Source organism: Triticum aestivum, chromosome 7A (genome assembly GCF_018294505.1).
Source record: "Triticum aestivum cultivar Chinese Spring chromosome 7A, IWGSC CS RefSeq v2.1, whole genome shotgun sequence".
NCBI classification, from domain to species: Eukaryota; Viridiplantae; Streptophyta; class Magnoliopsida; order Poales; family Poaceae; genus Triticum; species Triticum aestivum.
In genome coordinates this window covers 411,695,748-411,767,836 of record NC_057812.1, presented here as the reverse complement: position 1 = coordinate 411,767,836, position 72,089 = coordinate 411,695,748, and positions in this window count along the sequence as shown.

The following is a 72,089-nucleotide window of genomic DNA, read 5'->3' as shown; positions in this document are numbered from 1 at the left end:
ACGTAGTCAAACGGATCCTCACAAACGCGACGTTATCGGAACTAACCCGAAGAAGCAACACCAGAAAGAAGCAAACAACATGGTAAACAACCATCACATAAACATGGCATGATGCACAACCAAGTATGATGCATGTCCGGTTTAATGAGGCATGGCATGGCAAAGTGCAACAAACAACACTACAAATTAAGTGGAGCTCAATATGCAACGAGTTGCATATTGACGAAACACCACATGAGTTATATAGTTCTCTCTCGTTTAGGTACCCATCAATATTAAATGTTCTTAAACATGGCAAGGAGTGAAGCACAATTAAAATACACTATCTAAGCAATTTAAATGAGTTCAGAAACATCAAACAACAATTCTGGTAAAACCCCATATGCATTTAGCAATTTAATGCAAACAACAATTTAAACATTTTAAATGTTATTATCATGATGCAGATGATATGTGCAAGTTTTATGAAAATGTTGACAAGCATATTATGAAGCATTTTGTCACCATGGCCGAACCAAAGGGGTGCCACGGCAACTACGATGGAAAAGGTGCCACGGCGGCGAAATGGAAATGATGCCATGGCAAAATTCCGATGATTCGGTAGCTCATGGGGATACCGGTGCAAAAGGAAGTGGGTGTGAGTGTGTCATGCAAGGATGGTGGGGTGATCCCGGATACCGGGTTCCCACGGATCGACAGCGTGGCAAATGAGGAGGAACATGCAAGGACATCTCGGACAAGGTGCAAACACGGGCATCTCATACCACACACATGCATACGGTCCACGGCGTCGTCTCAGGGTTATACCTTCGAAGCGTGCATTTCCGGGGTGGTTCGAGTTCGTCGAGGGAAGTAGAGGAAGTAGTCGTTCCGCGACGATAGTAGAAGTAGTGGTACTATCGGTCCTCGACGGTAGTGGTACACGTTTTGCTGTAGATGTTCGGGTCACCGACGGGGTACTTGGCACAACGTAGGTCTCCGGGGTCGTCGGGTACACGTTCACAAAGTAGTCGTACACGTCGACGGTAGTTGCACATCTCATAGTGGAACTTGACGGATTCGAGGGCTCCGGGCGTCGTGGTACTTGGCAACAACCGGGGCGGTCTGGACGCATCCAATGTTTCCGAGGGACTTGGCATGTCCAAAACGTAAAAGCACAAATGTCTTGGTCGGGAGCACTCGTTCGGGTATCCTTGGTCTTGTGGCGGTGTACTTGACGAATCCAGAGGTGGTCATCGGTATTAGAACTTGGCGAATCCAGGTCTGTGCGGGACTTGGTAGGTTCCACACATAGATGCATCGATGGTGCTCGAAGGCAGCAACAGGGCAGAAGGAAGACGAGATCAACCGGCGGCACCAGAACGTGGTGGAGCTGCTGGAGCTAGCCGGAGTAGCTGCAGGGGAGGCATGTCGGCGCTCTTCGGAGGTTGAGGATGGCAGGGGCGCGTGCGAGGAGGACACAGGCGAAGATGTGGTGGAGGTCGCCGACGCGGGCGAAGGCAGCGGTAGCAAGGCACGACGTGAGGGTGCAACAGCTGCTGCTGCTGCTGGCGGCAAGGTCGAGGCAGGATCCGACAGTAGAGGGACGCGGGCAGGAGGAAGGAGAGGCCGGCATGGTCGCACATGCAGGCCGGCATCCTACTGGTGGTCGTCGGCGCGGGAACAACGCTCCTGCACGGGACGGATGGAGTAGCTCCGACAGAGCAGGGCGCGGCGAGCCATGGATGCCGGCGGTGCCATGGCCGTGCGGGCAGGCGAGCTCACGGGGCCACGGGGGTGGCAGGGAGTTAGCAGCGATGCGAAGTGCCACGGGGGAGAGAGAGAGCGAGAGGAGGGAGGCGCGGCGCTAGAGGGAGATCGAGAGGGAGGAGGGGGGGTCGAGCAGATGGGGATGGAGATTGGGCTACGTGCGGTGAGAGGGGAGACGAGGGAGAGTGGGGTTCGAGGGAAGGAGACACTAGGGTTACAGTGGGGCGCGGCTTGGCCTTAGAGATGGATGTGCCGGCCTTGGAGTCTGGCCCAAGGGACCAGCGGGGCTAATGGGAGGCTGGGTTGATGAGAGGCCCAACTGGGCTGGACTCTCCTCTCCCTCTCCCCTATGTCCTTTTCTTTTAATTCTGCCCATAAATAGACAACCGTCAAAAGGGAAAAGGTCAGGGATGAATTTGAAAGAAGTGCGAATATTTCTAGACTCGTGGAATTATGAAGGATTTGAATAAACTTGTTTCGGCATTTTTCTGGAGAGAAAAATAATTCAAGTTTGAATTAGATTCAAACTTGAGCCATTTTTGAATCCAACTAAAATAAGTCCAAAGGATCTGAAATTAGGCAGAGAGGGTGTAGAAATGGTTTAAGATTAATAGGAAAAGAATGAACATTATATGGAACAAAAATAATGCCACTTGCAATAAGTGGGTGAAATTTGAAAGAAGGAAGAAGTGAAATGGTTTGCACTTGGAGAAGGGCCTTGGAGGAAAGATCATGGATGCAAAAATAGTTTAGAAATGAGAGGGATTTATAATGCAAGTTTGTTGCGGTTAATTCCAAACTAATGGAATATTTTATATAGCTCCCTAATAATATTGGGAGTATATGTTCTAAAGAGAAATCACCATTGTGAATATTCCTTGATTTAAATGGAACGAAGATCCATACGATTTATTTAGTTGAGCTATTAAAAAGGGTTGCATGATGACATGATGCAATGCACATGATGCAAAGATTAATGCAACGAACCTAACAAAACACACGACGAATCTCGGAGACCATGGAAGGCATCTGGAGTGCCGATCTTGGGGCGTCACATTTCTACTAACCGCAAACCTCCTCGCGTACCGTCCGATCATTCGAAGATCTAACGGCTCTCATCATAGCGCCCAACGCGAGCAGACAGGGGGCCGGTGCTATCGGGTCAGGTTGTCTGACCCACACCCCTCGAGAGTCATTGCAACATTCTGGTTCCTCCTCTCTGAAGCTCGAACCCAACACATCCATGCGACGGATGTCGGGCGTCCATCTCGCGGGGCGGTGAAGACTGTGCAAGGACTACGAGCAAAGGCGCGGGAGGAGGCAGCTTAGGCAATGTACGACGACGATCTACAGAGCAGGTTCCTTCTATCCTCCGCTCAAATCACCGCCTGAAATGCGCGTTGTAGAAATCCTCAGCATCTTGCCCGATATGTGTTTAGGGGAGGCGGATGTTAGGCTCGGCGGAGGAGTTTCGTGTAGCAAAGGGGCCTGGCTCACTGGGATCTAGTTTAGGTAGAGGCGTGGTAGTCGCCCCTTCGAGGTTGTACTTTGGATCTGGAGCATGGGGTGGGGCTCTTCTACATGAAAGGTGTGTGCTAGGGTTCAGCGGGGGAGGGGAGGTGTGACGCCCCCGATTCAATCGTACACTAATCATACATGCAAATGTGTACGATCAAGATCAGAGACTATCAGATATCACAACACAACTCTAGACATAAATTAAAGTCATACAAGCTTTATATTACAAACCAGGGGCCTCGAGGGCTCGAATACAAATGAGTCGGCGGAAGCAACAATATCTGAAATACAGACATAAGTTAAACAAGTCTGCCTTAAGAAGGCTAGCATAAATGATAGCAAAGATCGAAAAGGCAAGGCCTCCGTCCTGGAAGCCTCCTAACTACTCCTGGTCACCGGTAGTCTCCACATAGTAGTAGGCACCGTCGGGGTAGTAGTAGTCGTCGTCGGCGGTGGCAGTTGGCTCCTGAATCCGCCATCTGATCGCAGCAATCCAGTAAAGGTAAAAAGAGGTAGCAAAGCAACCGTGAGTACTCATCCAAAGTACTCACAAGACTTACATCAGATCTATACTAAGTATGCATCGGTATCAAAGGAATGTGGCTATATCTTTGGACTGAACTACAGAAATGTCAGAAGAGAAAGGAAAGCCTAGCCTATAGCATCTTGAAGCATCTTGCAACATTAGAAGAGTGCAGATAAGCATATTATAAGTAGCAAGCATGTTGTAGTATTAACGCCCAGAGATCCTTTTCTCGACTCCCTGTGAGAAAGCAATCCCAGAGCCATCATATCCATTTCGCATATCCAATATCCAGTTCTAGTTGTATAGATCGGGATACAACTCCAAGTCGTCATGTTACCGTGGACACGTCTATTAGAATAGATAAACTTCTCTGCAAGAGTGCACCACATTACCCAACACGCTCGATCACTCGGTCGGACACACTTTCCTGTGTCATGCCCGCCCTCGAAAGATCAACACGCCGTAGCCCTACCTAGGCTAAACAGATAGGCCAACATGTCGGTGTACATCCTAAGCGCATAGGGGTCTTAGGCCCATCGCCCTTTGCACTCCTGCATGTTGCGTACGCGGCCGGTGAGCAGACCTAGCCCCCTTATGCAAGTGCATGCATAACCAGTTCAACCCGGCACGCACCACTCAGTTGCTGATGTCAGAAGAGCTTCGGCTGATACATATGACGTCGAGTGCCCATAATTGTTCCCGTGTGGTGGTTAGTGCGTATAGGTCAAAGACCAACTCAAATCAAAAACCCAATCTCGTTAGTGTCTTGAGAGCGCGCGGTAACGAGCAGAGACTCACGATCATGTGACCCCGTCTTCCCGTCTTGTGGACTTACGGCAAGGGCCCGGAATGCCCGGTCGTGCCACATAGTTATCTCACGTGTACCCTCCATGTCAATCCGACTACACATCAACTCGCAGGTACACTCACGGTCAACCCGACTTCACATTTTTCTCGCGGGTACCCCTCGGGGCCGACCCGACTTCATCATGGTTCTAGGAGTAAATTCAAAGTAACCGTGTGTCCAAAACAATAAGGGGGAAACCCGAGGAATCACCCTCGATGGGCTCCCACTCGATGTAACTGCCAAGGTGGACTTCGAGGAGTCACCCTCTATGGTCCACACTTGAGGGGTTGCACTGTTGGGGAACGTAGCAGAATTTTAAAATTTTCTACGCATCACCAAAATCAATCTATGGAGTCATCTAGCAACAAGGGAGAGAGGAGTGCATCTACATACCCTTGTAGATCGCGCGCGGAAGCGTTCAAGAGAACGAGGTTGATGGAGTCGTACTCGTCGTGATCCAAATCACCGATGACCTAGCACCGAACGGACGACACCTCCGCGTTCAACACACGTACGGTTGGGAAGACGTCTCCTCCAACTTGATCCAACAAGGGGGAAGGAGAGGTTGATGAAGATCCAGCAGCACGACGGCGTGGTGGTGGAAGAAACGGTGATCTCGGCAGGGCTTCGCCAAGCTCAGGGAGAGGGAGGAGTGTCACGGGAGGGAGAGGGAGAGGCCAGGGGCTAGGGTGCGGCTGCCCACCCTCCCCCCCACTATATATAGGAGCCCTAGGAGGGGCGCTGTCCCTAGGAGATTGAATCTCCAAGGGGGGCGGCGGCCAAGGGGGGTGGAGTGCCCCCCAAGCCAAGTGGGGCACCCCCACCCCTAGGGTTTCCAGCCCTAGGCGTAGGGGAGGCCCATGGGGGGGGGTGCACCAGCCCACTAGGGGCTGGTTCCCCTCCCACTCTCCCACTTCAGCCCATGGGGCCCTCCGAGATAGGTGGCCCCACCCGGTGGACCCCCGGGACCCTTCCGGTGGTCCCGGTACAATACCGATTACCCCCGAAACCTTCCCGATGGCCGAAACTTGACTCCCTATATATAAATCTTCACCTCCGGACCATTCCGAAGCTCCTCGTGATGTCCGGGATCTCATCCGGGACTCCGAACAACTTTTGGGTTACCGTATGCTAATATCTCAACAACCCTAGCATCACCGAACCTTAAGTGTGTAGACCCTACGGGTTTGGGAGACACGCAGACATGACCGAGACTACTCTCCGGTCAATAACCAACAGCGAGATCTGGATACCCATGTTGGCTCCCACATGCTCCTCGATGATCTCATCAGATGAAACACGATGTCGAGGATTCAATCAATCCCGTATACAATTCCCTTTGTTAATCGGTACGTTACTTGCCCGAGACTCGATCGTCAGTATCCCAATACCTCGTTCAATCTCGTTACCGACAAGTCACTTTACTCGTACCATAATGCATGATCCTGTGATCAACCACTTGGTCACATTGAGCTCATTATGATGATGCATTACCGAGTGGGCCCAGAGATACCTCTCCGTCATACGGAGTGACAAATCCCAGTCTCGATTCGTGCCAACCCAACAGACACTTTCGGAGATACCTGTAGTGTACCTTTATAGTCACCCAGTTACATTGTGACGTTTGGCACACCCAAAGCACTCCTACGGTATCCGGGAGTTGCACAATCTCATGGTCTAAGGAAATGATACTTGACATTCGGAAAAGCTATAGCAAACGAACTACACGATCTTTGAGCTATGCTTAGGATTGGGTCTTGTCCATCACATCATTCTCCTAATGATGTGATCCCGTTATCAATGACATCCAATGTCCATAGTCAGGAAACCATGACTATCTTTTGATCAATGAGCTAGTCAACTAGAGGCTCACTAGGGACGTGTTGTGGTCTATGTATTCGCACATGTATTACGATTTCCGGATAACACAATTATAGCATGAACAATAGACAATTATCATGAACAAAGAAATATAATAATAACCATTTTATTATTGCCTCTAGGGCATATTTCCAACAGTCTCCCACTTGCACTAGAGTCAATAGTCTAGTTACATTGTGATGAATCGAACACCCATGCAATTCTGGTGTTGACCATGTTTTGCTCTAGGGAGAGGTTTAGTCAACGGATCTGCCACATTCAGGTCCGTATGTACTTTACAAATATCTATGTCTCCATTTTGAACACTTTCATGAATGGAGTTGAAGCGACACTTGATATGCCTGGTCTTCCTGTGAAACCTGGGCTCCTTGGCAAGGGCAATAGCTCCAGTGTTGTCACAGAAGAGAGTCATCGGGCCCAACGCATTAGGTATGACTCCTAGGTCGGTAATGAACTCCTTCACCCAGATTGCCTCTTGTGCTGCCTCCGAGGCTACCATGTACTCCGCTTCACATGTAGATCCCGCCACAACGCTTTGCTTGCAACTGCACCAGCTTACTGCCCCACCATTCAAAATATACACGTATCCGGTTTGTGACTTAGAGTCATCCAGATCTGCGTCGAAGCTAGCATCGACGTAACCCTTTACGACGAGCTCTTCGTCACCTCCATAAACGAGAAACATATCCTTAGTCCTCTTCAGGTACTTCAGGATATTCTTGACCGCTGTCGAGTGTTCCATGCCGGGATTACTTTGGTACCTTCCTACCAAACTTATGGCAAGGTTTACATCAGGTCTGGTACGCAACATAGCATACATGATAGACCCTATGGCCGAGGCATAGGGGACGGCACTCATCTTTTCTCTATCTTCTGCCGTGGTTGGGAATTGAGCCGTGCTCAATCTCGTACCTTGCAATACAAGCAAGAACCCCTTCTTTGACTGATCCATTTTGAACTTCTTCAATATCTTGTCAAGGTACGTACTCTGTGAAAGACCAATGAGGCGTCTCGATCTATCTCTATAGATCTTGATGCCTAATATATAAGCAGCTTCTCCAAGATCCTTCATTGAAAAACACTTGTTCAAGCAGGCCTTTATGCTTTCCAAGAATTCTATATCATTTCCCATCAACAGTATGTGATCCACATACAATATGAGAAATGCTACAGAGCTCCCACTGACTTTCTCGTAAATGCAGGCTTCTCCATAAGTCTGCGTAAACCCAAATGCTTTGATCATCTCATCAAAACGAATGTTCCAACTCCGAGATGCTTGCACCAGCCCATAAATCGAGCATTGGAGCTTGCACACCTTGTCAGCATTCTTAGGATCGACAAAACCTTCCGGTTGCATCATATACAATTCTTCCTTAAGGAAACCATTAAGGAATGCCGTTTTGACATCCATTTGCCATATCTCATAATCATAGAATGCAACAATTGCTAACATGATTCGGACGGTCTTCAGCTTCGCTACGGGTGAGAAAGTCTCATCGTAGTCAACCCCTTGAACTTGTCGATAACCCTTAGCGATAAGCCGAGCTTTATAGATGGTTATATTACCATCTGCATCTGTCTTCTTCTTAAAGATCCATTTATTTTCTATGGCTCGCCGACCATCAGGCAAGTCAGTCAAAGTCCATACTTCGTTTTCATACATGGATCCTATCTCGGATTTCATGGCTTCCAGCCATTTGTCGGAATCTGGGCCCGCCATCGCTTCTTCATAGTTCGAAGGTTCACCGTTGTCTAACAACATGACTTCCAAGACAGGGTTGCCGTACCACTCTGGTGCGGAACGTGTCCTTGTGGACCTACTAAGTTCAGTAGCAACTTGATCTGAAGTTTCATGATCATCATCATTAACTTCCTCTCTAGTCGGTGCAGGCACCTAAGGAACATTTTCTTGAGCTACGCCACTTACCGGTTCAAGAGATAATACTTCATCGAGTTCTACTTTCCTCCCACTTATTTCTTTCGAGAGAAACTCTTTCTCTAGAAAGGATCCATTCTTGGCAACAAAGATCTTGCCTACGGATCTGAGGTAGAAGGTATACCCAATAGTTTCTTTAGGGTATCCTATGAAGACACATCTTTCCGACTTGGGTTCGAGCTTTTCAGGTTGAAGTTTCTTGACATAAGCATCGCATCCCCAAACTTTTAGAAACGACAGCTTAGGTTTCTTCCCAAACCATAATTCATACGGTGTTGTCTCAACGGATTTCGATGGAGCCCTATTTAAAGTGAATGCGGCAGTCTTTAAAGCATAGCCCCAAAATGACAGCGGTAAATCGGTAAGAGACATCATAGATCGCACCATATCCAATAGAGTGCGATTACAATGTTCGGACACACCATTACGCTGAGGTGTTCCAGGCGGCGTGAGTTGTGAAACTATTCCACATTTCCTTAAGTGTGTGCCAAATTCGTGACTCAAGTATTCTCCCCCACGATCTGATCGCAAGAACTTGATTTTCTTGTCAAATTGATTCTCAACCTCACTCTGAAATTCCTTGAACTTTTCAAAGGTCTCAGACTTGTGTTTCATTAAGTAGACATACCCATATCTACTCAAGTCATCAGTGAGGGTGAGAACGTAACGATAGCCACCGTGAGCCTCAACACTCATTGGACCGCACACATCAGTATGTATGATTTCCAATAAGTTGGTTTCTCGCTCCATTGTTCCTGAGAACGGAGTCTTGGTCATTTTACCCATGAGGCATGGTTCGCACGTGTCAAATGATTCGTAATCAAGAGACTCCAAAAGTCCATCTGCATGGAGCTTCTTCATGCGTTTGACACCTATGTGACCAAGGCAGTAGTGCCACAAGTATGTGGGACTATCATTATCAACCTTACATCTTTTGGTATTCACACTATGAATATGTGTAACATTATGCTCGATATTCATTAAGAATAAACCATTCACCAGCGGAGCATGACCATAAAACATATCTCTCATATAAATAGAACAACCATTATTCTTGGATTTAAATGAGTAGCCATCTCGAATTAAACGAGATCCTGATACAATGTTCATGCTCAAAGCTGGCACTAAATAAAAATTATTGAGGTTTAAAACTAATCCCGTAGGTAAATGTAGAAGCAGCGTGCCAACGGCGATCACATCGACCTTGGAACCATTCCCGACGCGCATCGTCACCTCGTCCTTCGCCAGTCTCCGCTTATTCCGCAGCTCCTGCTTTGAGTTACAAATGTGAGCAACCGCACCAGTATCAAATACCCCGGAGCTACTACGAGTACTGGTAAGGTACACATCAATTACATGTATATCACATATACCTTTAGTGTTGCCGGCCTTCTTGTCCGCTAAGTATTTGGGGCAGTTCCGCTTCCAGTGACCACTTCCCTTGCAATAAAAACACTCAGTCTCAGGCTTGGGTCCATTCTTTGACTTCTTCCCGGCAGCTTGCTTACCGGGCGCAGCAACTCCCTTGCCATCCTTCTTGAAGTTCTCTTTACCCTTGCCTTTCTTGAACTTAGTGGTTTTATTCACCATCAACACTTGATGTTCCTTTTTGATTTCCACCTTTGCTGATTTCAACATTGAATATACCTTAGGAATGGTCTTTTCGGTCCCCTGCATATTGAAGTTCATCACAAAGCTCTTGTAGCTTGGTGGAAGCGACTGAAGGATTCTGTCAATGACCGCGTCATCCAGGAGATTAACTCCCAGCTGAGTCAAGAGGTTATGCAACCCAGACATTTTGAGTATGTGCTCACTAACAGAACTATTTTCCTCCATCTTACAACTGAAGAACTTGTCGGAGACTTCATATCTCTTGACCCGGGCATGAGCTTGGAAAACCATTTTCAGCTCTTCGAACATCTCATATGCTCCGTGTCGCTCAAAACGCTTTTGGAGCCCCGGTTCTAAGCTGTAAAGCATGCCGCACTGAACGAGGGAGTAATCGTCAGCACGTGACTGCCAAGCGTTCATAACGTCTTGGTTCTCTGGGATGGGTGCGTCACCTAGCGGTGCTTCTAGGACATAATCTTTCTTGGCAGCTATGAGGATGATCCTCAGGTTTCAGACCCAGTCCGTATAGTTGCTGCCATCATCTTTCAGCTTGGTTTTCTCTAGGAACACGTTGAAGTTGAGGGCAACATTAGGGTGGGCCATTTGATCTACAAGACATAGTGTAAAGATTTTAGACTAAGTTCATGATAATTAAGTTCATCTAATCAAATTATTCAATGAACTCCCACTCAGATAGACATCCCTCCAGTCATCTAAGTGAAACATGATCCGAGTTAACTAGGCCATGTCCGATCATCACGTGAGACGGACTAGTCAACATTGGTGAACATCTTCATGTTGATCGTATCTTCTATATGACTCATGCTCAACCTTTCGGTCTTCCGTGTTCCGAGGCCATGTCTGTACATGCTAGGCTCGTCAAGTCAACCTAAGTGTATTGCGTGTGTAAATCTGGCTTACACCCATTGTATTTGAACGTTAGAATCTATCACACCCGATCATCACGTGGTGCTTCGAAACAACGAACCTTCACAATGGTGCACAGTTAGGGGGAACACTTTCTTGAAATTATTACGAGGGATCTTCTTATTTAAGCTACCGTCGTTCTAAGCAAATAAGATGTAAAACATGATAAACATCACATGCAATCAAATAGTGACATGATATGGCCAATATCATTTGCTCCTTTTGATCTCCATCTTCGGGGCTTCATGATCATCGTTGTCACCGGCATGACACCATGATCTCCATCATCATGATCTCCATCATCGTGTCTTCTTGAAGTTGTCTCGTCATCTATTACTTCTACTACTATGGCTAACGCTTTAGCAATAAAGTAAAGTAATTACATGACGTTTATGTTGACATGCAGGTCATAAATAAATAAAGACAACTCCTATGGCTCCTGCCGGTTGTCATACTCATCGACATGCAAGTCATGATTCCTATTACAAGAACATGATCAATCTCATACATCACATATATCATTCATCACATCCTTTTGGCCATATCACATCACACAACACATGCTGCAAAAACAAGTTAGACGTCCTCTAATTGTTGTTGCAAGTTTTTACGTGGCTGCTATAGGTTTCTAGCAAGAACGTTTCTTACCTACGCGAAAACCACAACGTGATATGCCAATTTCTATTTACCCTTCATAAGGACCCTTTTCATCGAATCCGATCTGACTAAAGTGGGAGAGACAGACACCCGCCAGCCACCTTATGCAGCTAGTGCATGTCAATCAGTGGAACCAGTCTCAGGTAAGCGTACATGTATGGTCGGTCTGGGCCGCTTCATCCCACGATGCCGCCGAATCAAGATAAGACTAGTAACGGCAAGCAAATTGACAATATCCACGCCCACAACTGCTTTGTGTTCTACTCGTGCATAGAAACTACGCATAGACCTAGCTCATGATGCCACTGTTGGGGAACGTAGCAGAATTTTAAAATTTTCTAGGCATCACCAAGATCAATCTATGGAGTCAAATAGCAACGAGGGAGAGAGGAGTGCATCTACATACCCTTGTAGATCGCGCGCGGAAGCGTTCAAGAGAATGGGGTTGATGGAGTCGTACTCGTCGTGATCCAAATCACCGACGACCTAGCGCCAAACGGACGGCACCTCCGCGTTCAACACACGTACGGTTGGGAAGACGTCTCCTCCAACTTGATCCAGCAAGGGGAAGGAGATGTTGATGAAGATCCAGCAGCACGACGGCGTGGTGGTGGAAGAAACGGTGATCTCGGCAGGGCTTCACCAAGCTCAGGGAGAGGGAGGAGTGTCACGGGAGATTGAATCTCCAAGGGGGGCGGCGGCCAAGGGGGGTGGAGTGCCCCCCAAGCCAAGTGGGGCGCCCCCACCCCTAGGGTTTCCAACCTTAGGCGCAGGGGAGGCCCATGGGGGCGGGGGGGGGGGGGGGGGGGGGGGCGCCCGCCCACTAGGGGCTGGTTCCCCTCCCACTTCAGCCCATGGGGTCCTCCGGGATAGGTGGCCCCACCCGGTGGACCCCCGGGACCCTTCCGGTGGTCCCGGTACAATACCAATTACCCCCGAAACCTTCCCGATGGCTGAAACTTGACTTCCTATATATAAATCTTCACCTCCGGACCATTGCGAAACTCCTCGTGACGTCCGGGATCTCATCCGGGACTCCGAACAACTTTAGGGTTACCGTACGCTAATATCTCAACAACCCTAGCGTCACCGAACCTTAAGTGTGTAGACCCTACGGGTTCGGGAGACACACAGACATGACCGAGATGACTCTCCGGTCAATAACCAACTGCGGGATCTGGATACCCATGTTGGCTCCCACATGCTCCTCGATGATCTCATCGGATGAACCACGATGTCGAGGATTCAATCAATCCTGTATACAATTCTCTTTGTCAATCGGTACGTTAATTGCCCGAGACTCGATCATCAGTATCCCAATACCTCGTTCAATCTCGTTACCGGCAAGTCACTTTACTCGTACCGTAATGCATGATCCCGTGATCAACCACTTGGTCACATTGAGCTCATTATGATGATGCATTAGCGAGTGGGCCCAAAGATACCTCTCCGTCATATGGAGTGACAAATCCCAGTCTTGATTCGTGCCAACCCAACAGACACTTTCGGAGATACCTGTAGTGTACCTTTATAGTCACCCAGTTACGTTGTGACATTTGGCACACCCAAAGCACTCCTACGGTATCCGGGAGTTGCACAATCTCATGGTCTAAGGAAATGATACTTGACATTCGGAAAAGCTATAGCAAACGAACTACACGATCTTTGAGCTATGCTTAGGATTGGGTCTTGTCCATCACATCATTCTCCTAATGATGTGATCCCGTTATCAATGACATCCAATGTCCATAGTCAGGAAACCATGACTATCTTTTGATCAACGAGCTAGTCAACTAGAGGCTCACTAGGGACGTGTTGTGGTCTATGTATTCACACATGTATTACGATTTCCGGATTACACAATTATAGCATGAACAATAGACAATTATCATGAACAAAGAAATATAATAATAACCATTTTATTATTGCCTCTAGGGCATATTTCCAACATGCATGACAGAGTCATTATTTAGAGTGGTGAAGGAGGAATCACCCTCGATGACCACGACCATTTAGCTACACTACAAATTTAACATCAGAAGTGATATACGAGGTATCACCCTCGACACTTGATAGTAACCCTGAAGTGACGTACAACTGAGGGAGTGTGATGTGATGTGTCGGGCTCTCGACGTCGGTCACGTTGATCGAGTCGTCGGTCATCAAGCGGGGGCAACTAGGACAAGGTGAGGGGTCACTGGTGGATTACTAACCAACCTATACTAAGTAGTTTTAGGATAAGCAGGTAAGGTAACAAATATAGGTTGCAAAATAGGCTATGCATCAAAATGGGATCATACAAAAGCAGTAGAAGTTCTAATGCAAGCATAAGAGAGAAGAGAATGAGCGATATCGGAATGATCAAGGGGGTTTGTGAAGGAAATATGCCCTAGATGCAATAATAAAGTTGTTATTTATATTTTCTTATATCATAATAAATGTTTATTATTCATGCTAGAATTGTATTAACTGGAAACTTAGTACATGTGTGAATACATAGACAAACAAAGTGTCCCTAGTATGCCTCTACTTGACTAGCTCGTTAATCAAAGATGGTTAAGTTCCCTAGCCATGGACATGTGTTGTCATTTGATGAACGGGATCACATCATTAGAGAATGATGTGATGGACTCGACCCACCCATTAGCTTAGCACTATGATTGTTTAGTTTATTGCTATTGATTTCTCCATAACTTATACATGTTCCTATGACTATGAGATTATGCAAGTCCCGAATACAGGAGGAACACTTAGTGTGCTATCAAAAGTCACAACGTAACTGGGTGATTATAAAGATGCTCTACAGGTGTCTCTGATGGTGTTTGTTGAGTTGGCATAGATTGAGATTAGGACTTGTCACTCCGTAGGAATTTTGCGTGATCGTAGGAATTTTTTTAAAGACCGTGTTCCCCAACAGTTGGCATAGATCATGATAAATATTGCGTGATCGTAGGAATTTTTTTAAAGACTGTGTTCCCCAATAGTGGCATCCGAGCCAGATCTATGCGTAGATGTTATATGCACGAATAGAACACAAAGGAGTTGTGGGTGTGTGTATATACATATTGCTTGCCGTCACTAGTTGATTCTTGATTCAACGATATTGTTGGATGAAGCGGCTCAGACCGACATTACGCGTACGCTTACGCGAGACTAGTTCTACCGACGTGCTTCGCACATAGGTTGCTAGTGGGTGTCTGTTTCTCCAACTTTAGTTGAATCGGTTTCAATGAACAGGGTTCTTTCTGAAGATCAAAAAGCAATCACTATACTACGTTGTGGTTTTGATGCGTAGGTAAGAACGGTTCTTGCTAGAAGTCTGTAGCAGCCACGTAAAACTTGCAACAAACAAAGTAGAGGACGTCTAACTTGTTTTTGCAGGGCATGTTGTGATGTGATATGGTCAAGACGTGATTATATATATTGTTGTATGATATGATCATGTTTTGTAACACTGTTATCGACAACTGGCAGGAGCCATATGGTTGTTTCTTTATTGTATGAAATGCAATCGCCATGTAATTGCTTTACTTTATCACTAAGCGGCATCGATAGTTGTAGAAGCAATAGTTGGCGAGACGACAACGATGCTTCAATGGAGATCAAGGTGTCAAGACGGTGACGATGGTGATCATGACGGTGCTTTGGAGATGGAGATCAAAGGCACAAGATGATGATGGCCATATCATATCACTTATTTGATTGTGTGTGATGTTTATCCTTTATGCATCTTATTCTGCTTTGTTTGATGGTAGAATTATAAGATGATCTCTCACTAAATTTCAAGGTAAAAGTGTTCTACCTGAGTATGCACTGTTGCCAAAGTTCGTTGTGCCAAGACACCACGTGATGATTGGGTGTGATAAGATCAACGTTCATCTACAAAGGGTGTAAGACAGTTTTACACATGCAGAATACTCGGGTTAAACTTGACGAGCCTAGCATATGCAGATATGGCCTCGAAACACTGGAGACCGAAAGGTCGAGAATGAATCATATAGTAGATATGATCAACATAGTGATGTTCACCATTGAAAAATACTCCATCTCACGTGATGATCGGACATGGTTTAGTTGATTTGGATCACATGATCATTTAGATGACTAGAGGGATGTCTATCTAAGTGGGAGTTATTAAGTAATATGATTAATTGAACTTTAAATTTATCATGAACTTAGTCCTGATAGTATTTGCATATCTATGTTGTAGATCAATAGCTCGCGTATAACTTCCCCGTTTTATTTTTTATATGTTCGTAGAGAAAAACTAAGTTGAAATATGTTAGTAGCAATGATGCAGATTGGATCTGTGATCTGAGGATTATCCTCATTGCTGCACAAAAGAATTATGTCCTTGATGCACTGCTAGGTGACAAACCGATTGTAGGAGCAGATGCAGACGTTATGAACGTTTGGCAAGCTCGATATGATGACTACTTGATAGTTTAGTGCACCATGCTTTATGGCTTAGAATCGGCGCTTCAAAGACATTTTGAATGCCACATAACATATAAGATGTTCTAAGAGTTGAAACTGGTATTTCATACTCATGCCTGTGTCGAGAGGTATGAGACCTCTGACAAGCACTTTTGCCTACAATATGGAGGAGAATAGCTCAGCTAGTGAGCATGTGCTCAGAATGTCTGAGTACTACAATCACTTGAATCAAGTGGGAGTTAATCTTCCAGATAAGATAGTGATTGACAGAGTTCTCTAGTCACTATCACCAAGTTACTAGAACTCAGTGATGAACCATACTATGCAAGGGATGACATAAAATGATTCCTGAGCTCTTCGCGATGCTGAAATCGGCGAAGGTAGAAATCAAGAAAAAGCATCAAGTGTTGATGGTTGACAAGACCACTAGTTTCAAGTAAAAGGGCAAGGGAAAGAAAGGGAATTTAAGAAGAATGGCAAGTGAGTTGCCACTCCCATGAAAAAGCCCAAAGCTAGACCCAAGCCTGAAACTGAGTGCTTCTACTACAAAGGAAATGGTCACTGGAAGCAGAACTGCCCCAAATACTTGGCGGATAAGAAGGATGGCAAAGTGAACAAAAGTATATATGATATAAATGTTATTGATGTGTGCTTTACTAGTGCGCATAGTAGCCCTTGGGTATTTTATACTGGTTCAGTTGCTATGATTAGTAACTTGAAACATGAGTTACAAAATGAACAGAGACTAGTTGAGGGCGAGGTGACGATGTGTGTTGGAAGTAATTCCAAGGTTGATAAGATCACCATAGCACACTCCCTTTTACCTTCGGGATTAGTGTTGAACCTAAAATAAATGTTATTTAGTGTTTGCATTGAGCATTATATGATTGGATCATGTTTATTGCAATACGGTTATTCATTTAAGTCAAAGAATAATTGTTATTCTGTTTACATGAATAAAACCTTCTGTGGTCATATACCCAAGGTGAATGGTTTATTGAATCTCGATCGTAGTAATACACATATTCATAATATTGATGCCAAAAGATGCAAAGTTGATAATGATAGTGCAAGATACTAGTGGCACTGCTGTTTAGGTCATATTGGTGTAAAGCGCATGAAGAAACTCCACGCGGATGGATTTTTGGAATCACTTGATTATGAATCATTTAATGCTTGCAAACCATGCCTCATGGGCAAGATGACTAAGACTCCATTCTCCGGAACAATGGAGCGAACCACTGGATTATTGGAAATAATATATACCGATGTATGCGGTCCGATGAGTGTTGAGGCTCGCGGCGGGTATCATTATTTTCTGACCTTCACAGATGATTTGAGGAGATATGGGTATGTCTACTTGATGAAACATAAGTCCGAAACATTTGAAAAGTTCAAAGAATTTCAGAGTGAAGTGGAAAATCATTGTGACAAGAAAATTAAGTTTCTACGATCTGATCGTGGAGGTGAATATTTGAGTTATGAGTTTGGTCTTCATTTGAAACAATGCAGAATAGTTTCGCAACTCACGCCACCTGGAACACCACATCATAATTGTGTGTCCGAACATCGTAACCGCACTTTATTAGATATGGTGCGATCTATGATGTCTCTTACTGATTTACCGTATCGTTTTGGGGTTATGCTTTAGAGACGACTGCATTAACGTTAAATAGGGCACCATCAAAATCCGTTGAGACGACACCATATGAATTGTGGTTTGGCAAGAAACCCAATTGTCGTTTCTTAAAGTTTGGGGCTACGATGCTTGTCAGTGTCAAAACCGGCAGATCTCGGGTAGGGGGTCCCGAACTATCCATCTAGGATCGATGGTAACAGGAGGCGGGGGACACGATGTTTTACCCAGGTTCGGGCCCTCTTGATGGAGGTAATACCATACGTCCTGCTTGATTGATATTGATGATATGAGTATTACAAGAGTTGATCTACCACGAGATCGTAGAGGCTAAACCCTCGAAGCTAGCCTACGGTATGATTGTATGTATATATTTTATCGACTAGCCTGGCCTCGGTTTATATAATGCACTGGAGGCCTAGGATAACAAGAGTCCTAGCCGAATACGCCGGTGGGGAGGAGTCCTTGTCTTGATCACCAAGTCTTGTGGAATCTTCCATGCATGCGACAACTGTCCGAACTAGCCCATGAGTATACGGCCATGGGGGTCCTCGGCCCAATCTAACAGATCAGGAGATGACGTGGTGAGTACCCCCTAGTCCAGGACACCGTCAGTAGCCCCCTGAACCGGTCTTCAAGTTATGGACGCTCCTTGATTCTTCCGAACTGTTCTTCATTGTCGGTCTTGAAAACTGGTTCAACAAATCTTCTCATCTTCGATCTTGAGGATTGCCGAAATGCATTCGACGGGTTTACACATCGGGTATCCGAGGAGCCCCTTTAATTTTCCGGCCTTTATCAATGCCTTGTTATTTTTATGCCACACCTCGAGTTTGAAGTTGTTTCCGGGAGGCAGTGTCCTCTTGCGTCCGAGCTCCAACGCCGGACTGCATTCGAGGTATCTTTTGCAGCCGAGCACCAACACCGGACCGCTTTACGAGCTCCAATGCCGGAATGTATCCGAGCTCCAACACCGGACTATGTCCAAACTCCAACGCCGGACTGTATCCGGGCTCCAACGCCGGAATATATCCGAGGTGTCATATCACCTTGGTTCAAAAAAAGTTGAAGGAGTTTAGCCAAGCTTAATGCTAGAAATGCCCTCTATGGAGCCAGCCACTAGCGCCCGAGCTTTATGCCGGACTGCTTCCGAGGTGGTGCACCACCCCGACTGTGGGCCGATTTTTTGTCAATATTTTTGATTGGTGCAATTTATTCTCTGCCGAGATATATAGCCAGTAGCCCTCAAGGTGTGTATTGGTTTAAAACCCGAGATGCACTTGAAGGATGACGTAAGACCGCTGATCCCAGTAGCCGCTGAGACTCAGGTTGATTTGCAAAATCGGCCTAAGGATCAAGTCCTAGCTCAGCAGAATACTTCAGGACACAAAAAGCGGCGTGCTCAGCCCTCGAGACTCAGGTTGGGTGCGGCCGACCAACCTGAGGATCAAAATCTCCTCGGCAACTGTATTGCACTTAAAATTTTCTACATTGAACAGGCAATGCAGTAGGCCCCGAGACACTGGTCGGGTGGCAACACCAGATCAGGGGGTCGATGTGCCCCTTTAATATGTTTAAATAATAAGCTCGAAGCCCAGTAGCCCCCGAGCCTTAATGCGGGCACGGGTGGCCGAATTAAGGATCAATATCCATAGTAAAATCACAAATTATGTGTGATGACTCTATGTATCCAAGTACTTTACATCATTAATGCTCGGATCCACAATGTACAAAACTTTGTTGACCGACCATCGACTTCCACCTCCTCGGCTAGTAGCCGAGGAGTGTTTGTCATTCTTTATAAAGCCTTTATGAGGGCAAAGATTTACGACAAACAAGGCAATCTGGCCATACGGTTTTATAAACAAAGGTACGCAGAGAGATATGTTATATTACTGTTTAACATAAGAAATGTCTTCCAAAGAAAATAGTCCCGCTGTCGGTCCCTTTCTTTGGGTTGTCATGCTAAGCATGATCATGAAACCTCAACTCTAATGTAAGAGAAAAATATTGAGGATTTTAGTTTGGGAGGCCAGTTACTAGCCCCCGGTAGTGTTCGACGACAGTAGAAGTCAAGCCGTAAACACTTCGGCCAATGTTATGAATGGCCCATCATTTAATACAGTCATCAGACCGCTGACCAGTTTACACTTATTGTGACAGTCAGTTTTCGGCTTTCTCCACTGAGGTGCTTAACCAAGTGAGCTGGAAGCACAATCGCAGTGGTTCTCCCTTTGCACACCTAGCCGAACAGAGCGAAACGTAGGAGGCAAGCGCAGGAGCCGGGCAACCCAACTATTGACCGAAGACACAATTCGACACCGATGCATATATACCAATATTCGCGAATGTTTTTGCCGAATTGCTAAAGGTGTCCGGCGTTGCACTGCGAGACTTGTGCTGAAAACACACAAATAGTTTAAAAGTGCCAAAAGCTTGAAAAACCAAAAAAACGTCAGTAAAAACATGGCGTTCGAACAAGATCAAGTGTTCGATGCCAATCCGAAAATTGGAAGAGAAAGAAAAAATTGTGCTTCTGTCGTGTTTTGACAACGACCAAGAAGAAAACACATTTACAGCTCATATATAAATTTTAAGAGCCCCCAAGTGACTTGGGTAAGAATTTTATGTATAATGATTGTATGTACCAAAGTACTTATATCATATTTGTGTTCACCCGAACTTTAAACGCGTCTTAACCGACCGTCGGCTTCTCCCTCTTCGGCCAAGGGCCGAAAAGTGTCATGTACTCTACCTGTCGAGAGTATCGACGGTGTTTCCGATGACCAGGCAATCAGGCCATAAGGCTGTAACAGACAAAGCGCACTCAGGGAACTTATGCTATATTACTAACGAAGTGTAAGAAGCATCTTCGAAGAAAATAGTACCCCACCGATACCTTTCTTCGGTGCTCATTATTACTATGAGACTTGTGCAATAGATTTTTTGTACTCATGAGTTCCATTGTGTGCCGACCATGATTGAAAACAATAAGAGCGCTAGCTTTCGGCTTCACCTAGTCTGAGGTCAGAGCTCGGAGGACCCGGTCGTGACAATCGCAGGGGTGCTCCCTTTACTCCCTAGCCGAACAATCAGGAACATAGGGGTAAGCACAGGAGCCAGGCAACCCAACTTGCAAATCGCTTAAGTCAATATGGTGCATATTGTGGCGTAATACACGAACAAGGAACGAAGCCGTACAAGTATAATCATATGCAAGAGGAAAAAGCTTCATGAAGGAATCCCCCAAGTAAACGGGGTATTTGAATTTGTGTGTCACAAACAAAGTTTTGACAAGGAGATTCTTTACAAGCAACTTTTTTCAAAAAGGTATAATGCTTGGTCGAACCGAACACAAGTTAAGAATTTAAAACTTTGAGCATGAAGGCAACTTAGCTGGTTAATGTGTTCGGTATTGATGACGCGGCCCGAGCTTGATGCGGGACAAGGTTCCATCCCCCAAGCCGGTCCCAAGGTGGCGGAGCAAAGAGCTCGGCACTCCGAAGTGGTGACATAGCACGGTCAATGCAGGCCGGCAAAGTGATGCCGAAGTCCCCGACATGGGGTAATGAAGTGCTAACGAAGCCCCCCGTCCAGCCGAGGTGACGTGGTATGTCAGTACGCCGAGTTGACGATACTGCCCAACCCGGATCATTTTCCTGTGCACAAAAAATAGTGCAAACCGGAGATATTAATAATAATGATAATAAAAAAATGTTGCATAATAAATAATTTATGCAAAGTGAGTAATAAAAGACATATGGCCTGGCGCCGAAGTCAATGTCGATGCAGGGCGTCGGCTTGACGCGGTAAAGGTGTGGCAAAGCCTGAATTCACAGGTTGGTCCGAGTTCTGGGTGCGGCGTTCGCCGGACTATGTATGGAAACTGACCGAACCACCACGCGACCGTCGTTAGTGCGGACATCATTCGATAGACCTGTGTACAGATGATGGAACAAACCAGAGTAATAATTTGTTGGGAAAAATAAACCCAACAAGCAAAAATTGTTAGGATTGATAGCACCTGGTTTATTTGTTGTAGCATTCCAAAGAAAAGCGACTCCCAAAATCGGAAATCGATCTGCACACCCATTGCCTGATGGGCGATAAAGCGATGGCCTGGTGATGCTGACAGAGGTTGGCTTGCTGAGGCGAAGCCCTCAGTCCAACTAACGTGATGAAGCTGGTCGGCTGGTGACATTGAAGTCATCGAAGTATGTTGATGAAGAGATGATGAAGCCCCCGGTCTAGCCGAGGTGTTGGAGCAGCTTGCCGAAGAGATGCCGGAGTCTACCTGTCAGCCGATGTGTCGAAACAAGTTGGTGTGTTTGATGATGATTTGAAGAAGAGGCAGCATGGTGATGCCGACGCAGGTCAAGACTTGTGACGTGATCGACGCTGCTTGATGCAGCTACCGCGTGGCGATGCCGGTGTGCCCGCTCCGTGTAGTCCGTGGGGCAGCGACATTGACGATGATTTATCCTTCGCGATGCCGAACTCTTGTTCGGCTTGCCGAGATTATGATCGAAGGAGTTGGGCTCGGCTTAATAAAGTGACCACGTGTCTAGCATAGGTCGGCAGCCGTGGAGCAATACTGCCGGACTGGTTTGACACCAGCGTGATGGTGAAGATTACCTCAGAGGAGGCTTAAAATTTTATGGGTACGTGTTTAAAAACAACGCACAATAACATAGAAGAAAATTCCTTAAAAAAGGTTGTCCAATATCACGTTCATAAAGAAACACGAATTCTGGTCGGATCCGTATTCGTGCAGAAAACAGATCCGAAAATCGTTGTGCTCATCGAAGGTTTCCTGGAGTTTGAACAGTCGGATCGAGCTGAAATTTTGAGGGGTGCTAGATACAGGAATTCTGCAGCCGATCAACGGTTGGATCTTCCAAAGGACGTATGAGCTAGATGCTGGACGCCACGCTCCAAACTCATCCAGATTTCCATCCAGATTCGAAACGGCTCCGGTATATCATGGATTGCCACAGATTCCTCCATCGGAACTCGATGAAATTTTGCATGGTTGTTTTAGACTCAATTCCGCACAATCCCACCAAAGCAATCGTCAAAGTGATACTCGAGGAGGTGGTGTCGGCAGGTACGAGTTCGTTGTTCAGAAAAACAGCACGGTCACTCGAGGGCAATGTTGACGTTGAGCCCCCGAGCTCCATGGATGATTCCTCCATGATCTTGATAGAGATCGAAGTTGATGTTTGATGAAGGCCCTCGTCCGAACATGGTGATCCGAACACGGGGTGCAGTTCTTGGTCGAACCAAGGTGACCAGTCGAGCTGGTGATGAAGATGCCGAAGTCGCAGTTGATCTGCAGGCGAGCCATCGATCCTTTTGCCGATCACACAGTGGAACTATCAATGAAAGCACCAATGTCGGTGTCAAAACCGGCAGATCTCGGGTAGGGGATCGATGGTAACAGGAGGCGGGGGACACGATGTTTTACCCAGGTTCGGGCCCTCTTGATGGAGGTAATACCCTACGTCCTGCTTGCTTGATATTGATGATATGAGTATTACAAGAGTTGATCTACCACGAGATCGTAGAGGCTAAACCCTCGAAGCTAGCCTACGGTATGATTGTATGTATATATTCCATCGACTAGCCTGGTCTCGGTTTATATAATGCACCGGAGGCCTAGGATAACAAGAGTCCTAGCTGAATACGCCGGTGGGGAGGAGTCCTTGTCTTGATCACCAAGTCTTGTGGAATCTTCCATGCATGCGGCAACTGTCCGAACTGGCCCATGAGTATACAGCCATGAGGGTCCTCGGCCCAATCTAACAGATCGGGAGATGACGTGGTGAGTACCCCCTAGTCCAGGACACCGTTAACGCTTATGTGAAAAAGCTTCAACCTGATAAGCTCGAACCCAAATCAGAGGAATGTGTCTTCATAGGATACCCAAAAGAGACTATTGGGTACACCTTCTATCACAGATCCGAAGGCGAGATATTCGTTGCTAAGAATGGATCCTTTCTAGAGAAGGAGTTTCTCTCGGAAGAAGTGAGTGGGAGGAAAGTAGAACTTGATGAGGTAACTGTACCCGCTCCCTTATTGGAAAGTAGTTCATCACGAAAACCAGTTCTAGTGATTCATACACTAGTAAGTGAGGAAGCTAATGATGATGATCATGAAACTTCTGATCAAGTTACTACTGAACCTCGTAGGTCAAAGAGAGTAAGATCCGCATGAGAGTGGTACGGTAATCCTCTTCTAGAGGTCATGTTACTTGACCATGACGAACTGATACGTCTCCAACGTATCTATAATTTTTGATTGTTCCATGCTATTATATTATCTGTTTTGGATGTTAATGGGCTTATTTATACACTTTTATATTATTTTTGGGACTAACCTACTAACCCAAGGCCCAGTGCAAATTGCTATTTTTTTTGCCTATTTTAGAGTTTCGCGAAAAAGGAATATTAAACAGAATCCAAACGGAACGAAACCTTCGGGAGAGTTATTTTTGGAACAAACGTGATCCAGGGGACTTGGAGTAGACATCCAAAAAGAAACGAGGTGGCCACGAGGCAGGGATGCGCGCCCCCACCCTCGTGGGCCCCTCGCAGCTCCACCGACCTACTTCTTCCTCCTATATATATATTCATATACCCCGGAAACATCCAGGAGCACCACGAAACCCTATTTCCACCACCGCAACCTTCTGTACCCAAGAGATCCCATCTTGGGGCCTTTTCCGGAGCTCCGCTGGAGGGGGAATCGATCACAGAGGGCTTCTACATCAATAGCATAGCCTCTCCGATGATGTGTGAGTAGTTTACCATAGACCTTCGGGTCCATAGTTATTAGCTAGATGGCTTCTTATCTCTCTTTGGATCTCAATACAATGTTCTCCTCGATCTTCTTGGAGATCTATTTGATGTAACTCTTTTTGCGGTGTGTTTGTCGAGATCCGATGAATTGTGGGTTTATGATCAAGTTTATCTATGGACAATATTTGATTCTTTTCTGAAATTTTTTATGTATGATTGGTTATCTATGCAAGTCTTTTCGAATTATCAGTTTGGTTTGGCCTACTAGATTGATCTTTCTTGCAATGGGAGAAGTGCTTAGCTTTGGGTTCAATCTTGCGGTGTCCTTTCCCAGTGACAGCAGGGGCAGCAAGGCATGTATTGTATTGTTGCCATCGAGGATAAAAAGATGGGGTTTATATCATATTGCTTGAGTTTATCCCTCTACATCATGTCATCTTGCCTAATGTGTTACTCTGTTCTTATGAACTTAATACTCTAGATGCATGCTTGTAACACCCCGGATGTAACTTTCCCTTTTTGTACTCCAACTCTTGCCGTTTCCGGCGTTAAGTTATATTTATTTCTCGGGTTCGGGTCTTTGTCTCCGTGTGTTGTTTTCGTTTTTCATGCATCTCATATCATGTCATCATGTGCATTGCATTTGCATACGTGTTCGTCTCATGTATTCGAGCATTTTCCCTGTTGTCCGTTTTGCATTCCGGCGCTTCGATCTCCTCCGGTGGCCATTTCTAGCTTTCTTTCGTGTGTGGGGATTAAACATTTCCGGATTGGACCGAGACTTGCCAAGCGGCCTTGGTTTACTACCGGTAGACCGCCTGTCAAGTTTCGTATCATTTGGACTTCGTTTGATACTCCAACGGTTAATCGAGGGACCGAAAAGGCCTCGTGTGTGTTGCAGCCCAACACCCCTCCAATTTTGCCCAAAACCCACCAAACTCTGCTCCATGTCCTAGAGCGTTCGATCACGATCGCGTGGCCGAAAACCGCACCTCATTTGGACTCTCCTAGCTCCACTTATGCCTATAAATAGACCCCCCGTTTTTCGGATCTCCTCCCCCCCTCGAAACCCTAATTTTCCAGATCCACCACTCCTCCCGCCGACGGACACGTCCGATTCAGGCCGGACGTGTCCGCCCCGCCGCCCGCAGCCACACGCGCGCCGCCACGTGTCGCCCGCCGCCGCCAACAGCTGCCGGCCCGGGAGTCGCCGCCGCCCGCGGCCCGGAGTCGCCGCCGCCAGCCTCGCCTACCCAGCCGCCCGCGCGCGCCCCGCCGCCTTGCCGCCCGCCGCGCCGCCCCGCCGTCCGCCGGAGCTCCACGCCGGAGTCGGGCGCCGCGCCGCCCGCTACCTCGACGGCCGAGCCGGCCCCGCCGCCCCTCGCCGCGGATGCCGCCGCCGCCGCCCTCCACCGGCCTACCTCGATGCCGGCCAAGCCCCGGCCTCCTCTTCTTCCATTCCGGCAAGTCTCCGGCGGTGAACAGTAGAATCCGGCGAGCCTCGGGAACCGTGCAAATCTAGATGTGAAAAATATCCCGGTTGACTTTCTCCTCCGAACCCTAATTTTTTATGCATACTTTGACTGGCCGTATCTCCGCATCTGTAGTTCCGTTTTGGGCATATAATATGTCAAAATGTTCGCCTCGACGAGTACATCATTTCGTTCCATTGCATCATTTTCATTTGAGTTCATCTTGATGCCCAAAATTCTGTTAGAAGAGGGCTTCGTGAGTTAATTGTCAGATCTGCTAGTTCATCTTAGACTTTTGTCATTTTTGACATGATTAATGTGTGCATGCTATGCCTGTGAGTCCTTCATATGTTTTGTCAAGGATTTTGTCTTCTTTCCAGAGGTGCAACCCATGCATTTTTAGGATGTGTGTGGTGACTTGTGCAAGCTTGCAAAGTGAGGCACCTGGTAAATCTGTTTTCAGAGACTTAGTTGTTTTCACTAAGTCTGGGATTATTTAGTTCATGATGCCATATGTTCAGCTTGTTTCCTAGTGATCCGTGCCTCTTTTGAGGATGATCAGTAAAGGAGTTCTGTTATTCATGTTATGCTCTATACATCCATGTCTTTGGTTGCAATTATGGTGCACCCTAGCTTGAGCCAATCGAGCTCTACTTTTGCTTCGTGGCGAATCTGGGCAGATCGTCAACTCGTTTGCGATTTTGCCAATGTTATTGTAGTTGATCCGTGCATGCTATGCCATTGTTCTTGCCATGTCTAGCTAGCATTTTGTGCATTCTTAATGGATGTATGCTTTCCTTGCCATGACTTGAACCATAGTGAGAGCATCGAGCTCGTTTACATGCCTTCGTGAGTTATATTTCAGCATGTCTCAGTTTTCACTAAGTCTGAAAACTGATTGTGTTTTAGCTATGTTCGTGTGCCCGTTAGTATATTTTGTGATCCCTTTTGACCCAAGGTCACTTTGGGACTTTTGTTAACCTTGTTGAGTAGCTCCATGCCATGTTCTTATTTATCTTAATCAGATCATGTATCATGTTGTTTTGCTGCTCCGAAGAGGGCTTCGTGATCTGAAATTTCAGACAAGTGTTAATTTCACTAAGTCTGGAATCTGTTTTGCATTTGCGTTTTTGCCATGCTTGTTTGAACCTCATAATGGATGAATTGGCCGTGGCTCAGTGCTAGTCTTTTGTTAAGCATCTTGTGTGCATCCCTGCCATGTATTTTGTTGTCATGTTTGGTGGCTGTAGCATGTTCATTCGTTGCATTTAGATGCCTACTTGCTGTAAATCGCAGACCGGTGTCATTCTTAAATCGCTTGCCATTTCCAAACCGTAACTCCGATTCCAATGATCTTTATATCGTTTTCAAGCGATTTCATCTCCTCTATCTAGTGGCACACTTGGAATTCCAAGTTGAGGCCAGGTTCATGCTTTTCCTGTCATATCTTGCATTTTGCATCCCGCATCGCATCCCGCATAGCATATCATCATTTCATCATATTGCTTGGTCTTGCACGTGGTTGGTTGTATCCTTGTTGCTTGTTTGTCTTGTTTGGGTAGAGCCAGGAGACGAGTTCGCTACCGAGGAGCCCGTTGAGTTTGCTTGTGAGGATCCAGTCAACTCTGACAACTACGCAGGCAAGATGATCATACCCTCGAAATCACTACTATCTTTGCTATGCTAGTTTGCTCGCTCTTTGCTATGCCAATGCTACGATGCCTACCTTTTGCTTGTCAGCCTCCCAATTGCCATGTTGAAACTCTAACCCACCTTGTCCTAGCAAACCCTTGATTGGCTATGTTACCGCTTTGCCCAGCCCCTCTTATAGCGTTACTAGTTGCAGGTGAAGATTGGAGGCCGTTCCTTGTTGGAACATTTATTTACTTGTTGGGATATCATTATATTGCTATGTTATCTTAATGCATCTATATACTTGGTAAAGGGTGGAAGGCTCGGCCTCTCGCCTAGTGTTTTGTTCCACTCTTGCCGCCCTAGTTTCCGTCATATCGGTGTTATGTTCCCGGATTTTGCGTTCCTTACGCGGTTGGGTTATAATGGGAACCCCTTGATAGTTCGCCTTGATTAAAGCTTGTCCAGCAATGCCCAACCTTGGTTTTACCATTTGCCACCTAGCCTTTTCTTTCCCTTGGGTTCTGCAGACTCAAGGGTCATCTTATTTTAACCCCCCCGGGCCAGTGCTCCTCTGAGTGTTGGTCCGAACCGGCAGCCTGCGGGGCCACCTGGGGAAACTTGAGGGTTGGTTTACTCGTAGCTTGACCTATCTGAGTGTGCCCTGAGAAAGAGATATGTGCAGCTCCTATCGGGATTTGTCGGCACATTCGGGCGGTGTTGCTGGTCTTGTTTTAACCTGTCGAAGTGTCTTGAGTTACCGAGATACCGAGTCTGATCGGAACGTCTTGGGAGGAGGTCTATTCCTTCGTTGACCATGAGAGCTTGTCATGGGCTAAGTTGGGACTCCCCTGCAGGGATTGAACTTTCGAAAGCCGTGCCCGCGGTTATGGGCAGATGGGAATTTGTTAATGTCCGGTTGTAGATAACTTGAACCTTAATTAATTAAAATGAATCAACTGAGTGTGTTACCGTGATGGCCTCTTCTCGGCGGGGTCCGGGAAGTGGACACGGTGTTGGAGTAATGTTTGCGCAGGTTGTCCCTCTAGATTCTCGCTCGCGCTTTGCCTCGTCTTCTCGCTCTCTTTTGCGAATAAGATAGCCACCATATATGCTAGTCGCTTGCTGCAGCTCCACATAATTTGCCTTACCCTTCCTATAAGCTTAAATAGTCTTGATCGCGAGGGTGCGAGATTGCTGAGTCCCTGTGGCTCACAGATACTATAACTCCAGATGCAGGTCCAGGTGATTCCGCTCCAGGTGACGAGTACGAGCTCAAGTGGGAGTTCGACGAGGACTCTCAGCGTTACTATGTTTCCTTTCCCGATGATCAGTAGTGGTGCCTAGTTGGGGTTTGATTCAGGGCCTTGTCGCATGTTGGGTTTTCTTCTATTTTGGCGCCGTAGTCGGGCCATGAGTGTTTGTATGATGGATGTTATTTATGTACTTGATGTGACGTGGCGAGTGTAAGCCAACTATGTATCTCCCCTTTATTATTATATTACATGGGATGTTGTGATGATTGCCTAACTTGCGACATTGCTTTCAATGCGGTTATGTCTCTAAGTCGTGCCTCGACACGTGGGAGCTATAGCCGCATCGAGGGCGTTACAAGTTGGTAATCAGAGCCTTCCCCGACCTTAGGAGCCCCATTGCTTGATCGTTTTTAGCAGCCGAGTTGTGTCTAGAAAAATGTTTTGAGTCATTTAGGAATTATATATCGGAGAGTTAGGAATTCTTTTTACTTCCCAGTCTCCTCATCGCTCTGGTAAGGCATCCTGACGTAGAGTTTTGACTCTTCTCTTCTCAAATTTCACTAAAAATTTTTTAGGATCACGCGAGTATCTTGGAATCGTTCCGATGGCTTATGATGAGAACATTGTCTTGGTGCCTCCTGTCAGGGGTTTAGTGGAAGTGTCCCGGGGAGTTGAGCTCTGAGGTGTTGTCATCATAATTTTATCGTTGCAATTCTGGAATACTTGAGATATGTTCGCCGACATCGAAAATCTCTTTTATGCAGTTCGTTGGTGAGATAACCTCGACGCCACCCAGTACTGGGGCGGGAGTTCGGGAGTATCGCCATAACTTGTATAACGGATGCTTTTCGAAGGTTGAGGTAGATGGTTTCCGAAGGTTTCTTGGTTATGTGTTGAAGGATGGATACAGCTGGATGTAGGATTTGCTAGTTTGGGTGAGATATTATGCTTCCCCTGTATCCCCAACACCTGATTGCATAACCGGAAAGGTTCGGGAGTTTCATAGGTGGGAATTCTAGTAGCTCTAGTTCTTCTTCCACGGATATTGGTTTGAGATTGGGATTTCTTACCGATTATTCGTTCTTGATCCGTACCTTGTTGATTTATTTCTCTACCTTAATTCTACGTGGCTTCTCAATTTATGGATATGTGACCATTTGAAGAGGAATGCATTCGTTCATTTTGTTCGGATGTGAAGACTATATGTTGCAATTTTCATTCCATTGGATTCAGCTTCAATATTTATCTGTCCATGTGCTAACGGTGGTCAACCTCTTCAGGATGGCTCCCGCTAAGAGCACCAGTCAGAACCAGAATCCAGATCCGCCACCGCCTCCACCTCCTCCAGAGGCATGGCAAGCTGTGATGGCCGCAACCAATGCAAACACACAGCTGATCATGCAAATTCTTCAAGAGCGCAATCAAGGCAGTCAAGGGAATCAAGGCAGCAATCAGAGTCACTTTGCTACACTCAACCAGTTCCTTGCTAACGGGCCAAAGACTTTCAGCAATTGTGTTGAGGCAACCGATGCTGACGATTGGCTTGTGGATCTGTGTAAGCATTTCGAGTGCAGTAACGTCAGGCCTGAGGACTTTGTGAAGTTCGCTTCCTTCCAACTCAAAGATCAAGCTGCAGAATGGTTCCAGCAGTACAAGGATTCCAGAGGTGGACGTGTTATCACTTGGGATGATTTCCGTCGAGATTTCCGAGCTCATCATATTCCGCAGAGCGTGGTTGAAAGCAAGCGTGAGGAATTCCGCAATCTGAAGCAAGGCTCTTTGTCTGTCTATGACTACAACAAGTTGTTCCAGAAGCTTGCCCGCTTTGCCAAGCAGGACGTGCCTGATGAGAAGAGCATGATATATCAGTTCAGGGGTGGTCTCAGAGAAGATATTCAGCTCGCTCTTGTCCTCTTTGAGCCCTTGAGATACGATGAGTTCTACAACATGGCACTGAAGCAAGAGGCTGCTCAGTTGAGGTGTGATGCTTCCAGGAAGCGAGTCAGAGATGTTACTCCTTCTTCCTCTACTCAAGTGGCCAAGCAGCAGAAGTTTTGGCTTCCTCCTCCTCCGTTCCGTCAGCCGTATCAGCAGAAGAGCAAAGGTGGCAGTGGTTCTTCCCACCCACCCAACCCTGGCTTTCAGAACAAGACTTCGTCTCAAGCTCCAAGATCGAGTGCTCCGTATCCACCGTCCGCTTTCAGAGGTCACGTGCAACAAGTGCCAACAGAAGGGTCACTATGCCAACAAGTGTTTCAACCAGAGGCGTCTTCCTCCTCCTCCTCCTGTCAGATCGGCAAGTACAGCTGTGGTCAAGCATAACCCCAAGCATGCCAAGGTCAATTTGATGAATGCAGCTCAGGCAGAGGACTCGTCAGATGTGATCATGGGTAACCTTCCTGTTAATGATATTCCTGCAAAAGTTCTTTTTGACACGGGTGCATCGCATTGTTTCATCTCGAGACCGTTTTCATCTAAGCATGGTTTGCTTCTCAAGTTTGCCTAAGCCTTAGCAGTTGTCTCTCCGGTAAGCGCATGCAGGCTAACTCCATGTGTCCGGATGTTTCTATCACGTTGGGCGACTACAAGTTCCTTTCTTCCCCAATGGTTCTTGGTAACTCGGATATTGATCTTATTCTCGGGATGGATTGGCTTTCTAAGCACAAGGCTCAGCTTGATTGTGCAGCCAGGCAGATTCAATTGACTCATTCGTCTGAGGATGTAATTGTCTTTGCCGCTCGGGATAATACTATCCGTCTGTTTTCTCTCAATGAGAAGGGTGAATTGAATGCCATCTCTCAAATTCCAGTCGTTTGCGAATATCAAGACGTCTTTCCAGAAGAGCTCCCAGGAATGCCTCCGCACCGGCCAGTTGAATTCGTTATTGAACTTGAGCCTGGCACGGAACCTGTGTGCAAACGTCCTTACAAGCTCGGACCTGAAGAGTTGAAGGAGCTGAAGAAGCAACTCGATGAGCAAGAAAGAATGGGTCTCATCCGGCCTAGTTCTTCTCCGTGGGGTTGTGGTGTTCTTTTTGTGAAGAAGAAGGATGGAACGGACCGACTTTGTGTTGATTACCGTCCAGTGAACAAGAAGACCATCAAGAACAAATACCCACTTCCCAACATCAATGAGCTGTTCGAACAACTCAAAGGTTCTCAAGTATTCTCCTAGCTTGATCTCCATATGGGTTATCACCAGATTCGCATTCGTGAAGAAGATATTCCCAAGACAGCATTCAGAACAAGCTTTGGTTCATATGAATACACTGTCATGTCTTTTGGCCTCGCCAACGCTCCTCCGACGTTCTCTCGCATGATGAATTTCATCTTCAACGCCTACACCAATGACTTCGTTTTGGTCTATCTCGACGACATTCTGGTTTTCTCCAAGAACAAGGAAGATCATGCCAAGCACTTGCGTTTGGTTCTTGATAAGCTCAGAGAACATCAGTTCTACGCCAAGTTCTCCAAGTGTGAATTTTGGCTCGATGAGGTTCTTTATCTTGGTCATATCATCTCTGCCAAGGGCATTTCCGTGAATCCTGAGAAGGTGTCTGCAATTGTGAATTGGGAACCTCCTCAGAACGTGAAGCAACTCCGCAGTTTTCTCGGTCTCGCAAGCTATTGCCGAAGATTCGTTGAAAACTTTTCTAAGATCGCGAAGCCTCTCTCAAATCTTCTTCAGAAGCACGTCAAGTACGTTTGGTCTCCGGAGTGTGATATTGCTTTCAACACTTTGAAAGAGAAATTGATCACTGCTCCAGTTCTGACTCCGCCTGATGAATCCAAGCCGTACGAGGTCTTTTGTGATGCCTCTCTCCAAGGTCTTGGCGCAGTATTGATGCAAGAGAAGAAAGTTGTTGCTTATACATCTCGCCAGTTGAAGCCTAATGAGAAGAACTACCCCACTCATGATCTCGAGTTGGCGGCAGTTGTGCATGCTCTTGTTGACTTGGAGACATCTTCTATTGGGAAGAAAAGTGGACATTTTCACTGATCACAAGAGTCTCAAGTACATCTTCACTCAGCCTAATCTCAACCTCAGGCAAACTCGATGGGTCGAAATGATTCAAGAGTATAATCCGAGTATTGAGTATACTCCAGGCAAGGCCAATGTGATTGCTGACGCTTTGAGCAGGAAGGCTTACTGCAACAGTCTGATTCTTAAGCCTTATCAACCCGAGCTTTGTGAAGCTTTCCGCAAACTTAATCTGCAAGTTGTTCCTCAAGGTTTCCTCGCCAACCTTCAAGTCTCTCCTACCTTAGAAGACCAGATTCGCCAAGCCCAGCTTCTTGATGCTATGGTGAAAAAGGTGAAGATTGGGATTGCCAAGAGTCAGTCCAAGTACAAGTGCTACCGCCTTGATGACAAGGACACTCTCTTCTTCGAGGATCGTATTGTTGTGCCCAAAGGTGAACTTCGTAAAGTGATCATGAACGAGGCTCACAATTCTCTCCTCTCCATCCACCCTGGGAGCACGAAGATGTATCAGGACCTCAAGCAAGCTTATTGGTGGACTCGAATGAAGCGCGAGATCGCTCAATTCGTGAATGAATGTGATGTCTGCAGAAGAGTGAAGGCAGAACACCAAAGGCCAGCAGGTCTCCTCCAACCTCTTGCCATTCCAGAATGGAAGTTTGACCACATTGAAATGGACTTCGTGACTGGGTTTCCAAAGTCCAAGCGTGGCAATGATGCTATATTCGTTGTCATCGACAAACTCACCAAAGTGGCTCACTTTCTGCCTATCAAAGAGTCGATCACTGCAGCTCAATTGGCGGAACTCTATACCTCTCGAATTGTCTCTCTGCACGGTATTCCTCAAGTGATATCTTCAGACCGTGGCAGCATCTTTACCTCCAAGTTTTGGGATTCTTTTCAGAAGGCCATGGGCACCAACATCCGCTTCAGCACTGCTTTCCATCCTCAAACAAGCGGTCAAGTCGAGCGTGTCAACCAGATTCTTGAAGATATGCTCAGGGCTTGTGTGATCTCCTTGGGCATGAAGTGGGAGGATTGTCTTCCTTATGCTGAATTCTCATACAACAATAGTTTTCAAGCAAGTTCGGGCAAGGCCCCTTTTGAAATTCAGTATGGCAGGAAGTGCCGTACCCCTCTCAACTGGTCTGAAACCGGTGAACGTCAGCTGCTGGGTAATGACTTAATCACAGAAGCAGAAGAAATGTGCAAAGTCATTCGTGATAACCTCAAAGCAGCCCAATCCCGCCAGAAGAGCTACTATGATAGTAAGCACCATGATTTGGCTTTCGAGATCGGAGATCATGTTTACCTCCGTGTCTCTCCTATGAAAGGTACTCGTCGCTTCGGTATCAAAGGGAAGCTTGCCCCTAGATACGTGGGACCTTTCAAGATTGTCAGCAAGAGAGGCGACCTTGCATATCAACTCGAGCTTCCTTCAAACTTTGCAAATGTTCATGACGTGTTCCATGTCTCTCAGCTTCGAAAGTGCTTCAAGACTCCTGACCGCACCGTAAACGTCGAGGACATTGAGCTCCAAGAAGATCTCTCTTATCGTGAGCACCCAGTTGCTATTCTCGAAGAGACTGAACGCAAGACTCGCAACAAGTCAATCAAATTTCTCAAAGTCAAGTGGTCACACCATTCCGACCGTGAAGCTACCTGGGAACGCGAGGATCACCTCCGTTCTGAGTACCCGGAGTTCTTTCAGTCCTAGATCTCGGGACGAGATCTTTTCGTAGTGGTGGAGTGTTGTAACACCCCGGATGTAACTTTCCCTTTTTGTACTCCAACTCTTGCCGTTTCCGGCGTTAAGTTATATTTATTTCTCGGGTTCGGGCCTTTGTCTCCGTGTGTTGTTTTCGTTTTCATGCATCTCATATCATGTCATCATGTGCATTGCATTTGCATACGTGTTCGTCTCATGCATTCGAGCATTTTCCCTGTTGTCCGTTTTGCATTCCGGCGCTTCGATCTCCTCTGGTGGCCATTTATAGATTTCTTTCGTGTGTGGGGATTAAACATTTCCGAATTGGACCGAGACTTGCCAAGCGGCCTTGGTTTACTACCGATAGACCGCCTGTCAAGTTTCGTATCATTTGGACTTCGTTTGATACTCCAACGGTTAACCGAGGGACCGAAAAGGCCTCGTGTGTGTTGCAGCCCAACACCCCTCCAATTTGGCCCAAAACCCACCAAACTCTGCTCCATGTCCTAGAGCGTTCGATCATGATCGCGTAGCCGAAAACCGCACCTCATTTGGACTCTCCTAGCTCCACTTATGCCTATAAATAGACCCCCCATTTTTCGGATCTCCTCCCCCTCGAAACCCTAATTTTCCAGATCGCCGCTCCTCCGCCGACGGACACGTCCGATTCGGCCGGACGTGTCCGCCGCCGCCGCGCCACACGCGCGCGCCACAGTCGCCCGCGCGCCAACAGCCGCCGGCCCGGGAGGCCCGTTCCCGGCCCCGCGGCCGGAGTCGCCGCCGCCAGCCTGCCTACCCCGCCGCCCGCGCGCGCCCCGCCGCCTTGCCGCCGCCGCGCCCCCGCCGTCGCTGGAGCTCCACGCCGGAGTCGGCGCCGCCCGCCCGCTACCTCGACGCCGAGCCGCCCGCCCCTCGCCGCGGCCGCCGCCGCCGCCCTCCACCGGCCTACCTCGACGCCGGCCAAGCCCCGCCTCTTCTTCCTCTCCGGCAAGTCTGGCAGTGAACAGTAGAATCCGGCGAGCCGGGAACCGTGCAAATCTAGATCTGAAAATATCCCGGTTGACTTTCTCCTCCGAACCCTAATTTTTTATGCATACTTTGACCGGCCGTATCTCCGCATCCGTAGCTCCGTTTTGGGCATATAATGTATCAAAATGTTCGCCTCGACGAGTACATCATTTCATTCCATTGCATCATTTTCATTTGAGTTCATCTTGATGCCCAAAATGCTGTTAGAAGAGGGCTTCGTGAGTTAATTGTCAGATCTGCTAGTTCATCTTAGACTTTTGTCATTTTTGCCATGATTAATGTGTGCATGCTATGCCTGTGAGTCCTTCATATGTTTTGTCAAGGATTTTGTATTCTTTCCAGAGGTGCAACCCATGCATTTTTAGGATGTGTGTGCTGACTTGCGCAAGCTTGCAAAGTGAGGCACCCGGTAAATCTGTGTTCAGAGACTTAGTTGTTTTCACTAAGTCTGGGATTATTTGGTTCACGATGCCATATGTTCAGCTTGTTTCCTAGTGATCCGTGCCTCTTTTGAGGATGATCAGTAAAGGAGTTTTGTTATTCATGTTATGCTCTATCCATCCATGTCTTTGGTTGCAATTATGGTGCATCCTAGCTTGAGTCAATCGAGCTCTACTTTTGCTTCGTGGCGAATCTGGGCAGATCGTCAACTCGTTTGCGATTTTGCCGATGTTATTGTAGTTGATCCGTGCATGCTATGCCATTGTTCTTGCCATGTCTAGCTAGAATTTTGTGCATTCGTAATGGATGTATGCTTTCCTTGCCATGACTTGCACCATAGTGAGAGCATCGAGCTCGTTTACATGCCTTCGTGAGTTATATTTCAGCATGTCTCAGTTTTCACTAAGTCTGAAAACTGATTGTGTTTTAGCTATGTTCGTGTGCCCGTTAGTATATTTTGTGATCCCTTTTGACCCCAGGTCACTTTGGGACTTTTGTTAACCTTGTTGAGTAGCTCCATGCCATGTTCTTATTTATCTTAATCAGATCATGTATCATGTTGTTTTGCTGCTCCGAAGAGGGCTTCGTGATCTGAAATTTCAGACAAGTGTTAATTCCACTAAGTCTAGAATCTGTTTTGCATTTGCGTTTTTGCCATGCTTGTTTGAACCTCATAATGGATGAATTGGCCATGGCTCAGTGCTAGTCTTTTGTTAAGCATCTTGTGGGCATCCCTGCCATGTATTTTGCTGTCATGTTTGGTGGCTGTAGCATGTTCATTTCGTTGCATTTAGATGCCTACTTGCTGTAAATCGCAGACCGGTGTCATTCTTAAATCGCTTGCCATTTCCAAACCGTAACTCCGATTCCAATGATCTTTATATCGTTTTCAAGCGATTTCATCCCTCTATCCAGTGGCACACTTGGATTTCCAAGTTGGGGCCAGGTTCATGCATTTTCCTGTCATATCTTGCATTTTGCATCCCGCATCGCATCCCGCATAGCATATCTTCATTTCATCATATTGCTTGGTCTTGCACGTGGTTGATTGTATCCTTGTTGCTTGTTTGTCTTGTTTGGGTAGAGCCGGGAGACGAGTTCACTACCGAGGAGCCCGTTGAGTGTGCTTTTGAGGATCCAGTCAACTCTGACAACTGTGCAGGCAAGATGATCATACCCTCGAAATCACTACTATCTTTGCTATGCTAGTTTGCTCGCTCTTTTGCTATGCCAATGCTACGATGCCTACCATTTGCTTGTCAGCCTCCCAATTGCCATGTTGAACCTCTAACCCACCTTGTCCTAGCAAACCGTTGATTGGCTATGTTACCGCTTTGCTCAGCCCCTCTTATAGCATTGCTAGCTGCAGGTGAAGATTGGAGGCCGTTCCTTGTTGGAACATTTATTTACTTGTTGGGATATCATTATATTGCTATGTTATCTTAATGCATCTATATACATGGTAAAGGGTGGAAGGCTCGGCCTCTCGCCTAGTGTTTTGTTCCACTCTTGCCGCCCTAGTTTCCGTCATATCGGTGTTATGTTCCCGGATTTTGCGTTCCTTACGCGGTTGGGTTATAATGGGAACCCCTTGATAGTTCGCCTTGATTAAAGCTTGTCCAGCAATGCCCAACCTTGGTTTTACCATTTGTCACCTAGCCTTTTCTTTCCCTTGGGTTTTGCAGACTCAAGGGTCATCTTATTTTAACCCCCCCGGGCCAGTGCTCCCTCTGAGTGTTGGTCCGAACCGGGCAGCCTGCGGGGCCACCTTGGGGAAACTTGAGGGTTGGTTTTACTCGTAGCTTGACCTATCTGAGTGTGCCCTGAGAAAGAGATATGTGCAGCTCCTATCGGGATTTGTCGGCACATTCGGGCGGTGTTGCTGGTCTTGTTTTAACCTGTCGAAGTGTCTTGAGTTACCGAGATACCGAGTCTGATCGGAACGTCTTGGGAGGAGGTCTATTCCTTCGTTGACCGTGAGAGCTTGTCATGGGCTAAGTTGGGACTCCCCTGCAGGGATTGAACTTTCGAAAGCCGTGCCCGCGGTTATGGGCAGATGGGAATTTGTTAATGTCCGGTTGTAGATAACTTGAACCTTAATTAATTAAAATGAATCAACTGAGTGTGTTGCCGTGATGGCCTCTTCTCGGCGGGGTCCGGGAAGTGGACACGGTGTTGGAGTAATGTTTGCGCAGGTTGCCTTCTAGCTTCTCGCTCGCGCTTTGCCTCCTCTTCTCGCTCTCTTTTGCGAATAAGATAGCCACCATATATGCTAGTCGCTTGCTGCAGCTCCACACATAATTGCCTTACCCTTCCTATAAGCTTAAATAGTCTTGATCGCGAGGGTGCGAGATTGCTGAGTCCCTGTGGCTCACAGATACTATAACTCCAGATGCAGGTCCAGGTGATTCCGCTCCAGGTGACGATTACGAGCTCAAGTGGGAGTTCGACGAGGACTCTCAGCGTTATTATGTTTCCTTTCCCGATGATCAGTAGTGGTGCCTAGTTGGGGTTTGATTCAGGGCCTTGTCGCATGTTGGGTTTTCTTCTATTTTGGCGCCATAGTCAGGCCATGAGTGTTTGTATGATGGATGTTATTTATGTACTCTGATGTGACGTGGCAGTGTAAGCCAACTATGTATCTCCCCTTTTATTATATATTACATGGGATGTTGTGATGATTTCCTAACTTGCGACATGGCTTTCAATGCGGTTATGTCTCTAAGTCGTGCCTCGACACGTGGGAGCTATAGCCGCATCGAGGGCGTTACAATGCTGGATAGCGGTTGATGTGTGGAGTAATAGTAGTAGATGCAGAATCGTTTCGGTCTACTTGTCACGGACGTGATGCCTATATACATGATCATGCCTAGATATTCTCATAATTGTGCACTTTTCTATCAATTGCTCGACAGTAATTTGTTCACTCACCGTAATACTTATGCTATCTTGAGAGAAGCCACTAGTGAAACCTATGCCCCCGGGTCCATCTTTTATCATATAAGTTTCCAATCTATTTTACTTTGCAATCTTTACTTTCAATCTATATCACAAAAATACCAGAAAATATTTATTTATCTTATTATCTCTATTAGATCTCACTCTCATAAGTGAACGTGAAGGGATTGACAACCCCTTTATCGCGTTGGTTGCGAGGTACTTATTTGTTTGTGCAGGTACGAGGGACTTGCGTGTAGTGTCCTACTGGATTGATACCTTGGTTCTCAAAAACTGAGGGAAATACTTACGCTACTTTGCTGCATCACCCTTTCCTCTTCAAGGGAAAACCAACGCAGTGCTCAAGAGGTAGCAAGAAGGATTTCTGGCGCCGTTGCCGGGGAGATCTACGCACAAGTCAAGACATACCAAGTACCCATCACAAACTCTTATCCCTCGCATTACATTATTTTCCATTTGCCTCTCGTTTTCCTCTCCCCCACTTCACCCTTGTCCTTTTATTCGCCCTCTTTTTCCGCTCGCCTCTTTTTCGTTCACCTTTTTTTTGCCTCTTGCTTGCTTGTGTGTTGGATTGTTTGTCACGATGGCTCAAGATAATACCAAATTGTGTGATTTTTCCAATACTAACAATAATGATTTTATTAGCACCCCGATTGCTCCTCTTACCAATGCTGAATCTTGTGAAATTAATACTGCTTTGCTGAATCTTGTCATGAAAGATCCGTTTTCTGGCCTTCCTAGTGAAGATGCTGCTAGCCATCTAAACAGCTTTGTTGATTTGTGTGATATGCAAAAGAATAAAGATGCGGATAATGATATAGTTAAATTGAAGCTATTTCCATTTTCGCTTAGAGATCATGCTAAAATTTGGTTTTCGTCTTTGCCTAAAAATGGTATCGATTCTTGGAACAAGTGCAAAGATGCCTTTATCTCTAAGTATTTTCCTCCCGCGAAGATCATCTCTCTTAGAAACGATATTATGAACTTTAAGCAACTAGATCATGAGCATGTTGCACAATCTTGGGAGAGGATGAAATTAATGATACGCAATTGCCCTACACATGGTTTGAATTTGTGGATGATCATACAATTTTTTATGCTGGATTGAATTTTGCTTCTAGAAATCTTTTAGATTCGGCCGCGGGAGGCACTTTTATGGAAATCACTTTAGGATAAGCTACCAAACTCCTAGATAATATTATGGTTAATTATTCTCAATGGCACACCGAAAGATCTACTAGTAAAAAGGTTCATGCTATAGAAGAAATTAATGTTTTGAGTGGAAAGATGGATGAACTTATGAAATCATTTGCTAATAAGAGTATTTCTTCTGATCCTAATGATATGCCTTTGTCTACTTTGATTGAGAATAATAATGAATCTATGGATGTGAATTTTTTTTGGTAGGAGCAATTTTGGTAACAATGCGTATAGAGGAAACTTTAATCCTAGGCTGTATCCTAGTAATTCCTATAATAATTATGGTAATTCCTACAACAATTCTTATGGAAATTATAATAAGACGCCCTCTGATTTTGAACCTAGTATTAAAGAATGTATTAGTTTGCAAAAGAGTTTCAATGCTTTGATTGAAGAAAAATTGTCTAATATTGATTAGTTGGCTAGGAAAGTGGATAGAATTTCTCTTGATGTTGATTCTTTGAAACTTAGATATATTCCACCTAAGCATAATATCAACGAGTCTCTTAAAGCCATGAGAATTTCCATTGATGAGTGCGAAGAAAGAACCGCTAGGATGCGTGCTAAAAAAGATTGCTTCATAAAAGCATGTTCTTGTAGTTTTGATGATAATAAGGATGAATATATAAAAGTGATTGATGTGTCTCCTATTAAATCTTTTTTTTGCAATATGAATCTTGATAATGATGGGACTGGAGATGAGTCAACTTTAGTTAAAAGGCGTCCCAGTGATTCGGAGTTTTTATATCTTGATGCAAAAATTGTTAAAAGTGGGATTGGAGAGGTCAAAACTATACATAGCAATGAACCCACTATTTTGGATTTCAAGGAATTTAATTATGATAATTGCTCTTTGATAGATTGTATTTCCTTGTTGCAATCAGTGCTAAATTCTCCCCATGCTTATAATCAAAATAAAGCTTTTACCAAACATATCGTTGATGCTTTGATGCAATTTATGAAGAAAAGCTTGAATTAGAAGTTTCTATCCCCGGAAAACTTCATGATGAGTGGGAACCTACTATTAAAATTAAAATTAAAGATCATGAATGCTATGCTTTATGTGATTTTGGTGCTAGCGTTTCCATGATTCCAAAAACTTTGTGTGATGTGTTAGGTTTCCTTGAATTTGATGATTGTTCTATAAATTTGCATCTTGCGGATTCCACTATTAAGAAACCTATGGGAATGATTAATTATGTTCTTATTGTTGAAAATAGGAATTATGTGCCCATAGATTTCATTGTTCTTGATATTGATTGCAATCCTACATGTCCCATTATTCTTGGTAGACCTTTCCTTAGAACGATTGGTGCAATTATTGATATGAAAGAAGGGAATATTGGATTAAAAATTCCATTAAGGAAAGGCATGGAGCACTTTCCTAGAAAGAAAATTAAATTACCTTATGAATCTATTACGAGAGTCACTTATGGATTGCATACCAAAGATGATAATACCTAGATCTATTCTTGCTTTTATGCCTAACTAAAGGCGTCAAACAATAGCGCTTGTTGGGAGGCAACCCAATTTTATTTTTGTTCCTTGATTTTTGGTTCTGTTTACTTATAAATAATTCATATAGCCTCTGTTTATATGTGGTTTTATGCTTTTAATTAGTGTATGTGCCAAGTAGAACCTGTGGGAAGACTTGGGGGAACTTTTAGTGATCTTGCTGTAAAAAACAGAAACTTTAGCGCTCACGAGATTTGCTGCCATTGTTTACTGGAGGGTGCTATTAGGTTGATTATTTTTTAAGATGATTAATAGAAAAATTCCTCACGTTCACCAATTTATTTCAGAATTTTTGGGGTTACAGAAGTATTCGATACCTACATATTACTACAGACTGTTCTGTTTTTGACAGATTCTGTTTTTCGTGTGTTGTTTGCTTATTTTGATGAATCTATGCCTAGTATCGGAGGGTATGAACCATAGAGAAGTTGGAATACAGTAGGTTTAACACCAATATAAATAAAGAATTAGTTCATTAAAGTACATTAAGTGGTGGTTTTTTCTTATACTAACGGAGCTTATGAGATTTTCTGTTGAGTTTTGTGTTGTGAAGTTTTCAAGTTTTGGGTAAAGATTTGATGGATTACGGAATAAGGAGTGGCAAGATCCTAAGCTTGGGGATGCCCAAGGAACCCCAAGGTAAAATTCAAGGACAACCAAAAGCCTAAGCTTGGGGATGTCCCGGAAGGCATCCCCTCTTTCGTCTTCTTTCATCGCTAACTTTACTCGAGGCTATATTTTTATTCACCACATGATATGTGTTTTGCTTGGAGCGTCTTGTATGATTTGAGTATTTGATTTTTAGTTTTCAACAATCATACTTTATGTACACACCTTTTGGGAGAGACACACATGAATTGGAATTTATTAGAATACTATATGTGCTTCACTTATATCTTTTGAGCTAGATAATTTTGCTCTAGTGCTTCACTTATATCTTTTAGAGCACGGTGGTGGTTTTGTTTTATAGAAATTATTGATCTCTCATGCTTCACTTATATTCTTTTGAGAGTCTTTTAGAACAGCATGGCAATTTTCTTTGGTTATAAAATTAGTCCTAATGTGATAGGCATCCAAGATTGGTATAATAAAAACTATCATAAAAAGTGCATTGGATACTATGAGAAGTTTGATACTTGATGATTGTTTTGAGATATGAAGATGGTGATATTAGAGTCATGCTAGTTGAGTAGTTGTGAATTTGAGAAATACTTGTTCTAAAGTTTGTGATTCCCGTAGCATGCACGCATGGTGAACCGTTATGTGATGAAGTCGCAGCATGATTTATTTATTGATTGTCTTCCTTATGAGTGGCGGTCGGGGACGAGCGATGGTCTTTACCTACCAATCTATCCCCCTAGGAGCATGCGCGTAGTACTTTGTTTCGATAACTAATAAATTTTTGCAATAAGTATATATGTGAGTTCTTTATGACTAATGTTGAGTCCATGGATTATACGCACTCTCACCCTTCCACCATTGCTAGCCTCTCTAGTACCGCGCAACTTTTGCCGGTACCATAAACCCACCATATACCTTCCTCAAAATAGCCATCATCCCTACCCATTATGACATTTCCATAGCCATTCTGAGATATATTGCCATGCAACTTTCCACCATTCTGTTTATTATTACACGCTTCATCATTGTCATATTGCTTTGCATGATCATGTAGTTGACATCGTACTTGTGGCAAAGCCACCTTTATAATTCTTTCATACATGTCACTCATGAGTCATTGCACATCCCGGTACACCGCCAGAGGCATTCACATAGAGTTATGTTTTTTTCTAAGAATTGAGTTGTAATTTTTGAGTTGTAAGTAAATAAAGTGTGATGATCATCATTTAGAGCATTGTCCCATGTGAGGAAAGGATGATGGAGACTATGATTCCCCCACAAGTCGGGATGAGACTCCGGACGAAAAATAAATAAATAAAAAGAAAGAAAAAAGAGGCTATAAAAAAAAGGAAAGTCCCAAATAAAAAAATGAGAGAAAAAGAGAGAAGGGACAATGTTACTATCCTTTTACCACACTTGTGCTTCAAAGTAGCACCATGATCTTCGTGATAGAGAGTCTCCCGTGTTGTCACTTTCTTATACTAGTGGGAATTTTACATTGTAGAACTTGGCTTGTATATTACAATGATGGGCTTCCTCAAAATGCCCTAGGTCTTCGTGAGCAAGCAAGTTGGATGCACACCCACTTAGTTTCTTTTGTTGAGCTTTCATACACTTATAGCTCTACTGCATCCGTTGCATGGAAATCCCTACTCACTCACATTGATATATATTGATGGGCATCTCCATAGCCTGTTGATACGCCTAGTTGATGTGAGACTATCTTATCCTTTTTTGTCTTCCCCACAACCACCATTCTATTCCACCTATAGTGCTATGTCCATGGCTCACGGTCATATATTGCGTGAAGATTGAAAAAGTTTGAGAACATCAAAAGTATGAAACAATTGCTTGGCTTTTCATTGGGGTTGTGCATGATTTAAATACTTTGTGTGGTGAAGATAGAACATAGGAAGACTATATGATTTTGTAGGGATAACTTTCTTTGTCCATGTTATTTTGAGAATACATAATTGCTTAGTTAGTATGCTTGAAGTATTATTATTTTTATGTCAATATTAAACTTTTGTCTTGAATCTTTCGGATCTAAACATTTATGCCACAATAAAGAAAATTACATTGATAATTATGCTAGGTAGCATTCCACATCAAAAATTCTGTTTTTATCATTTACCTACTCGAGGACAAGCATGAATTAAGCTTGGGGATGCTTGATACGTCTCCAACGTATCTATAATTTTTGATTGTTCCATGATATTATATTATCTGTTTTGGATGTTAATGGGCTTATTTATACACTTTTATATTATTTTTGGGACTAGCCTATTAACCCAAGGCCCAGTGCAAATTGCTGTTTTTTGCCTATTTCAGTGTTTCGCAGAAAAGGAATATCAAACGGAATCCAAACGGAATGAAACCTTCGGGAGAGTTAGTTTTGGAACAAATGTGATCCAGGGGACTTGGAGTAGACATCAATAAAGAAACAAGGTGGCCACGAGGCAGGGAGGCACGCCCCCCACCCTCGTGGGCCCCTCGCAGCTCCACCGACCTACTTCTTCCTCCTATATATATATCCATATACCCCGAAAACATCCAGGAGCACCATGAAACCCTATTTCCACCGCCGCAACCTTCTGTACCCAAGAGATCCCATCTTGGGGCCTTTTTCGGAGCTCCGCCGGAGGGGGAATCGATCACGGAGGGCTTCTACATCAACATCATAGCCTCTCCGATGATGTGTGAGTAGTTTACCACAGACCTTCGGGTCCATAGTTATTAGCTAGATGGCTTCTTATCTCTCTTTGGATCTAAATACAATGTTCTCCTCGATCTTCTTGGAGATCTATTTGATGTAACTCTTTTTGCGGTGTGTTTGTCGAGATCCGATGAATTGTGGGTTTATGATCAAGTTTATCTATGAACAATATTTGATTATTTTCTGAAATCTTTTATGTATGATTGGTTATCTATGCAAGTCTCTTCGAATTATCAGTTTGGTTTGGCCTACTAGATTGATCTTTCTTGCAATGGGAGAAGTGCTTAGCTTTGGGTTCAATCTTGCAGTGTCCTTTCCCAGTGACAGCAGGGGCAGCAAGGCACGTATTGTATTGTTGCCATCGAGGATAAAAAGATGGGGTTTATATCATATTGCTTGAGTTTATCCCTCTACATCATGTTGTCGGTGTACAAAAGTAGGGGCTCTCCTTTGTACCCCTTTACTTGTGCACGGGCAGTCAGAGCCACGCCCGCGGCCGCACTGAGCAGGGTAGAGGAGGGAAGCCGGAGCACGAGACAACCTAAGCAACGCCAAGACCGGAGACACAAAGAGCAAGAGGGCGAGGTGGACTCCCCTGGCAAAACCCTTGCCGGGGGAGCCTCCGCAACCCAGGCAAGAGCCTTGCCGGGGCAACTTGCCCAATGCCAGCGGAGCGCGCTGCCCTTGAGCCAAGGGGTTCCAACACCATCAACCACATTGGAACCAAGGCTCGGGAGGCGCCTCCATGGTGGCATGCAGATCTTTGTGGAGATCATAAATACACAAGATCAGATGAGGACCAGAAGACGACGATCCTTGGCAAGGTCCTTGCCAAGGAAATCCACGAGACCCCCGGCAAGATCCTTGCTAGAGATGACCGTTGTGCCATGGCAAGACCCTTGCCAAGGACATCTGAGGGGCCGCAGCCAGGCCCACGTCTGCCAAAACTCCACCACCGCTCCCATGCAGCTGCTAGCTCAATCAGCTGGGCAGGCATCTGCGTGGCAGCGTGCGGCCTCCACACCGACTCAGCAAGCACCTGCATGGTGGCATGCAGATCTTCATGAAGACTCCGCCACCACGCCAGCCCAGCAGCCAACCAACGTGGCGCTACAACGCCTCGTCAGCTCGGACGCGCGTCGGAGCCAGGCGAGGCGGCGAAAGCTGGGACGAGCTTTCTTGGCATCCCCGATAAAGCAAGAGGGGCACGTCGGCAACGCATTAAATGCATTTGTCCGACGGTGCCAGAGGATAGACTCAGCCACTATACACCTTTCTACCTCCTGTGTGCCACTGTGGCGACCCCTTTTTGGCTATAAAAGGAGGCCCGAGGCGTACTGGAGAGGGATTTGGATCTTTGGAACTAGACACACACCGTAGCTAGTTCAAGAACTCAAGAACACTCAAATATACACCAGAAGCAGGACTAGGGTATTACGCATCTTCGCGGCCCGAACCTGGGTAAACGATTCTTGTGCTGACCGCCAGACCCACTCTTTGCACAACCCCGCGCCCGCCAACCGTAGAAGGGATCCCAGTGATCCCACAGGTGTCGTTTCCACCGACATCCTTGGCGCTCTAGGTAGGGGGGCGCAGTTGTGAAAATCTGGTCTGGTTGAAGCAGCGGCTTCATCATGGTCGTTACTCCAAGGAAGAAGACGACCGAACAAGTGGCATCCTTGGTGGATGCACTGAACGCTCACGCAGCGGCAGTAAAGCTAAGTCATGCAAAACTTTGAGCAATTCCTTTTTATATATAAGGTTATTGTCCTCGATGATCTTGCCCTGTGTATGGAAAACCTGCACGCAACGGGGCCCTGCCACTATTGGCAACACCCTCGTTCTGTTTCAAGTCCGCTCAACAGTTCGAGCGGCTGCGTCGAGAACGGCAGGGTGACCTTCTGCGATTGGCAACGCTCTCGTTCTGCCTCGAGTCCACTCGACAGTTTGAGCGGCCGCGTTAAGAGCAGTGAGGTGGTTTGCCCAGCAGCAAGCACACCCGGCAGGCCATTGGGGATCTATCCTCAAGGCACCGCAGCCTGGGTTTCCGCGCTGGCAAGCCTACCCGATTAACGTAGGGTGGACATACAAAGGGAGATCAAACGGGAAAATAACATGCATCATTTCAAAAGCACTGCAGAGTTATATTACATCAATTGTTGCTGCGGTTCTAACTAAAGATAAAAATTGTCTTGGTCGTGAACCTGCAGCGGCGATAAGAAACGGGGTGCCTAGTCCCGGTGCTGGCCTTCTATCCTCCGAACTCCGTCGATGCGGCTAATGACGGGATCGATACGCTCCTCGAGTGTCGCGAGGTCCACGTCCTCCGGCAAGCTCTCCAGGGCAGCGTCGAAGTCGAGGTCGGGGTTCTAGTATGCCACCTTGGTGAGGACCTTGGTCATGGCACCCCGGCAAAGCCTCCGGGCCTCATCGGCCAGAGAGGCCGCCCTGTTGGAGCGGAACTACTCCAGGCCCCCGAGAACACCCTCTAAGAACAGGGTCATCCTGGCATTGGGACTCACGCTCGGCTCCGGGACGTACCTCACATTTGGCATCCCCATGGTAGCCAGTTGCGTGGTGATCCTGCCGGCGACGCTGGTGAGGTGGTTGATCCAGAGGTTCTCGCCCTTCACAAAATCCTTGTGGTTGGCGGCTTCGTTCTTCCGCAGCTTCCTCTCCTTCTCCAGATTCTTGGTCAGGGTCTCCTCCCGGGCCCTGACCTCCGACAGCGTCCCCTCAAGACCCTCCAGCTTCAGCTTCAGGTCTTGGATGGAGTCGTTGGCCTTGGAGAGTAGCTCGGCCTTGCTGAGGACTGTGGCCTGCGCGTCAGCCAAAGCGCCTTTGGCCGCGTCCCTCTCCCCTGTCAGCTCCAGGATTTGCTTCTTCAGCCTGTCCCGCTCCACCTCTAGCTCGTTCACCTTGCCAGCATGGACCTGGGCCTGAGCAGTGAGTGCCTCCTTGTGCCTCTACTCCAGTTCCCGGGTCCGCTGCACGACGAGCTTCTTGACCTCCTCGTCCTTACTGCGGAGTGTCGCGGCGAGTTTCTCCTCGTGAGCGGCAAGGTCCTCCTCCTAGGAGTTCAGCACGGCCTGGTGCTAGCGCTGAGGAGCCTCGTCCTTGGTGGCCTGTTGTCTTGCCGCCTCCTGGGCCTTCTCGATATCGGCCTGCTTCATGACAAGCTCCAGCTTGCGCTCGGCTAGCAGACCCTGGGCGGTCTTCAGTTCCTCACAGGCCTGGTGGAACCAAGCCTGCATCTCGGCGACGCGCCCCTCGAGGTCCGCCTCCGCCTTGTCCACCGCTGCCATCCTGGACTTGGCCTTGTCCAGGAGGGCACGGTGAAGAGTCTGGAGCTTATGGAAGTTGGCGCTCATGCCCTGGAGGAGCCGCTCTTCCTGGGAACCGCCGCCACCGGCGCTCGGTTCGTCAATGACCTCAAGCCCGGCGGCGGCAAGCACCTCGTCGTCGAACACCTCCCCCTCGGTGGGCGCCCTGGTGCTTGGCGTCCATGGGAGATGGACAAACAAGTCGTCGCTCACCTTCAGGTATTTGCCTAAGCCAGAGGCGGCGAAGGAGGAAGGATGGTCGTCATCCACCTCCTCCTCAGCGGAGGCCTTCCCGGCCTCCCCGGCAGGCCCCTTGTCAGCCTCCTCGGTAGCGGCCTCGCCGGTCTCCCCGGCAGGCCCCTTGGCGGCATCATCAGCAGCGCCCTTGGCGGCCTCCTCAACGGCGATCTTGTCGGCCTCGGCCGCGGCATCCTTGGCAACCTCCCCGATGACGGTGTCCACGTCCTCCCGGTCCGCCCAGGAAGGATCTAGATACCGAGAAGGGGAATGAGGCGAAGTCAAGACTAAAATTCAAAAGAAGAAAAATGAGCTGGGAAAGAAGGCAAACAACTCACCTGTGCCAAGATGGGAAGAAGTGGCCCCCTTCCCACCAACATTCAGTGCCAGGACAGAGCCGCTGGTGCCCGGGTTCGCCTCCTCCTCCTCCTCCGTGCGCATGGGCTCGGTGCTTGGCGCCCTTGCCGGGGACGCCCCTCGGGGCGGCGTGTTGGGGGTGGCCCTCAGTGGCTCCTCCTGCTGCCGCCCTCCTCCTGCAACCACGGCAAGGTGAGCACCAAGAGATCGTACCCAACACACATTGATGGGGAGTGAGTGATGAATGCACGCTGGGGGCTGCGCCGAGGGCTGCTATCCGGGCTGCTCTCCACCACCAGCGGCGTACTCGAGGTGCCCACCGGGGGCTGGCCGCCCGTCGAGGCCCTGGCCCTCTTCGCCACCCTCTGGGCCAACGTCTCCATATCCCTGCAAAGATGAAGACAAGTCAATAAAAGTGGCACGGTCTGAGGGGACGGAGATGACAAAAGACAAGATACTTACTCATCCTCTGCCTCCTCTTCCGCTGCCTTCCTCTTCCTCCTCAGGCTAAGGGACCCAAAGTCGAAGATGACCTCCGTGTCATCGTCTGCAGGAGGGGGGAAGCAGGTGAAGTCCGAGGATGCTTGGACGAAGAAGAGGTAGTCGCTTTCTTCTTCGCCACCGCAGCCTTCACCGCCTTCCTCGCCGCTGCGGCCCTCGTCTGGCGCACGGACGCCTCCTGGGTTTGTTGCGGTTGCGCGGCCCTGCCGGGCTGGACCGGCTCACCAGAGCTGACCCGCCGCAGGATACGCCCTCTCCCCGTGGCCGGGGGGTCGACAGCCTCTACCTCCTCCCCGGACGACTCGTCGACCACATCTCAATGAGAGGGGCCCCGGTGCCGGCGCTGCTAGCCTCCCCAGCGGATTCTGCCCACTAGGCGAGCTCCCTCTATTTCGCAGCCGCTACGGCCTCGTCTTCCACGCCGCCAGCGCTGCGGGCCTCCTTGGCCAGCTCCACCTCCACCGCTCTGGCGGCGATATAGTCCAGCTCCGCTTGGGTGGTGTCCTGGATGAGCAGCGGTCGTCGCGGACGTACTTCTCCGACAAGGTGTCGAAGAACTTCTGCACCTGATCCGCCTCCGGCTCGGCCCAATTCGGGTCAAGGCCGTGCGCATTAAAGTCTGGCATCATGGCGATGATGTCGGTTTGGCGGGAGTTGTTGCTCAGCGGGACCCCCCCCTCCCCCGCCGACAACCCAAATAGGGGCCCCTTGGAGACCTTGCCGGCCTTCACGGCCTTGTTGGTCCTCTCGGCCCTGCCGTCGAATTTCATGTCAAGCTGAAAAAGCCGCTGGCAGAAGTGGGCGTGCCCCATCACCGTGAAGTTGTGGTTCAAGCCGGGGCGAAGCCGCATGATGTCAGCCGCATTCTTGAAAAGCCAGGCCGGCTTCCCCTAGTTGTGTAGTGGAGCGATTCGGCGGCGGATGAAATCCACCCCAATCATCTCCAGGGTGAGCCCGGAAACGGTGAGGCAATGGATCCTGGTGGTGGTGACCTTGATCTTCTCATCCTGGGCGTCGACATCGCCCTAGTCGTCTCTGTGAACCGGCGGCGCCTGGCAAACCTGGAAAAATTCCTGTGGGTCCTCCTCCTCAATCCAGCACCACCGGTTCCGCCACTCCTCCCACCTCTCCTTCTGAGCACCCTCTGGATATGTCCCCTTCTCCTGGGTCTTTGGGATCCAGGCGACACAATCGGAGATGGCACCTCCCTTTTCGATCCGAGGATAGAAGTAGTGGCGGGAAAACGCCATGCTGGGATGCACTCCGGCGAAGCCCTCGCAGATATGGGAGAAAAGGGCCATGCACGCCACAACATTTGGAGTGAAATGCAGAAGGTGGAAGCCATAGGTGTGCATGAAATCATTGAAGAAATTGGAGAAAGGGGGGGCAGAGGCCGTAGGAAAAGTAATCGACGAAGAATGGGTACCGATTCGGGCCGACCTCAGTGAAATCAGCAGGGATGATGCGCGTGGCTGGATGCCCCATCATCTCCCCCCGTCTTGCACCCCCACAGGGGCTTGAAGTTGTCTCGGAGATGGACCACGTCGACCGTCGAGGGAAAATAGGCGAGCTGCGTCCGCCGTGTCGCCAACTCACTTTCCGACGGCTCCTTCCCCCGGCGTCCTTGGCCACTCCCTTGCCTTTGCTGGTTTTGGGTGCCATGGCGCCTGCGAGAGGCGAAGGATGAAGGACAGCGAAGACGCAATGGCGGAGAGCAAGAGCAAGATCTTGAGGAGGAAGAAGGAGGGGACGGTGGTTCCAAGATTGGAGAAGGCACAGAGGGTAAATGAGCAGTGCGCCCGCGGTTATTCCTTTTTACGGGGAAGGCGCGGGCCGCCTCTTTACCATTTACTATGACATGATGCATGCTTGTGGAATCCGCCCCACGCATGACCCCCACGTCATGCATGACCCTCCACGTCGCGCGTTCAACGCGGGTCGTGGGGAGGTGCAACGAGCGAAGGAGTTACTACAAGTAAATATCCGCCTGCCTGCCCGCGCACCGTTCTGGGCCTAGCCAAACAACACGTCGCGCTTATGTGTGGCCCAGGCCCGGGGGCTCCTGTCGGTGTACAAAAGTAGGGGCTCTCCTTTGTACCCCTTTATTTGTGCACGGGCAGTCAGAGCCGCGCCCGCGGCCGCACTGAGCAGGGCAGAGGAGGCAAGCCGGAGCACAAGACAACCGAAGCGACCCCAAGACCAGAGACACAAAGAGCAAGAGGGCGAGGTGGACTCCCCCGGCAAAACCCTTGCTGGGGCAGCCTCCGCAACCCCGGCAAGAGCCTTGCCGGGGCAACTTGCCCAATGCCAGCGGAGCGCGCCACCCTTGATCCAAGGGGTTCCAACGCCATCAACCACATTGGAACCAAGGCTCGGGAGGTGCCTCCATGGTGGCATGCAGATCTTTGTGGAGATCATAAATACACAAGATCAGATGAGGACCAGAAGACGATGATCCTTGGAAAGGTCCTTGCCAAGGAAATCCACGAGACCCCTGGCAAGATCCTTGCCGGGGATGACCGCTGTGCCATGGCAAGACCCTTGCTGGGCCCCCGGCAAGACCCTTGCCGAGGACATCTGCGGGGCCACAGCCAGGCCCACGTCTGCCAAAACTCCACCACCGCTCCCATGCAGCTGCTAGCTCAATCAGCTGGGCAGGCATCTGCGTGGCAGCGTGCGGCCTCCACACCGACTCAGCAAGCACCTACATGGTGGCATGCAGATCTTTGTGAAGACTCCGCCACCACGCCAGCCCAGCAGCCAGCCAAATTGGCGCTACAACGCCTCGTCAGCTCAGACATGCGTCGGAGCCAGGCGAGGCGGCGACAGCTGGGACGAGCTTCCTTGCCATCCGCGATAAAGCAAGAGGGGCACGTCAGCAGCGCATTAAATGTGTTTGTCAGACGGTGCCAGAGGATAGACTCAGCCACTACACACCTTTCTACCTTCTGTGTGCCACTGTGGCGACCCCTTTTTGGCTATAAAAGGAGGCCCGAGGCGTACTGGAGAGGGATTCGGATCTTTGGAACTAGACACACACCGTAGGTAGTTCAAGAACTCAAGAACACTCAAATATACACCAGAAGCAGGACTAGGGTATTACGCATCTTCGCCGCCCGAGCCTGGGTAAACAATTCTTGTGCCAACTGCCAGACCCACTCTTTCCACAGCCCCGCGCCCGCCAACCGTAGAAGGGATCCCAGTGATCCCATAGGTGTTGTTTCCACCGACACATGTCATCTTGCCTAATGTGTTACTCTGTTCTTATGAACTTAATACTCTAGATGCATGCTGGATAGCGGTCGATGTGTGGAGTAATAGTAGTAGATGCAGAATTGTTTCGGTCTACTTGTCATGGACGTGATGCCTATATACATGATCATGCCTAGATATTCTCATAATTATGCACTTTTCTATCAATTGCTCAATAGTAATTTGTTCACCCACCGTAATACTTATGCTATCTCGAGAGAAGCCACTAGTGAAACTTATGGCCCCCAGGTCTATCTTTTATCATATAAGTTTCCAATCTATTTTACTTTGCAATCTTTACTTTCAATCTATATCACAAAAGTACCAAAAATATTTATTTATCTTATTATCTCTATCAGATCTCACTCTCGTAAGTGACCGTGAAGGGATTGACAACCCCTTTATCACGTTGGTTGTGAGGTTCTTATTTGTCTGTGCAGGTACGAGGGACTTGCGTGTAGTCTCCTACTGGATTGATACCTTGGTTCTCAAAAACCGAGGGAAATACTTACGCTACTTTGCTGCATCACCCTTTCCTCTTCAAGAGAAAACCAACGCAGTGCTCAAGAGGTAGCACGAACCTACAAACTATGTGGAAGTGATGATGAGCCCAGATTCCGCAAAATGGCTTGAGGCCATAAAATTTGAGATGGGATCCATGTATGAGAACAAAGTGTGAACTTTGGTTGACTTGCCCGATGATCGGCAAGCCATAGAGAATAAATGGATCTTCAAGAAGAAGACTGATGCTGACGGTAATGTTACTGTCTACAAAGCTCGACTTGTTGCAAAAGGTTTTTGACAAGTTCAAGGAGTTGACTACGATGAGACCTTCTCACCCGTAGCGATGCTTAAGTTCGTCCGAATCATGTTAGCAATTGCCGCATTTCATGATTATGAAATTTGGCAAATGGATGCCAAAACTGCATTCCTTAATGGATATCTTAAAGAAGAGTTGTATATGATGCAACCAGAAGGTTTTGGCGATCCAAAAGGTGCTAATAAAGTGCGTAAGCTCCAGCGATCCATTTATGGACTGGTGCAAGCATCTCGGAGCTGGAATATACGCTTTGATAGTGTGATCAAAGCATATGGTTTTATACATACTTTTGGAGAAGCCTGTATTTACAAGAAAGTGAGTGGGAGCTCTGTAGCATTTCTAATATTATATGTGGATGACATATTGTTGATCAGAAATGATACTGAATTTCTGAATAGCATAAAAGGATACTTGAATAAGAATTTTTCAATGAAAGACCTCGGTGAAGCTGCTTATATATTGGGCATCAAGATCTATAGAGATAGATCAAGACGCTTAATTGGACTTTCACAAAGCACATACCTTGATAAAGTTTTGAAGAAGTTCAAAATGGATCAAGCAAAGAAAGGGTTCTTGCCTGTTTTACAAGTTGTGAAGCTGAGTCAGACTCAATGCGCGACCACCGCATGAAGATAGAGAGAGAATGAAAAGTCATTCCCTATGCCTCAGTCATAGGTTCTATAAAGTATGCTATGCTGTGTACCGGACCTATTGTACACCTTAGCATGATTTTGGCAAGGGAGTACAATAGTGATCTAGGAGTAGATCACTGGACAGCGGTCAAAATTATCCTTAGATGACTAAGGAAATATTTCTCGGTTATGGAGGTGATAACATAGTTCGTCGTAAAGAGTTACGTCGATGCAAGCATTTTACACCGATCTAGATAACTCTAAGTCTCAATCTAGATACATATTGAAAGTGGGAGCAATTAGCTAGAGTAGTTCCGTGTAGAGTATTGTAGACATAGAAATTTGCAAAATACATACGAATCTGAATGTTGCAGACCCATAGACTAAACTTCTCTCACAAGCAAAACATGATCACTCTTTGGGTGTTAATCACATAGCGATGTGAACTAGATTATTGACTCTAGTAAACCCTTTGGGTATTATTCACATGAAGATGTGAACTAATCACATGAAGATGTGAACTATTGGTGTCACATCACATGACGATGTGAACTAGATTATTCACTCTAGTGCAAGTGGGAGACTGAAGGAAATATGCCCTAGAGGCAATAATAAAGTTGTTATTTATATTTCCTTATATCATGATAAATGTTTATTATTCTTGCTAGAATTGTATTAACCGAAAACTTAGTACATGTGTGAATACATAGACAAACAAAGTGTCCCTAATATGCCTCTACTTGACTAGCTCGTTAATCAAAGATGGTTAAGTTTCCTAGCCATGGACATGTGTTGTCATTTGATGAATGGGATCACATCATTAGAGAATGATGTGACGGACTAGACCCATCCATTAGCTTAGCACTATGATCATTTAGTTTATTGCTATTTCTTTCTCCATAACTTATACATGTTCCTATGACTATGAGATTATGCAAGTCCCGAATACCGGAGGAGCACTTAGTGTGCTATCAAAAGTCACAACGTAACTGGGTGATTATAAAGATGCTCTACAGGTGTCTCCGATGGTGTTTGTTGAGTTGGCATAGATCGAGATTAGGATTTGTCACTTTGATTGTCGGAGAGGTGTCTCTGGGCCCTCTCGGTAAGACACATCACTATAAGCCTTGCAAGCAATATGACTAATGAGTTAGTTACGGGATGATGCATTACAGAACGAGTAAAGAGACTTGCCGGTAACAAGATTGAACTAGGTATGTTAATATCGACGATCGAATCTCAGGCAAGTAACATACCGATGACAAAGGCAACAACGTATGTTATGCGGTTTGACCGATAAAGATCTTCGTAGAATATGTGGGAGCTAATATGAGCATCGAGGTTCCGCTATTGGTTATTGACCGGAGATGAGTCTCGGTCATGTCTACATAGTTCTCGAACCCGTAGGGTCCGCACACTTAACATTTGATGATGATCGGTATTATGAGTTTATGTGTTTTGATGTGCTGAAGGTTGTTAGGAGTCCCAGATGTGATCAAGGACATGACTAGGAGTCTCAAAATGGTCGAGACACAAGGATTGATATATTGAATGACTATATTCGGACACCGGATGAGTTTCGGGGGTCACCGGATATATATCAGAGTGCCGGAAGGGTTATCGGAACCACCGAAGAAGTAATGGGCCTAGGGGAGAGAGAGAGGGGCCGCCAAGGGCTGTCCGCGCCCCCCATGGGCCTAGTACGAATTGGACTAGGGGGAGGGGCGGCGCCCCCTCCTTCCTTCTCTTCTTCCCTCCTTCCTTCTTCTCCTAGTAGGACTAGGAAAGGGGGGTCCTACTCCTACTAGGAGGAGGATTCCTCCCCCTTGGCGCGCCTATGGGGGCCGGCCAGCCTCCCCCTCCCTCCTTTATATACGTGGGGAGGGGGCACCCTAGAACACATCAAAGTTGATTGTTTAGCCGTGTGCGGTGCCCCCCTCCACAGAATTCCACCTCGGTCATATTGTTGTAGTGCTTAGGCGAAGCCCTACGTCGGTAACTTCATCATCACCGTCACCATGCCATCGTGCTGACGAAACTCTTCCTCGGCCTCAACTGGATCAAGAGTACGAGGGACGTCACCGAGCTGAATGTGTGCAGATCGCGGAGGTGCCGTGCATTCGGTACTTGATCGGTTGGATCGCGAAGACGTTCGACTACATCAACTGCATTTCATAATGCTTCCGCTTTTGGTCTACGAAGGTACGTAGACATACTCTTCCCCTCTCGTTGCTATGCATCTCCTAGATAGATGTTGCATGATCATATGATTTTTTTTGAAATACTGTGTTCCTCAATAGTTTGCTTGCCTGGAAGCTTTGCTGAAAAGGTCTGGTCGTCAGGTGTGTAGTCAACGTCAGGAGCAGCGTCAGTCTTGGCGTCTACCGGAGAGAAGAGGGGGTAGAAACAATAAATACAATGCAAACAGATGCATCACTATGCATGACATGACAATATGCAAAGCTAGGGGTAATATAACGCTGTACTACACGCTGCAGATGGAGAAGGAAAACATCCGGGAATGTTTTCCGAGCGTTTGGCATTTTCGAGTAGATGAAAAAGGGGGAAATGTTCCATGTTCATCATGCTAGAGGCATGTGATAGGGGAACTAATTACATATTTAGATTCATTGTATTTTTCTAAGCAACTTTCATATATAAATTATTTTCATCCGAGTTTCGGATTATTTTATATTAATTTTCAAAGTTTAAGACAATTTTTGGAATTTAATTTAAATTGAAACCAAAAGTGAAAATGCTAAGTGCACACACAGAGTGTACTCAGAAGTGTGTTAAAGGGGCTGACAGGTAGGGTCAATGGGCCCGGTTGACCGCCTAGTTAGTAGTCAACGGGTGAATAGTGAATGGTGGGACCCATATGTCATTGACACGGGTTCTAAATAGAGTTGTTAATTTAGTTTGATTACTGGTGGGGCCCATACATCAGTAGATGTTTAGGGGGGTAGTCTATTTTTATTTTTAGTTAGCAACTAATTATAACTGGCCAGGCCCCACTGTAAGTGGGTCTAGTCTGGCAATGTCATACACAGGCAAAGGGGTTGACAGCGGCCGGAGCCAGCTGGTTCGGGGAGGTGCGGCCAGCACTGGCGAGCGGTAGAGCCGGACTAGCAGGAACGACAACGGGGCCAGGCGGATGCGAGTGCGAGTGGTTGCAGGCGGGCGTGAGGGCCTGTTTGGTTCCAATAAGTCACCTGACTTATAAGTCAGGCGACTTAAAACCAGTGACTTATAAGTCATGCCTGTTTGGTTGTCACCTGACTTATAAGTCACTTGAGCACAACTTCCCATCTTGTTTTTTATGTAAAGGTGGTGGGACCTATGCAAAAAGGGGTGGATTATAAGTTTTAAGTTGGGGTGGAGCAACTTATAAGTTAGGTTTATTTGGCAAAATAAGTCACTTATAAGTTGCTGCGGCTAGAGGCGGGCACGACAACAGCAGCGACCAATAGTGGCAGCAGGGGAGCAGTAGCAACAATAGGGCAGCGGCGGCGGCTCGCGGCAAAGGACAAGGGCGGCAGGGGCAGCGCAAGCCCGGGTGCGCGAGGTGTGGCAATTGAGCACGAGCGACGCGGGGTGTAGCCGGGTGCCGGCCAGAGCAGCAGCAAACAAGACTACTCGGGCACGGGCTGGGCGCGGCCACGGGTGGCGCATGCGGGAGTGTGGCCGAGCAATCAAGGTGGCTGTAGGGGTGCGCATGTAGAGGGGCACGAGGAGGAAGGAGGGTCTGGAGTGGTTAGGGTTTGGGGAGGGGTGAAGGCACCCTTAGCCGGGCGGGGGCATGAGGGATGGCCGCCGCATGGCCATCCACGACCTAGATGTCTGCCCAGCAGCCACCGAGCTCGGTGAGCAGTATCAAGGAGGAGGGAGGGAGATTGGGCTGGGCCTGCACTGTGTGCCACCAGGCCCAAGTGCACAAGTGCATTTTTGCCCTTTGCTTTTTCTTATACTGTTTGACATTTTCAGTACCTCTTTGCATTAATTTGGGTCATGAAATGATTTTTTCTTTGAACAAAACTTGGCACATAAGTATCTTGAGATGGCACAAAAAGTTTTGGGTCAAAAGAAGTTGTCTAACCATTTTTAGAAATTGAAAAGGGCAATTTAATTGTTGCTGGACCACTAAATTAATTCCCAGGGGCAATTTTGGGAATTCAAATGAGGTTGGTTTCAACATGAAAATAATCAGGGAAATTTATAGGATAATGTGAAAATTTTAGTTTTACCGTTTGAAGAAATAAATATTTGACTTTATATTAAAATTTGAAAATGGCTTTGATTTTTGGACAAGTGGAAGTTGCATAGTAATCACGATGACATGGCCACCATTAGGAGGAGATCACTATAGCATGCTTATCGCGGGGTGTTAAAGGAGGGTGGGGTTTGGTGGGTGGTAACTTGCACCCTCCATTTTTTTGTCGTTGGAGTTCATTTCTGTCATATGACTGGAGATTTGTTCCCTGGAGTTGTCCTTTTTTTGGTGGTGATGGTGGCATTCGTTGTTCATTCAGATATAATAGTTTGGTAGTAGGCTTAGATTCAGTTGGTAGTAGTGTTGCATTATAGCTTGTTGATATTTTGTTTTCAGCTTTTCATAGTAGGTAGTTGATTTTTCTTCAATATGCAGTAGTGTTGCAATGTAGCTTTTGCATTTGTAGTAGTAGGCAGTAGTGTTGCATTGCAGCTTGTTGATTTTTTTAGTTTTGGCAGTAGGTAGTTGATTTGTCTTTAGTAGGCTGTAGTGTTGCATTGTAGCTTTGCATTTTTGTAGTAGTAGGCAGTAGTGTTGCATTGTAGCTTTGCTTTTTTATAATAGTAAGCAGTAGTGTTGCATTGTAGCTTTGCATTTTTGTAGTGGTAGGCAGTAGTGTTGCATTGTAGCTTTGCATTTTTGTAGTCGTAGGCAATAGTGTTGCATTGTAGCTTTGCATTTGTAGTAGTAGGCAGTAGTTCTGCAGTGTACTACTTGTCACACCCTAGCTTGTTTATTATTTCTCATATTTGCATTTTATATTAGTAGTTGATTTTTTTAGTTTTTTGTGTGTGTCAATGATAGGTTTTTAGGTTCAAATAGATATTGAAGGTGTTACATTGCAACTTAATATGACCAAAATGAATGGTCAACTTCATTTTTATGCAGTGAGCAATCATATTTTATATTTAATGTTTAGTAGGGTGTCGGTGCACAAAAGGAGGGGTCCTATTTTGTACCCCTTTACTTGTGCGCGGGCAGTTGGAGCCGTGCCTGCGGCCACACCTAGCGGGGCAGAGGAAGGAAGCAAAGCCACAAGACAACCAGAACAATGCCAAGGCAGAAACACGAAGAGCAGAGGGGTGAGGTAGGATCCCCCAGCAAGGCCCTTGTGGGGGCAGCCCCCGCAGCCCCGACAAGAACCTTGCCGGGGCGACTTGCCCGACACCAGCAGAGCCGCCCCCCTTGAGCCCAAGAGTTCCAACACCATCAACCACTTTGGAACCGAGGCTCGGGAGGCACCTCCATGGTGGCATGCAAATCTTTTTGGAGACCAGAAGCACACAAGACGAGATAATGACCAGAAGACGATGATCCTCGGCAAGATCCTTGCCAAGGATACCCATGAGACCCCCGGCAAGACCCTTGCCGGGGACGACCAAGATGCTGTGGCAAGACCCTTCCCGGGGCCTCAGCAAGACTCTTGCCAAAAACATCCGCGGGGCCGCAGCCAGGCCCGCGTCTGCCAAGACTCCACCGCCATCCCCATGCAGCTGCCAGCCCACCAGCTGGGCAGGCGCCTGCATGGCGACGTGCGGCCTCTAGGCCGACTCGACAAGCACTTGCATGGTGGCATGCAGATCTTCGTGAAGATTCAACCACCGCACCAACTCAGCAGCCATCCAACGTGGCGCTACACGCCTTGTCAATTAGGACGCACGTCAAAGCCAGGCGAGGCGGCGACAGCTGGGACGAGCTTCCTTGCCGTCCTCAATAAAGCAAGAAGGGCACGTCGGCAGCGCATTAAATGCGTTTGTCTTACATTGCCAGAAGATAGACTCGATTACTATATACCATTCCACCTCCTATGTGCCACTGTGGAAGCCCCTTTTGACTATAAAAGGAGGCCCAAGGCGTACTGGAGAGGGATTCAGATTTTTTGGACGAAGCACGCATCGTAGCTAGTTCAAGAACTCAAGAACACTCAAATATACACAAAAGCAGGACTAGGGTATTACGCATCCTCGCGGCCCGAACCTGGGTAAACGATCCTTGTGCTGGCTTCTAGACCCAATCTTTGCACAACCTCGCGCCCGCTAGCCGTAGGAAAAAGGGACCCCAGTGATCCCATAGGTGTCATTTCCCCCAACATCTCTGGCGCGCCAGGTAGGGGGTGCGGTTGCGAAAATCTAGTCTAGTTGGCACAACGGCTTCATCGTGGTCATCACTCCAAGGAAGAAGACGACCGAACGAGCGGCATCATTTGCGGATGCAATAAACGTTCGTGCGGCGACAGAAAAGATAAGTCATGTGAAACTTTGAGTAATTCCTTTATATATAAGGTTGTTTTCCTCGGAGATCTTGTTCTTGGTATGAGAAACCTGCACGCGATGGGGGCCTTCTGCTATTGGCAACACCCTTGTTCTGTTTTGAGTCCGCTCAATAGTTCGAGCGGTGATACGTCTCCAACGTATCTATAATTTTTGATTGTTCCATGCTATTATATTATCCATCTAGGATGTTTTATATGCATTTATATGCTATTTTATATGATTTTTGGGACTAACCTATTAACCTAGAGCCCAGTGCCAGTTTTCTGTTTTTTCCTTGTTTTTGAGTATCGCGGAAAAGGAAAGCCAAACAGAGTCCAATTGACCTGAAACTTGACGAAGCTTATTTTTGGACCAGAAGAAGGCCATGGAGTAAAAGAGTTGGGCCAGAAGAGTCCCGGGCTGCCCATGAAGCTTAATACTTTTCTCATAGTTGTGGATGCTTGCGGGAGGGTTAATCATAAGTACGAGTCTTGTTCAAGTAAGAACAACACCTAAGCACCGGTCCACCCACATATCAAATTATCAAAGTAGCGAACACAAATCAAAATGACATGATGAAAGTGACTAGATGAAATTCTCGTGTACCCTCAAGAACGCTTTGCTTATCATAAGAGACCGTTTTGGCCTATCCTTTGCCTCAAAAGGATTGGGCTACCTTGCTGCATACTTGTTACTATTATCATTACTTGCTCATTACAAACTATCTTGCTATCAAACTACTCGCTACTTATAATTTCAGCACTTGCAGACACTACCTTACTGAAAACTACTTGTCATTTCCTTCCGCTCCTCGTTGGGTTCGACACTCTTACTTACCGAAAAGAGCTACAATTGATCCCCTATACTTGTGGGTCATCAAGGCTATTTTCTGGCGCCGTTTCCGGGGAGTGAAGCGCTTCTAGTAAGTGGAATTCGGTAAGGAAACATTTATATAGTGTGCTGAAATTTATTGTCACTTGTTACTATGGAAAACAATCCTTTGAGGGGTATGTTCAAGGTATATTCACCTCGACCGGAACCGCAATTAATTGCCCCTCAACCTACAACACTTACTGAAAATATTGAATATGAAATTCCTTCGGGTATGATAGAACAACTGCTAGCTAATCCTTATGCAGGAGATGGAATGGAACATCCGGATATGCACTTGATACATGTGGAACAAATTTGTGGATTGTTTAACCTTGCAGGTTTACCCATGGATGAAGTTATGAAAAAGGTTTTCCCTTTATCTTTGAAGGGAAAATCATTGGCATGGTATAGGCTATGCGATGATATTGGATCATGGAATTGGAATCGTTCAAAATTGGAGTTTCACCAAAAAAATTATCCTATGCATCTAGTTCATCGTGATCGGAACTATATATATAATTTTTGGCCTCGTGAAGGAGAAAGTATTGCTCTAGCTTGGTGGAGGCTTAATTCAATGTTATATTCATGCCCCAATCATGAGCTCTCAAGAGGAATTATTATTCAGAATTTTTATGCTCGGCTTTCTCGTAATGATCAAACCATGCTGGATACTTCTTGTGTTGGTTCTTTTATGAAGAAGACTATTGAATTCTGGTGGGATCTTTTGGAAAGAATTAAATGCAACTCTTAATATTGGGAACTCAATGAAGGTAAAGAGTCAGTTATAAAGCTTAAGTATGATTGTGTTAAATCTTTTATGGATACCGATGCTTTTCAAAAGTTTAGCACTAAATATGGACTTGACTCTGAGATAGTAGCCTCCTTTTGTGAATCTTTTGCTACTCATGCTGAACTCCCTAAAGAGAAGTGGATTAGATATCAACCACCTATTAAAGAAGAAATTAAAGAACCGGTATCAGTTAAAGAAGAAACTATACTTTATAATGTTGACCCAGTTGTTCCTACTGCTTACTTTGAGAAACCTCCTTTTCCTGTTAGGATAAAGGAACATGCTAAAGTTTCAACTGTGGTTAACAAAAGCTCTGTTAGAACACCTAAACCAGATGAACAAATTAGAGTTGAACCTAATATTGCTATAGTTAAAGATCTCTTGGAAGAAGATGTGGATGGGCATGTTATCTACTTCTGTGAAGAAGCTGCTAGAATTGCTAAACCTAATGGAAAAGATAAACATAGACATGTTGTTGGCATGCCTGTCATTTCAGTTAAAATAGGAGATCACTGTTATTATGGTTTATGTAATATGGGTGCTAGTGTGAGTGCTATTCCTCACAAGTTATATCTAGAAATTAGGGAGGAAATAGCACCGTTGAGATTGAAGACATAGATGTTACTATTAAACTTGCAAATAGAGACACTATATCACTAGTTGGGATTGTCAGAGATGTTGAAGTCTTGTATGGGAAAACAAAGTATCCTACCGATTTTCTTGTTCTTGATACTCCACCTGATGACTTATGTCCCATTATCTTTGGTAGACCTTTCTTGAACACAGTTAATGCTAGGATAGATTGCCAGAAACAAACTGTGGAAGTTAGCTTTGGTGATGAGTCTCATGAGTTTAATTTTTCCAAGTTTAGTAGAAATTATCATGAAAAAGAATTGCCTAGTAAGGATGAATTCATTGGTCTTGCTTCTATTGCTGTGCCACCTACTGATCCTTTAGAGCAATACTTGCTAGACCATGAGAATGATTAACATATGCATGAAAGAAATGAAATAGATAATATTTTCTTTGAATAACGTCCTTTGCTTAAACACAATTTGCCTATTGAAACTCTTGGAGGTCCTCCTCCACCTAAGGGTGATCCTGTGTTTGTATCGAAACAATTGCCAGACACTTTGAAATATGCTTATCTAGATGAAAAGAAGATATATCCTGTTATTATCAGTGCTAACCTTTCAGAACATGAAGAAGAAAGATTATTGAAAGTTCTAAGGAAGCACCGGGCTACTATTGGATATACTCTTGATGATTTAAAGGGCATTAGTCCCACTCTATTTCAACATAAATTTAATATGGAACCTGATGCTAAACTAGTTGTTGATCACCAACGTCGATTAAATCCAAAGATGAAAGAGGTGGTAAGAACGGAAATATTAAAACTTCTGGAAGCATGTATATTCTATCCTATAGCTGATAGTAGATGGGTAAGTCATGTTCATTGTGTCCCTAAGAAAGGAGGTATAATTGTTGTTCCTAAATAATGAACTTATTCCACAAAGAATTGTTACATGCTATAGAATGGTAATTGATTTCAAAAAACTAAATAAAGCTACTAGAAAAGATCATTACCCTTTGCCTTTTATTGACCAAATGCTTGAAAGATGACCTAAGAACACACATTTTTTCTTCCTTGATGGATATTCTGGTTTCTCTCAAATACCTGTTTCTCAACCTGATAAAGAAAAGACCACTTTTACTTGTCCTTTTGAAACCTATGCTAATAGACGTATGCCTTTGGGTTTATGTAATGCACCTACTACCTTTCAAATATGTATGATGGCTATATTCTCTGACTTTTGTGAAAAGATTGTTTAGGTTTTCATGGATGGCTTTTCTGTTTATGGGAAGTCTTTTGACGATTGTTTAAGCAATCTTGATCGAGTTTTGTAGAGATGTGAACAAACAAATCTTGTCTTGAATCGGGAGAAGTGCCACTTTATGGTAAATGGAGGCATTGTCTTGGGTCATAAAATTTCTCAAAAAGGTATTGAAGTGGACCAAACTAAGGTTGATGCTATTGAGAAAATGCCATGTCTCAAGGACATCAAAGGTATTCGTAGTTTTCGAGGTCATGCTGGTTTCTATAGGAGATTTATCAAAGAATTTTCTAAATTTTTTAGGCCACTCACTAATCTTTTGCAAAAGGATATTCCTTTTGTCTTTGATGATGATTGTCTTGAAGCCTTTGAAACACTTAAGAAAGCTTTAATTACTACACCTATAGTTCAACCACCTGATTGGAATTTGCCTTTTGCAATTATGTGTGATGCTAGTGATTATGATGTTGGTGCTGTTCTAGGACAAAGAGTTGATAAGAAATTGAATGTTATTCATTATGCTAGCAAAACTCTAGACAGTGCCCAAAGAAATTATGCTACTACTGAAAAAGAATTCTTAGCAGTAGTGTTTGCTTGTGATAAGTTTAGACCTTATATTGTTGATTCCAAAGTAACTATTCACACATACCATACTGCTATTAAATATCTTATGGAAAAGAAAGATGCTAAACCTAGACTTATTCGTTGGGTTATCTTGTTACAAGAATTTGATTTGCATATTATTGATAGAAAAGGAGCTGAGAATCCCGTAGCTGATAACTTGTCTAGGCTTGAAAATGTGCTTAATGACCCACCTCCTATTGATGATAGTTTTCCTGATGAGCAGTTAGTTGCAATAAATGTTTCTAATGGTACTCCTTGGTACGCTGACTATGCTAATTACATTGTTGCTAAATATTTGCCACCTAGATTTACGTATCAACAAAAGAAAAAATTCTTCTATGATTTAAGACATTACTTTTGGGATGACACACATCTTTATAAAGAAGGAGTAGATGGTATTATCAGATGTTGTGTACCTGAGCATGAACAGGGACAAATCCTACGTAAATGTCACTCTAAAGCTTATGGAGGACATCATGCTGGAGATAGAACTGCTCACAAGGTATTGTAGTCTGGATTTTATTGGCCTACTCTCTTCAAGAATGCTCGTAAGTTTGTCTCATCTTGTGATGAATGTCAAAGAATAGGTAATATCGGTAAGCATCAAGAAATGCCTATGAATTATTCACTTGCTGTTGAACCTTTTGATGTTTGGGGATTTGATTACATGGGACCTTTTCCTTCGTCTAATGGGTATACACATATTTTGGTTGCTATTGATTATGTTACTAAATAGGTAGAAGCTATTCCAACTAGTAGTGATGATCACCACACCTCTATTAAAATGCTTACGGAAGTTATTTTCCCAAGGTTTGGAGTCCCTAGATATCTAATGACTGATGGTGGTTCACACTTTATTCATGGCACTTTTCGTAAAATGCTTGCTAAGTATGATGTTAACCATATAATTGCATCACCCTATCATCCTCAGTCTAGTGGTCAAGTTGAACTTAGCAATAGAGAAATAAAATTAATTTTTCAAAAGACTGTCAATAGGTCGAGGAAGAATTGGTCTAAGAAATTAGATGATGCACTTTGGGCTTATAGGACAGCATATAAAAATCCTATGGGTATGTCTCCTTATAAAATGGTTTATGGAAAGGCTTGTCATTTGCCTCTTGAGTTAGAACATAAAGCATACTGGGTGGTTAAAGAACTCAATTATGATTTCAAACTTGCCGGTGAAAAGAGGTTATTTGATATAAGCTCATTAGATGAATGGAGAACCGAAGTATATGAAAATGCAAAGTTATTTAAAGAAAAAGTTAAAAGATGGCATGACAAAAGAATTCAAAAAACGTGAGTTTAAAGTCGGAGAATATGTTCTTTTGTACAACTCTCGTTTCAGATTCTTTGCCGGAAAACTCCTCTCCAAATGGGAAGGCCCCTATGTCATCGAGGAGGTTTACCGGTCCGGTGCCATCAAAATAAATAATTCTGAAGGTACTAACCCGAAGGTTGTCAATGGACAATGAATAAAGCATTATATCTCAGGTATGCCTATTAATGTTGAAAGTAATATTATCCAAACTTTGATACCGAAAGAACACATAAAAGAGTCCTTCCGGAACACTCTAGAATTGTTAAAATAAGGAGGTACGTGATACGGTAAGTGAACAGACTCTGAAGAAATCTGCAAAAATACTTTTTATCAGCTTTAGAATATTTTAAAATTTCAGAAATAAAGAAACTCCCAGGAAGTGTCCCCTGGTGGGCACAATACACTAGGGCGCGCCAGGCTTGCCAGGCACACCCAGGTGAGTTGTGCCCACCTGGGACACCTCCCGTACTCTGTGTTTCTTCTATATGCTTGCCTTGCAAGATAAAAATTCTATATATACTTCCCTAACCTGTTAACCATAATATCGTGGAGAAAATCCTCTGTTCTCTTTTCTTGCTGTTTCCGGTCAGATTTATCAAGCTAGGCATCATGTCTTCCTGGTCCTCCAACCACATGGAAGAATATGTTTGGCTGATGAAGATCGAGACGAAGTAGGAGGAGCCTATGGACACCACCAAAGGAGAATTGAGTATTGGGTATGGGCACTCCCCTTGGCTTCCACCAAGCTTGGGGGAGGTGCCCCGGTATCGTATCATCCCACTATCTTTTGCTTTTACTTATCTTAGTTCGATCTTTTGCTTAGATGAATAAAGTTTAGTCCGATGTTTTCTTCTTTGAGAATTAGCTTAGTGATACATCATTGTTATCATGTGCAAGTTATATAATGAAGTTTAGTTCGAGTTTTTACTTTCTTTACTTCCTTGTTGCAAATAAAGAAAAGAAAAAGAGAAAGTAAGCAAATAAAAGAAAGGAAATGGATCAATAAGATCATATACTAATCCTATGGTAGGTGACAGCACCACATAAGGAAAAGTATAAGTAAGAAAATTTTATTAGAGATTGACAAACATAGCATTAGCCAATGATGCAACTCATGAATTAATAAGGGAAGAGAAGATTCACATATAGATATACTATCCTATAAATATTTTGTGATTGTGAGAACTCATCAAAATATTATATGCCAAAATTGTTGACGTTGGACAAGGAAGACAACTTAATGGTTTATGTTTGCTTATATTCACATAGAAGTCATATTGTCATAGATCCTTTAACATGTGATGCTTGCCCCTATCTTTGCTAGCCAAAAATTCTGTACTAAGTAGAGATACTACTTGTGCATCCAAAAACCCTTAAACCGAAATCTTTTTCAAGTGTCCACAATACCTACCTAGGGATTGAACAAGATCCCTCAAGTAAGTTATCATCGGTGCAAAAAGGCAATAAAAATTTCTTCTAAATATGTGAGATATTCTAGTGCAAGAGAAAATTGAGCATTGCACGAACTTGGATGACAACGAATAAAAGCGACAGACTACATAATAAAGGTTGTCATCTTAAGGGGCAATGTAACTTGATGTTCTTTTGCACTAAGGGGTTGAGCATGCAAACAAATAAGAGCATGGCAACCTCTGCTTCCCTCTGCGAAGGGCCTATCCTTTACATTTATGTAAAGAGTTAAAGTTTTCCTTCTATTCCTTTTTTATTCTCTCTTTTGGCAAGCATCATGTGGTGAGGAAAGATCTAGGCATATATGGCCAGCTGAATATAGAAAACATGAGTTATTATTGTTGACATCACCCTTGAGGTGAGCATGTTGGGAGGCGAAATTATAAGCCCCTATCTTTCTATGTGTCCGATTGAAACGTTTTGTTCATGGGTACACGGTGAGTGTCAGCAATCATAGAAGACTATATGATGGTTGAGTATGTGGACTTGCTTTAAAGGCTCCGACATGTAACTCTTCCTGAAAAGATGATGAATTGTAGTTGCAAAATTGACTGAGAACATAGTTTGTTGGTTTCTAATAAATTTTTTGCTTTATACTTCGATTGTGTGATGAACTATTACTTATTCATAGGAAGTATATGATGAAAGTTCTATGATAAAAGTCCTTCATTTAATCATGTTGCTGTTATAATAATCAACATGATGCTTCTATGTCTATATTTGGTTTTTATCGGCACCTCTCTCTCAAAGCATGTGGACAAGTTTTTCGATTTCGGTTTTCGCTTGAGGATAATCGAGGTCTAAGCTTGGGAGAGTTGATACGTCCATTTTGCATCATGTTTTCTTACTGTTATTTACAATGTTTTTATCCATAATAATGCTTTTTGGAGTAATTCTAATGCCTTTCTCTCATAATTTGCAAGGAACACATCAAGAGGGTGAATTCCAGCAGCTAGAAATCTGGACCTGGAAAAGCTACGCTAGGCCACCTATTCTGCACAACTCCAAATGGTCTCAAACTTTACGGAGATTTTTTATGGAATATATAAGAAATATTGGAGCCAATAAGTACGAGAGGGGGCCACCAGGTGGGCACAACCCACCTGGGTGCGCCAGGCCCCTAGCGCGCCCTCGTGGGTTTTGGCCTCCTCGGCCCACCTTCGGTGCCCATCTTCTGGTATATGGTTTTGACCTAGAAAAAATCACAATAATACTTTCGGGACGGAGCGTCGCCGCCTCGAGGTGGAACTTGGGCAGGAGCACTTTTGCCCTCTGGCGGAGCGATTCTGCCGGGGGAACTTCCCTCGGCAGCGGAAATCATCGGCATCATCATCACCAACAACTCTCCCATCTTGGGGAGGGCAATCTCCATCAACATCTTCACCAACACCATCTCATCTCAAACCCTAGTTCATCTCTTATATTCAATCTTGTTACCAGAACTATAGATTGTTGCTAGGGGGTGATTAGTAATGTTGATTACATCTTGTAGTTGATTACTATATGGTTTATTTGGTGGAAGATTATATGTTCAGATCCATTATGCATATTAATACCCCTCTGATCATGAGCAAGTTTGTTTTTTGTGAGTAGTTACCTTTGTTCTTGAGGTCACAGGATAAATCATGTTGCAAGTAATCTTGTGCATTTATTATGTGTTCGATATTTTGATAGTTTGTATGTTTTGATTCCCTTGATGGTTTCATGTGAACATCGACTACATGACACTTCACCATATTTGGGCCTAAGGGAACGCATTGTGGAGTAGTAAATAGATGGTGGGTTGCGAGAGTGACAGAAACTTAAACCCCAGTTTAAGCACTATTCCGTAAGGGACCGATTGGATCCTATAATTTAATGCTATGGTTAGGATTTATTCTTAATACTTTTTTCATAGTTGCAGATTCTTGCGGGGGGGTTAATCATAAGTAGGAGGCTTGTTCAAGTAAGAACAACACCTAAGCACCGGTCCACCCACATATCAAATTATCAAAGTAGCGAACACAAATCAAAACGACATGATGAAAGTGACTAGATGAAATTCCCGTGTACCCTCAAGAACGCTGTACTTATCATAAGAGACCGTTTTGGCCTGTCCTTTGCTTCAAAAGGATTGGGCTACCTTGCTGCATACTTGTTACTATTATCGTTACTTGCTCGTTACAAACTATCTTGCTATCAAACTACTTGCTACTTACAATTTTAGCACTTGCATACACTACCTTACTGAAAACTACTTGTCATTTCCTTCTACTCCTCGATGGGTTCAACACTCTTACTTATCGAAAAGAGCTACAATTGATCCCCTATACTTGTGGGTTATCAGTTACCGATAATGTTGGAGACGAAAGAGGGGATGCCTTCCGGGGCATCCCCAAGCTTAGTTGCTTGGATCTTCCTTGAATATTACCTTGGGGTGCCTTGGGCATCCCCAAGATTAGGGTCTTGTCGCTCCTTATTCTCCTCATATCAACATCTCACCCAAAACTTGAAAACTTCAATCACACAAAACTTAAAGAAACTTCGTGAGATAGGTTAGTATGATAAAGAGCAAACCATTTCACGTTGGTACTGTCAAAGACAAGATTCATAATTGTTTCCACACAATGCCTACTATATAATATCATTTCCACAATTTATATTGAGCAATATAAGCCATGGAAACTAGAAAACAAGCAAACTATGCATTGAAAACAGAATCTGTCAAAAACAGAATAGTTTGTAATAATCTGTACTCCAACCATACTTAGTATACTACAAAAATTCTGAAAAAAGGAAAACCTGGGAAATTTATCTATTTATCTTCTTCAAAAAGAATCAGCATTTTATCACGCTTCTGTTAAAAATGAGAATTGTATTCCCGAGCGCAAAAGTTTCTGCTTTTCAGTAAGATCAAATCAACTATCACCGTAAGCCATCCCAAAGGAATTACTTGGCACTTTATTGAAATGAAAGCAACAAAACATGATTAGTACAGTATCCTAAGCATGTGAACACACAAAAATAGTGGGTAAAAGTGTTGGGTTGTCTCCCAACAAGTGCTTTTCTTTAATGCCTTTTAGCTAGCATGAAGATTTTAATGATGCTCACATAAAAGATAAGAATTAAAACATAAAGAGAGCATCATGAAGCACATGGCAAGCACATTTAAGTCTAACCCACTTCCTATGCATAGGGATTTTGTGATCAAACAATTTATGGGAACAAGAATCAACTAGCATAGGAAGGCAAAACAAGCATAACTTCAAAACTTTCAACACATAGAGAGGAAACTTGATATTATTGCAATTCCTACAAGCATAAGTTCCTCCATCATAATAATTTTTAGTAGCATCATGAAAAAATTCAACAATATAAACATCACATAAAGCATTCTTTTCATGACACAAAAGCATAGAAAACTTATTACTCCCCACATAAGCAAATTTCTGTTCATCAATAGTAGTGGGAGCAAACTCAACAAAATAACTATCATGAGAGTGAAAATTAAAATCATGATGACAAGTTTCATGGTTATCATTATTCTTTGTAGCATACATGTCATCGAGTGAGGGCTTTTGGTGGCCAGGCTACAGGCAGGCCACAATTTGGTCCGTTTGTATGGGCTTCGTGATTGCGAATCAGTCATGTCGTTGCAGCAGAGTGGCAGGCCTAATGGGCGAATTACGGTCCATGATACACCTAGGTTCGCATAGGCATATTGGTGTTCGACCCAACAACCACTGTTGTTCCCCGGCCCGCGGTAGCACTGATTGGCCTGGACCGCCACTCTGGTATAGGGCTAGTGTTTCGAAATAGCACATGTAAGATGGGCCCCTAAGCTTTGTGAACCAGATAGATTCACGTGACCAGGTTGGCTCGGCATTCCCTTTTCTTCCACAGAAGCTCAGCTTGGCGGCCGATGTCTTCTTTCAGACGCGCACATCGGCGGCGATTCTCCACCGGCGATATGTCGACAAATGGACTTGACCTTGACAGGTATGTTATTTTGTCTTTGCTGCCCATCTTTTCCGCCTGGATTCGACGGCATACATCTAGAGATTTCTTTCGTGATTTGGATTAGATTTCATTGTAGGAGGGGAGCAAAGTTCACCAGATGGAATTCTGTCGTGGTACTAGCGGAATCCCAGGATTACATGAGTGCTGCAGCTGTAGAGATGGGCAAGGGCGGCAAAGCATAGCAAGCTGTAGATGGACAGAGATACGAGGTGTGCTGAAGTGAGCGGCTGGACACGAAGGTGGGATTTGTTTTCCCTATTGCTTGATTCGCAGCTGTTAAGTTTAGATTTATTCTTAGTCGTGGGTTTATATTGCTTAGAGGATGAATGGTGTATAGAAAAAGATTGTTCGTTGGTACATCACTAGGTATAGTTTCAGGTTCAAATGTGTGCTGGTTTGACCACATATTAACAGTTGGAGACTATCGATCTTCCCACCGTAAAATTAGTTGGTTGGAGTGTTGAAGGCTTCAAGGTGTT